Source organism: Elephas maximus, chromosome 2, assembly GCF_024166365.1.
Source record: "Elephas maximus indicus isolate mEleMax1 chromosome 2, mEleMax1 primary haplotype, whole genome shotgun sequence".
Classification (NCBI taxonomy): domain Eukaryota; kingdom Metazoa; phylum Chordata; class Mammalia; order Proboscidea; family Elephantidae; genus Elephas; species Elephas maximus.
In genome coordinates this window covers 37,604,661-37,676,749 of record NC_064820.1, presented here as the reverse complement: position 1 = coordinate 37,676,749, position 72,089 = coordinate 37,604,661, and positions in this window count along the sequence as shown.

Sequence of the window (72,089 nt, the reverse complement as noted above, 5' to 3'; positions counted from 1 at the left end):
ACACATTGCAATGGGCAAATCTGCTGCAAAAGACCTCTTTAAAGTGCTAAAAAGCAAAGGTGTCTCCTTGAAGACTAAGATGTCCCTGACCCAAGCCATGAGGTTGTTAGCTGCCTCATATGCATGGGAAAGCTGGTTGATAAGGAAGACCAAAGAATTGACGCCTTTGAATTATGGTTTTGGTGAGGAATATTGAATATACAATGGACTGCCAAAAGAACAAACAAATCTGTCCTGGAAGAAGTAAAGCCAGAATACTCCTTAGAAGCAAAGATTATGAGAGTACATCTCACATACTTTGGATGTGTTATCAGGAAGGATCAGTCCCTGTAGAAGGATATTATGCTTGGCAAGGTAGATAGATGGTCACTGAAAAACAGTTAGACCCTGACGAGATGGATTGACACAGTGGCTGCAACGATAGGCTCAGGCATATCAATGATTGTGAGTACGGCACAGGACCGGGCAGTGTTTCATTTTCTTGTACATAGGGTCACTGTGAATCGGAGCCAACTCAACAGCACTGAACAGCAACAACAGTCTCTCTCCAGCACTTGTTATTTGAGCATTGTTTGCCTTTTGTCTAGTTCGTACACAACTTGTGTTGTATTCACCCTATGATGGTTGTGTCTGTACTGAACATGTACAGACTTTTTTCTTGTCATTATTCTCTTAACAGTATAATAACTATTTGCATTTACATTGTATTAGATATTATAAGTAATCTTAGAGAAGGTTTAAAGTATACAGGAGGATGTGTGCAGGTTACATGCAAATAATACGCCATTTTATATAACGGACTTGAGCACCCTCAGATTTGGGGGGGCTGGAAGCAATCCCCCGTGGATACTGAGGGACAACTGTATTCCTTTTATCATTTTTTTGATGCTTCCTGTGTCATTCAATACTTTCCCCATGGAATCCTTCAATATTGCAACTTGAAGCTTGAATTTTTTCCTCAGTTCTTTCAGCTTGAGAAATGCCAAGCGTGCTCTACCTTTTTGGTTTTCTAACTCCAAATCTTTGCACATGTCACTATAATACTCTACTGCCTTCTTCAGCCACGCTTTGAAATTTTCTGTTTAGCTCTTTTACTTCTTCATATAGTTCTTTTGCTTTGCTGCTCTAGGTTCAAGAGCAAGTTTCAGAATCTTTTCTGATATCCATTTTGGTCTTTTCCTTATTTCCTGTCTTTTTAATGGCCTTTTGGTTTTGTTATGTATGGTGTCCTTGATGTCATTCCACTACTCGTCTGGTCTTCCATCATTAGTGTTCAGTGCATCAAATCTATTCTTAAGGTTGTCTCTAAATTCAGGTGGCATATACTCAAGGTCGTATTTTGGCTCTAATGGATTTGTTTTAATTTTCTTCAGCTTCAACTTGAACTTGGGTAAAAATGGCATGGAGTAGTTGTCTGACCTCCTCTAACTTCACAAAAGGGAAGAAGAATAAAGATCAACAGACCAAGGCTGATTCCTGTGAGGCGGAGGTCAGGCATGTCTGCTCTCTCTGCCATCTTTCCCAATTCAGACACCAACCATCCATCCCATGGCACTCTCTACTTCTCTGCTGGACTGAATAATTCATTACAATGGGCACACAGAACTAACAGACAATAAGCATGATTATATGGTTTATTAGGGAAGTAACAGTTATAATTCAGGCTCAGGAACACTCAACATACAGTTCTTCCATCAGGACAGCCTCTTCCCAGCTGTGGTCGCAGGCACACCTCTCCTTGGCCCTCAGCCTCTGCCCAAAGGCACCCAGCTTTCTTTCTCCATGGACTGGGAAGTCCACTGCACTGTCTCCTGTGCATCTATCCTTCCTTGGTGGTGGCGGGCTCTTCTCCTTCCCACCTCTGGTGTGACTCATTTCAAGCTCAGTGGGATGGCAAAAACTACCAATCTCTTTGGTGTGCCACAAATACCCTATCACAGAGTCCTGTCCAATCACTTGGGTGGCAGTTACAAAACGGTGGCTAGAAAGGCCATATTAAGTAACCCATTACACCAAAACTTACAAATGAGTAATTGATGGTCTGTTCTGCTGTTGGCCCCTGGTCTTTTTTGGACTGATGACACTGAGCTTCTCCACCATCTCTTTCCATAGATGTAGTCTATTTGATTCCTGTGTATTCCATCTGGGAAGGTCTACGTGTAGCGTAGGTCTTTCTATTGTTGAAAAAAGGTATTTGCAATGAATAAGTCATTGGTCTTGCAAAATTCCATCATGCAATCTCCAGCACTGTTTCTATCACCAAGGCCTTATTTTCCAACTACTGATCTTTCTTGTTTCCAGCTTTTGCATTCCAATCACTAAAAATTATCAATGCACCTTAATTGCATGTTTGATCAATTTCAGACTGCAAAAGTTGGTAAAGATTAAAAACCATAACTAAACCTATTGTCATTGAGCCAATTCCAACTCATAGTGACCCTGTAGAACAGAGTAGAACGACCCCATAGGGTTTCCAAGGAGCAGCTGGTGACTTCAAATTGCTGAATTTTCTGTTGGCAGCTGTATCTTGCCATAGCTCTCAACCACTGCACTCTATGGGGCAGTCCTACTCCATCAAATGGGGCTGCTATGAATCAAAAATTGACTTGACAGCAACCACAAGAAGAATGTTCTAAAATTAGATAATGTGGTGGTTGCACAACACTATGAGATACTAAAAACCCCTGAATTGGGTGAATTTTATGGTATGTGAATTATATCTCAATAAAGCTGCTATTAAAAATAATTTAATAGAACGAATCCATAGACAGAGAAAAATCACAAATGCAGAAGATTAACAATAAAATTTCAGAATTAGACAACTCAATAGAAAGTCAGTGGAGCAGAGTTAAGGAAATGGAAGGCAGAATTAGTGAGACTGAAGATAAAACACTTGACACCGATATATTCAAAGAAAAATCCAATAAAAGAATTTTTAAAAATGAAGATACTCTAAGAATTATGTGGGACTCCATCAAAAGAAATAATCTATGAGGGATTGGAGTACCAGAACAGAGAAGGAGAACAGAAAATACAGAGGAGATTGTTGAAGATTTGTTAGCAGAAACTTCCCTGATACAGTGAAAGACAAGAAGATATCTATCCAAGATGTTCATCTAACCCCACACAAGGTAGAACCCAAAGAAAGCCACCAAAACATATTTTAATCAAACTTGCTAAAACCAAAGATAAAGAGAGAACTTTAAGAGCAGCTAGGGATAAACAAAAAGTCATCTACAAAGGAGGGTCAATAGGAATAAGCTCGGACTACTCAGCAGAAACCATGCAGGCAAGAAGGCAATGGGATGACACATATAAAGACTTGAAGGAAAAAAAAAAATGCCAGCCAAGAATCATATATCCAGCAAAACTGTGTCTCAAATACGAAGGTGAAATTAGGACATTTCTAGATAAACAGAAGTTTAGGGAATTTGCAAAAACCAAACCAAAACTACAAGAAATACCAAAGGGAGTCCTCTAATTAGAAAATCAATAATGTCAGATAACAACTCAAGACTAGAACACAGGACAGAGCAACCAGATATCAACACAGATAATCACAAAAATAAATCAAGATAAAAAGGGAAACAGCAATGTCATTATGTAAAAGATGACAACATTAAATCAAAAAAGAGGGACTAAAAAATGTAGTCATAGATCTTTCATATGGAGAGGAAATCAAGGAGACATAAAGAGATAAAAGTTTGGTTTAAACTTAGGAAAATAGGGGTAAATATTAAGGTAACCCCAAAGGAGACTAATAAACCTACACATCAAAATAAAATACGAGAAAAACATAAAGACTCCACAAAAACAAAATCAAAAACAACAAAAAAGAGGAAAAGGCAATATATAAAGAAAAATTACTCAGCACAGAAAATTAAGCAGAAAAAAAGAAATCAAAATGACAGCACTAAACTCATAAAAACTCATACCTATCCATAATTATGCTGCATGTAAATGGACTAAATGCACCAATAAAGAGACAGAGAGTGGAAGAATGGATTAAAAAACATGATCTGTCTATATGCTGCCTACAAGAGACACACCTTAGACATAAAGACACAAACAAACTAAAAGTCAAAGGATGGAAAAAAAATACATCAAGCAAACAACAATCAAAAAAGAGCAGGAGTGGCAATATTAATTTCTGACAAAATAGACTTTAAAGTTAAATCCACCACAAAGGATAAGGAAAGACACTGTATAATGATTAAAGGGACAATACACCAGTAGGATATAAATATTTATGCACCCAATGACAGGGCTTCAAGATACATTAAACAAACTGTAACAGCACTGAAAAGCAAGATAGACAGCTCCACAATAATAGCAGGAAACTTCAACACACCACTTTTGAAGGACAGAACATTCCGAAAGAAGCTCAATAAAGACACAGAAGAGCTAAATGTCGCAATCAATCAACTTGACCTCATAGACATATACAGAACACTCCACCCAAAAGCAGCCAAGTGGACTTTATTTTCCAATGCACATGGAACATTCTCTAGAACAGACCACATATTAGGTCATAAAGCAAGCCTTAACAGAATCCAAAGCATCTTCTCTGACCATACAGCCATAAAAGTAGAAATCGGTATCAGATAAAGCAGGGAAAAGAAGTCAAACACACGGAAACTGAACAACACCTTGCTCAAAAACTACTGGGTTATAGAAGAAATTCAGGACAGAATAAAGAAATTCATAGAATCCAATGAGAATGAAAACACTTCCTATATAACCCAAAAGAGAAATGAGATGGGCGATATCAAAACAGACCCAAATGAACTTGAAAGAATTGTATCAGATTACTATGAAAAGTGTACTCTAACAAATTTGAAAACCTGGAAGAGATGGATGAATTCTTAGAAATGTACTACCTACCTAAACTAACACAAACAGAGGTAGATCAACTAAACAAGCCCAAAACAAGAGATTGAAAAGGTAATTAAAAAACGCCTAACAACAACAACAAAAAAGCCCTGGCCTTGACAGCTTCACTGGAGAAGCCACTACTACCAAAGGTATTTCAGAGCATAAAAAAAGGATGGAATACTCTCAAACTCATTCTACGGAGCCAGCATATCCCCGAAACCAAAACCAGGTAACCAAAAAAAACAAAACCAAACCCAGTGCTGTCAAGTCAATTCTGACTCATAGCAACCATATAGGACAGAGTAGAACTGCCCCATAGAGTTTCCAAGGAGGACCCAGAGGATTCAAACTGCCAACCCTTTGGTTAGCAGCCATAGCGCTTAACAACTATGCCACCACGGTTTCCAAAACCAGGTAAAGGCACCACACACAAAAAAAAGAAAATTACACACCAATATCCCTCATGAACTTAGATGCATAAATCCTCAACAAAATTCTCGCCAATAGAATTCAACAACATGTCAAAAAAATAATTCACCATGACCAAGTGGGATTCATACCAGCTATGCAGGGATGGTTCAACATTAGAAACACAATAAGTGTAATCCATCATATAAATAAAACAAAAGACAAGAACCACATGATCTTATTAACTGATGCAGAAAAGGCATTTGACAATCCAACACCCATTCATGATAAAAACCCTTAGCAAAATAGGAATAGAAGGGAAATTCCTCAACATAATAAAGGATATTTATACAAAGCCAAGAGCCAACTTCATCTGAAATGGAGAGAGTCTGACAGCATTCCTCTTGAGAACAAGAACCAGACAAGGATGCCCTTTATCACCACTCTTATTCAACATTTAGCTGGAGGTCCTAGCCAGAGCAATTAGGCTAGATAAAGAAATAAAGGGCATCCAGATTGGTAAGTGTCATGGGTGAATTGTGTTCCCAGGGGTGCCTGTCAACTTGGCTAGGTCATGATTCCCTTGTATGATTGTGTGGCTGTCTACCATTTCAAATTCTGATGTGATTTCCCTGTGAGTTGTGGATCCTATCACTGCAATGCGGTAGAATGGATTGGTGGCAGTCGTAGTGACGAGGTCGAAAAGACTGGATGGTATCTTGGGTCAATCTTTTTTGAGATACAGAGGAGAGGGGTGAGCAGGGAGACATGGGAAACTCAGCACCAGGAGCAGAGCGCCTCCTTTGGACCTGAGGTTCCTGAGCTGAGATGCTCCTAGACCAAGGGAAGACTGATGACGAGGACATTTCTCCAGACCAAACAGAGAGAGAAAGTTTCCCCTGGAACCGATGCCCTGAGTTTGGACTTGTAGCCTACTAAACAGTAAGAAAATAAATTTCTCTTTGGTAAAGCCATCCATTTGTGGTATTTCTGTTATAGCAGCACTAGATGACTAAGAGTCGGAATCGACTTGACGGCAGCAGGTTTGGTTTTTTTGTTGTTGTTGTTTATATGACTAAGACAGTAAGAAAGAAGTAAAGGTATCTCTATTTGCGGATAACATAATCTTATATACAGAAAACCCTACAGAATCCTCAAGAAAACTACTGAAACTAGTAGAAGAGTATAGCAAATACCAGACAAACATACACAAATCAGTTGGATGCCTCTACACCAACAAAGAGAACATCGAAGAGGAAATCACCAAATCAATACCATTTATAGTAGCCCCCAAGAAGATAAAATACTTCGGAACAAATCTAACCAGAGACATAAAAGACCTATACAAAGAAAACTACAAGATACTAATGCAAGAAGCCAAAAGAGACTTACAAAAGTGGAAAAACATATCTTGCTCATAGATAGGAAGACTTAACATTGTAAAAATGTCTATTCTACCAAAAGCCATCTATAGATACAATGCAATTCCGACCCAAATTCCAACGACATTTTTTAATAAGATGGAGAAACAAATCACCAACTTCATATGGAGGGGAAGAGGCCCCAGATAAGTAAAGCATTACTGAAAAAGAAGGACAAGGTGGGAGGCCTCAGACTACCTGATTTTAGAACCTATTATACCACCACAGTGGTCAAAACAGCCTGGTACTGGTACGACAACAGATACATAGATCGATGGAACAGAATTGAGAACCCAGACATAAATCCATCCACATACGATGGGCTGATTTTTGACAAAGGTCCAAAGTCTGTTAAATGGGGAAAAGATAGTCCCTTGAACAAACGCTGCTGACATAACTGGATATCCATTTGCAAAAAAATGAAACAAGACCCATACCTCACACCATGCACAAAAACTAACTCAAAATGGATCAAAGACCTAAACATAAAATCTAAAATGATAAATATCACGGATGAAAGAATAGAGACAATGCCAGGAGCCCTAATACATGGCATAAACAGTATAGAAAACATTACTAACAATGCACAGACACCAGAAGAGAAACTACATAGCTGGGATCTCTAAAAATCAAACGCTTATGCTCATTCAAAGACTTAACCAAAAGAGTAAAAAGACAACCTACAGACTGAGAAAAAAAATTTGGCTATGACATATCCAATCAGGGTCTAATCTCTAAAATATACAAGATTCTGTAAAACCTCAAGAACAAAAAGACAAATCACCCAATTAAAAAATGGGCAAAGGATATGAATAGACACTTCACCAAAGAAGATATTCGGACAGCTAATAGATACATCAGGAAATGCTCACGATCATTAGCCATTAGAGAAATGCAAATCAAAACTACAATCAGATTCCATATCACTCCAACAACACTGGCATTAGTCCAAAAAACACAGAATAATAAATGTTGGAGAGGTTGTGGAGAGACTGGAACACTTATACACTGCTGGTGGGAATGTAAAATGGTACAACCACTTTGGAAATCGATTTGCCGCTTCCTCCAAAAGCTAGAAATAGAAGTACCATATGATCCAGCAACCCCACCCCTTGGAATATATCCTAGAGAAATAAGAGCCCTCACGCAAACAGGTATATACATGCCCACATTCATTGCAGCAATGGTTACAATAGGAAAAAGGTGGAAGCAACCGAGATGCCCATCAACAGATGAATGGGTAAATAGATTGTGGTATATTCACATAATGGAACACTATGTAACGATTAAGAACAATGTTGAATCCAGGAAACATCACATAACATGGAGGAATCTGGAAGGTATTATGCTGAGTGAAATCAGTCAGTTGCAAAAGGACAAATATTGTATGAGACCACTATTATAAGAACTCAAGAAATAGATTAAACACAGAATAAAATATTCTTTGATGGTTACAAGGGTGGGGAGGGAGGGAGAGGGGTATTCACTAATTAGATAGTAGACTAGCACTATCTTAGATGAAGGGAAAGACAACACACAACTCAGGGGAGGTCAGCACAACTGGACTAAACCAAAAGCAAAGAAGTTTCCTGAATACAACCAAACACTTCGAAGGCCAGAGTAGCAGGGACGAAGGTCTGGGGACCATGGTTTCAGGGGACATCTAGGTCAATCAGTATAACAAAATGTATCAAGAAAACGCTCTGCATCCCACTTTGTTAAGTGATGTCTGGGGTCTTAAACACTAGCCAGTGGCCATCTAAGATGCATCAGTTGGTCTCAAACCACCTGGAGCAAAGGTGAATGAAGAACGCCAAAGACAGTAGGTAAATATGCACCCAAGAGACAGAAAGGGCCACATAAACCAGATACTCCATCAGCCTGAGACCCGAAAAACTAGATGGTGCCCAGCTACCACCAATGACTGCCCTGACAGGGAACACAACAGAGTATCCCTGATGGGGCAGGAGAACAGCGGGATGTAGACCTCAAATTCTCATAAAAAGACCAGACTTAATGGTCTGACTGAGACTGGAGGGACCCCGGAGGTCATGGTTGCCAGACTGACCCTCTGTTAGCCCAAGACTGGAACCACCCCAGAAGCCAACTCTTCAAACAGGGATTGGACTGGACTATAAGACAGAAAATGACACTGGTGAGGAGTGAGCATCCTGGCTCAAGTAGACACATGAGACTATGTGGGCAGCTCCTGTCTGGAGGCGACATGAGAAGGCAGAGGGGGACAGAAGCTGGCTGAATGGACACAGGGAATACAGGGTGGAGAGGAGCAGTGTGCTGTCTCTTTATGGGAGAGCAGCTAGGAGTACGCAGCAAGGTGTATAGAAGTTTTTTTAGGACATACTGATTTGATTTGTAAATTTTCACTTAAAGCACAATAAATAAATAAATGGAGGTGCTAATTATATCCAAATCATTGGGATCGTTTTAATGGAGGTGCTAATTATATCCAAATCATTGGGATTGTTTTAATTCAGTGTCAATTCCAACAGGGGAGACTGTTGTCATGAGTAATTTGTGTCAGAAATAGGGCTAGCAAGAGGTTCAAATAAGTACTCTTGGCAAACCCCAGTCTCGAGTCCCAAGAACCCTTGAGATGTGCTGTCTAATGGCCTGGCTAGGGATGCTAGAAGCCCTGGGCTTTGGCAATTGACCAAGGTGCTCATACCCCTGGAGCCACTGGATTGCCTAACCATACAGTCTCTTCAGGGTATTGGGACTAGAGTACATCTAATTCCCAGAAACGCCCTACAGGGAATTCAGTTTACTACTCGCCACAGTAATGATGTAATTGCATGCTACTCACTGATAATGTGCAAAAATAACCACTAGAGAGTAAAAACAAACAGCTGGTGAGCAACTTCCTTGCAAAATGCTAAAGGCAAACTTCAAAAGATTCTACTTTTTTAATTCGGTTTTGAAAACCTGATGCGGTGATCCCAAATGTGCAGCAGAACATATGTCAGAAGCAACAGTGACACATTTATTAAAAGGGCACGTTATCAGAACTGTTCACTAGAGAAAACCTGAAGACAATGAGCCAGAACATGGAATTACAATCACTGGCGGATTTTTATCCCCATCGATGATCCAAACTTTCCATGCTTAAAAACACCTTCTGTCCCACAACACATTTTCATACAGAATGTAATTTCAAATTGCTTCTCCCTAAAATACTTCCTTCACCTACCCCAAAAGGAACATATAACACTTGTTAAAGTAGCTCTACCCAATCAATGCCACTGTGCCTTGTTGTGTAGTGGACTAACGCAGGGCACACCTGGTCACGGAGACCACACACCTTCATTGCACCAACCAAAAACACCTGTTGCTCTCAAGTCAATCATACCTCATGGCGACCGCATGTGTTTCAGAGTAGAACTGCACTCCAAAGGATTTTCATGGCTGTGACCTTCCAGAGGAAACCCTGGTGGCATAGTGGTTAAGTGCTACAGCTGCTAATCAAAGGGTCAGCAGTTTGAATCTGCCAGGCACTCCTTGGAAACTCTATGGGGCAGTTCTACTCTGTACTATGGGGTCACTATGAGTCAGAATCAACTCGACGGCACTGGGTTGGTTTTGGTTTGACCTTCTGGAATCAGATCACCAGGCCTTTCTTCTTCTCCTCATTTTTGTCTGTTTCATATATTCACCACTGTTTCTCCAGGGCTTAAAACAATATATGGCATATAAAAGTTGTTCAATAAATATTTAACTAGTGAATGAATTTTTCTGCTTTGAGCTGAGGCACTTGTTGCCAAAACTGACTACATATCGAAAATTATCCAATGAGGTAGGAATGCAAAATGGTATAGCCATTATGAAAAACAGTGTGGCAGTTCCTTAAAAAACTAAAAATAGAGCTACCATACAACCCAGGAATTCCACTCCTAGGTATATACCCAAAAGACTTGAAAGCAGAGACTCAAACAGAGACTTGCACACCAATGTTCATTGCAGCACTATTCACAATAGCCAAAAGATGGTAATAACCTAAATGCCCATCAACAGACAAATGCATAAACAAAATGTGGTACATACATATGATGAAACACTACTCAGCCAGTAGGAGAAGTGAAGTCTTGATTCAGGCTACAATATGGATGGAGCTTGAAGACATTATGCTGAGTGAAATAAGTAAAACACAAAAGGGAAAATATTGTATGACCTCACTTATATAAAAAGACAAGAAAAGACCAATGCGTAGTGAACAAAGCTTTTTGGTGGATACTAGGGGCAGGAGGGAGGGAGAGAGGAGGGGTTAACAGTGGTGGAAATATCACATTGATTAAGGGTACGGTTGCACAGATGATTATCGCAATTGCTGTGAATAAGTTGTACACCTGCAAAAGTTATGTGATAGATATATTTACGACAATGATAAAAAAGAGTAGCTGCTGAGGCTGCTTACGTACAACCAAAAATCTCATGGGATTTGGTTCCTTGGTTTGGAAGTTTAGTTTAGGGTCATGGTTTCATGGGACATTCCAGTTAGCTGGCGTAATAACTTTTTTAGTGCTTCTGTTCTACCTCCTATTTTGTTGCATAGTGCCTGAGGTCCTAAAAGCTTGCAAGTGGCCATCCAAGGCATAACAACTGGTCTCTTTTCACCTGGAGCAACAGCAGAAGAGTCAGGATTAGGAGAAGGATATGGAATGTGTGGTTGGTTAATTGCCTCATGGACAACTGCCTCCTTTGCCATGAAACCAGAAAAACTGGATGGTGCCTGGGTTCCATTAACTGAACATTTTGATAAAGAATATAGAAGAATCCTGATCGAAAGGGGGGAAATGCAGAACAGAATTTCAAATTCTCATGGACTTGAGACTTTCTGGAGCCATGGAGGCTGGATGAGCCCCTGAAACTACTGCCCTGAGATAATTTTTAAATCTTAAGCCAAAAATATCCCCCGAAGTGTTCTTAAAACCAAACAATAGTTTAGCTTACTAGTAAAAAATGCCTGCCTTGAGCAGTACACTGTTTTAAGAACTACCTATATGGCATCAAACTGACAACATCAACTTGAAAGATTGATAGGAAACTTAGGAGGCAATGAGTTTATGTTAATGAAGGAGAAACAACGCAGAAATGGAGGATGAGAATGGTTGCACAACTCGAAGAATGTAATCAATGTCTCTGAATTGCACCTGTAGAAATAGTTGAATTGGTGTATGTTTTGCTGTGCATGTTCTCAACAAAATTAGAAAAAAAAATTGCCCAATGAGTGTTTTAAAATATAGCTCATGGGGCCCTACAGGAATTGATTGGAATTGTTGTTATAAAATTTCTGTATGTGATGCTGATGGGGCTTTCTGCAGACCCCGATTTAAGTGTCACTGCTCTGAGAGGTACTGGCCTCGTTTGCCTGGTCACAGGGCCAGTGACTTCAGTGGCTGCCCTCCCAGGCCAAGGAATCTCACTGTGTCATAGAGCCACAGGTGAGCAATCACAGGATCAAGGATCTCTTTCTGGATTCATTGGCATTGTAGTCCACTGACCCCTGCTGACTCCACTCCAGCTGTCAGGCCTTCTGATTGAACCAATGTGTGCTCAGTACCATATTTTGGGTTGATGAAAATATTCCATGTGTACTCAGTACCATGAGTCAGTCTTTTCCTATGCCTCTACTTTAGACCTGCATCCTTCTTATTTTTAAGTATCAGGGATTAAAGCCACACTAGAAAAGCAAAGATGGTGAGACTACATCTCGTATACTTTGGACATATTATCAGGAGGGATCAGTCCCTGAAGAAGGACATCATGCTTGGTAAAATAGAGGATCAGCGAAAAAGAGGAAGACACTCAATGAGATGGATTGACACTGTGGCTGCAACAAAGGTCTCAAGCATAGCAATGATTGTGAGGATGGTGCAGTGTTTCATTCTGTTGTGCATAGATAGGGTCGCTACGAATTGGAACCAACTCGACAGCACCTAACAGCAAACAACAAAGGTTGAACATTAGAGGTTCTGCATGGATGGAGGAAAAAAATCTCACTGATTCTTACTTGCTTTAACTCTCTGCCTGACTCCCCGAGGATTTGCTAGATAAGCACACAGCACATAAGCAAGTACAGGTTCCCTTTTTCCTCCACCTCTCAGAAAGGGGTGGGAGTTCCCACTAGCTCAGTTCTTCTTCCAAAGCCTCGGATAGTGTAGGAAGTTGCAATGCTTTTCCCCACCAATGATGGACCTAAAGAGAAAAAAGAACTCCTGGCTCACTGTCATTTGCTTGCTGAAGTCTCACATCTCCTTTTCCCCCAAGAGCAAGAAGAACTTCATAATAGTAGTAATTTCAGGACTCTCTAAAGACGTTAAGTGCTCAGCTGCTAACCAAAAGGCCATCAGTTCAAATCCACCAGCCACTTTTTGGAAACCCTATGGGGCAGTTCTACTCTGTCTTATAGGGTAGCTATGAGTTAGAATCGACTCAACGGCAACGGGTATAAAGATGTTGTTACTTATCTACAGACTAGACCTACGGAGTGAGGAAGGCCAGGACTTAGCAGTGGAGTTGTCCCATAAGGCAGAGTAGGGGTACCAGACTGGGGGTACCAGACTGGGGGTGGGAGTAGCTGGAACACCTGGGGGAAGGAGGGATGGTACAGTGAGTATGGATGACCACTGAATAGGGCACAATCACCCTGTGGAGCAGTTCTACTGTCACACAGGGTCACTATGAGTCAAAATCGACTCAATAGCACCTAACAACAGAGCAGTCAACAAGACATAGTTTCCAGGAGGGTACAGCAAACTCCAGTCACAGCTTAAGCAAATCACTGGTAGAGGGATTTGAGAAATGTCAAGATTGCTGTTATGGACTCAATTATGTCCCTCCAAAATATATATTGGAATCCTAACCCTTATACACAGGGATGTAATCCTATTTGGAAATAAGATCTCATTAACACAACAAAGAAAACCCTAACAGTATAGAAGGTCTTAAACCAATCACCTCTGAGATGTAAAAGAAGCAGATTAGGCACAGAAGCAAGCAGGGGTGGGGCAAGCCAGATGCCATGTGGAGATCTCCAAGGAACGCCAAGAATCAACTGAGATAAAGATTTCCCCTCGAGTAGACAGAGAGACTTTCTCTACAGCAGGCCCCTGAACTCGAATTTCTAGCCTCCTAAACTGTGAGAAAATAAATTTTCTTTTGTTAAAGCCACTCACTCACAGCATTTCTGTTATAGCAGCACTAGATAACTAAGACAACGGCCTCACAGGTGTGCCAAAGATGTCAACACAGGCTTTAGCACTTGGCCACTCAAGGTGTGGTCCTCCAACCAGCAGCAGCACTATTACGTAAACATTTGTTAGAAATGCAGGACCTCAGGTCCTACCACCCATCTTAACGAGACCCTCCCACAATTCAAAAGTACATTACGTTTGAGAGTCACTTCTCTAAACCAACCTGAGAAGAAGCACAACTTGATATTAAACTCCAGCAGATGATTCCACTGAGGCTGGAACTAAGGCTTGGCTCACTGATGGGGTGAACAGGCAATTTTCAAGCTTTACAACACACAAGGATCTCCTGGGAAGATTCTGATTCAGTAGATTTGGGGTAGAGCTCCGGAATCTATAGTTCTAGCAAGCACACAGGTGATTCTGGTTCCAAAGGTTCCAACTGGTTTAGTTCTGGGCAAATGACAAGAGGTTCTCACGTATGTGTGTGCGGAATAAACTTTTAAAGTCTTAACTAATTTTTTTCCACTTTTTTTCCTCTTTTGCCCATTCCGCATTTCCAGTAGAGAAGCCATTTTTTGACCATTGCCATTTGGCACAGGTATGAAAGGATGCAAAGCTAAAGAAGAGTGAAAGAGAGAGACTTCTTCCTGGCTGTGGCATTGAAAAATCTGAAACCCTTAGTAGTACTGACAGGAGGTAGACAGAGCCAAATGTTTGGAAGTGGATTGGAGGATGAGGGGCCTTCACACCATAAAAAAATTGCTTCATGCTAGGTGGAAGGAGGGACAGGCAAAAGGACAGGTGTCACTGAGATCTGGAGAGTAGGGCGCTATGCCCTGACTTCTGCAGAGAAGAAGCAGTTGCCTCAGAGAGATTCCTGTGCCCTCAAGAATAGGGTGGAATACCGTGGGAAAGGCCATGGAACTTGAAGGAGCCAGGGGGACAGGAATTAGGGGCATCCCAGGAGCAGCCTGTATGAATTTGGATGTTGGGGAAACAGTTTTGGCAGACAGTGGATCTTTGGCACCACTGCCATCATGTCTTGGTGTTCCAAGCTCTCCAGGCATAGATTTAAATTCATATAAATGGTAGGAGCAAATAGAGAGGGCCAGGTATCAAGCATGAAGCCAGAGTGAACTAGAGACTTGAAATTAAGTTCTTATAGAAAATGAAGAAAGCTAGAATGTGGAGGGTAAATTGCATGAGCTGCATGGGAAGGTTAGAAAGACTTTAACTTAAGAGTAGCCTTGCAAGTGGTCCTCTTCTTCGGAGCCCTCATGTGACTTCTCTTTGGCAGCAGCACCTCCTACCACTCCTCCAACTTTTCTCCTCAGAATCCTTGGCTTTTCTCCCCTATTTTCTTTGTTCTTTCTCTATTTCCTTTATTCTGCTCAAAATTGCTTTTAATGGCCCAGCTGAAAAGACCTCCGTGACCCTTTAAAACTACCTACAAAGAAAACAGGGGTTTTCCTTTTGACTCACTCTCTCCTAGGGCAGGAAGAGCCCAGTTTTCCAAAATAGGTTGCTTCACCTTCCCTCCCTGGAGAAGAAAGTGAACTGTGTGACTTCTTTCCTGGGTGAGACCATCTTCTCCCTAGGATGACCTGACCAACCAAAACCAAATTCACTGCCGTCGAGTCGATTCTGACTCATAGTGACCCTATAGGACAGAGTGGAACTGCCCCATAGAGTTTCCAAGAAACGCCTGGTGGATTCGAATGGCTGACCCTTTGGTTAGCAGACGTAGCACTTAACCACTACACCACCAGAGTTTCCAGGATGACCTAAGGCACTCCTAAATCAGCAAAAGGGGGAGATGTTTCTGTATTAAAACAAGATGAACTTTCACATCTAGTACCCAATTATTCTTACCAATATAGTTTTTAATTTGAAGTTGAAGTGAAATACGTGTTAGCTTTTGGGAGAAACGTCAGCTAAAACAGCGAAGATAATGTCCCCGTTTCCATACCTCTAAACTTCTCCGCCCCATGAGTCTGTCAGTTTGTCGTACTATGGGGGCTTGCGTGTTGTTGTGATGCTGGAAGGCTCCAGGAATTGACGGAATATCAATTGAGATGTTTCAACAGACGCAGTGCTGGAAGTACTCACTCACCTATCCCAAGAAATCTAGAAGAGAGCTACCCAGTCGACCAACTGTAGAGATCCATATTTATGCCTATTCTCAAGAGAGGTGATCCAACCAAATGCAGAAATCATCTGTCTTAGTCATCTAGTGCTGCTGTAACAGAAATACCACAAGTGGATGGCTTTAACAAAGAGAAGTTTATTCTCTCACAGTCCAGTAGGCTGGGTTCTAGCTACAGGGGAAGGCTCTCTCTGTCGTCTCTGTAGGAATGTCTTTGTGATGCATCAGTCCTCCCTTGGTCTGGGAGCATCTCACTCAGGAACCTCAGGTCCAAAGGACATGCTCTGCTCCAGACACTGCTTTCTTTGTGGTATCAGGTTCCCAACTCTCTGCTTGCTTCCCTTTTCTTTCTATCTCTTGAGAGAGAAAAGGTGGTGCAGGCCACACCCCAGGAAAACTCCCTTTACATTGAATCAGAGATGTGACCTGGGTAAGGGTGGTGCTACAATCCAACTCTAATCCTTTTTAATGTAAAATTACAATCACAAAATGGGGGACAACCAAACAATGCCGGAAATCATGGCCCAGCAAAATTGATACACATATTTTTGAGGCAGTGGACATAATTCAATCCATGACATCATCAAACAATATCATTTATATCACATGCAAGCAAAATTTTGCTGAAGATCATTCAAAAGTTGCTACAGCAGTAAATCAACAGGGAACTGCCAGAAATTCAGGCCAGATTCAGAAAAGAATGTGGAACCAGGAATATCACTGCTGATGTCAGACAGATCCTGGATGAAAGCAGAGAATACCAGAAAGATGTTTACCTGTGTTTTATTGACTATGCTAAGGCATTCGACTGTGTGGATCATAACAAATTATGGATAACATTGCGAAGAATGGGAATTCCAGAACACTTAATTGTGTTCATGAGGAACCTGTATATAGATCAAGGAGTAGTTGTTCAGACAGAACAAGGGGATACTGAGTGGTTTAAAGTCAGGAGAGGTGTGCATCAGGGTTGTACCCTTTCACCACACCTATTCAATCTGTATGCTGAGCAAATAATCAAAGAAGCATCAGGATTGGTGGAAGACTCATTAACAGCCTGCGTTACGCAGATGACACAACCTTGCTTGCTGAAAGTGAAGAGGACTTGAAGCACTTACTGATGAAGATCAAAGACCACAGTCTTCAGTATGGATTACACCTCAACATAAAGAAAACAAAAATCCTCCAAACTGGACCAATAAGCAACACCACGATAAATGGAGAAAAGATTGAAGTTGTCAAAGATTTCTTTTTACTTGGATTCACAATCAACACCCATGGAAGCAGCAGTTAAGAAATCAAAAGACGCGTTGCATAGGGCAAATCTGCTGCAAAGGACCTTTTTTAAAGTGTTGAAAACAAAGATGTCATCTTGAAGACTAAGGTGCACCAGACCCAAGCCATGGTATTTTCAATCGCATCATACGCATGCAAAAGCTGGACAATGAACAAGGAAGAATGAAGAAGAATTGACACCTTTGAAATTGTGATGTTGGCAAAGAATATTGAATATACCATGGACCGCCAAAAGAATGAACAAATCTGTCTTGAAAGAAGTACAACCAGAATGCACCTTAGAAGCAAGGATGGTAAGACTTCGTCTTCCATACTGAACATGCTGTCAGGAGAAATCAGTCCCTGGAGAAAGACATCATTCTCGGTGAAGTACAGCGTCAGCGGAAAAGAGGAAGGCCCTCAACGAAATGGATAGACACAGTGGCTGCAACAACGGGCTCAAGCATAACAACGATTGTGAGCACGGCGCAGGATCTGACAGTGTTTCGTTCTGTGGTACACAGGGTCACTGTGAGTTGGAACTGACTCGAGGGCACCTAACAGCAACCACCACCTTTCCCAGGAAACCCTAGTGGAATAGTTGTTAAGAACTACAGCTACTAACCAAGAGGTCAGCAGTTCGAATCCACTAGGTGCTCCTTGGAAACCATATGCAGGAGTTCTACTCTGTCCTATAGGGTCACTATGAGTCGGAATTGACTTGACAGCAACAGGTTTGGTTTTTTGGTTTTGAACCTTCTCCAGGAGTCCCAGAGTGGTGCGAACAGTGTACTCAGCTGCTAACAAAGGTTGGAGGTTCAAGTTCACCCAGAGGTGCCTCAGAGGAAAGGACTGGTGACCTACTTGCAAACCTACTTCCAAAAAACCAGCCACTAAAAACCCTATGGAGCAAAGTTCTACCCCAATACACATAGGGTAACCATGAATTGAAGTCACCTAGATGGCAACTGGAATAAGGTTTTTTTTAACCTTCTCCAATATCAAAGTTGGAGAAGGTTAAAAAAAAAAAAAAACCTTAATCCAGTTGCCATCTAATTGACTCCAATTCATAGCTGCCCTATGTGTATCGGAGTAGAACTTTGCTCTATAGAGTTTTTAGGGGCTGATTTTTTGGAGTTAGGTCACCAGTCCTTTGTTCTGAGGCACCTCTGGGTGAGCTTGAACCTCCAACCTTTTGTTAGCAGCTGAGTACACTGTTTGTACCACCCCAGGACTCCTGTTGGAAACCCTGGTGGCATAGTGGTTATGTGCTACCACTGCTAACCAAAAGATTGGCAGTTCGAATCCACCAGGTGCTCCTTGGAAACTCTATGGGGCAGTTCTACTCTGTCCTATAGGGTTGCTATGAGTCGGAATCGACTCGACGGCAACGGGTTTGGTTTGGTTTTAACATCAAAGTTCAGCTTTCCTAAGGATTCAGTCTTTGCTACCTAAAGTAACTACCCCAGAAAGGCTAATTCATACTAAAATCATCTGCCCTGTAATGGGTTATGGAAATGGAACTTTTAAACAAGTTTCCAGGGGTAACAGTGGCACACTAGACGTAGTAGCACACCTGTCCCTTCCTGAAGGGAGTACCAGGGCTGAGGAAGAGATGTGCCAAGGATAAGAGAAAATCCCACAGGCATTCTCCAGTATCTGTTACTTCTGTGCAGAAACTTTTCCTATCAGATCCAAAAAATAATAGGGTCTGGCCCTGTGCCAGCCCCACAATTCTGCACCTGCCATGAGCTTCTACTTGGGAGCCTACTCAAGTGCGTCCTGGGGAGAGCAGCAGGAGGTTCCACTCTCCTCCATACCCAGGTTTTTGTTCATCTTTTCCAGAGTCAAAGAAGTGGATTGAGCTCTCTGGAAGTGGGTGTAAACACAGAATGCAAGTGACTCAAATTACAACCACTGCCTCTGCCTGCCCCCCTCCCTATTTCTTCTGTTGCGTCATCTGTGAGAGGTACCTTTGGGGGCCTCCTGCATTTAACAACTCTTCTACTTTGGCTGTAGGAATCCCTGCATGGTACAAATGGTTAAGCACTTGACTATTAACCAAAAGGTTGGCAGTTCGAACCCAGCTGGAGGTGCCTCAGAAAAAAAGTCCTAGCAATCTGCTTGCAAAATATCAGCCATTAAAAACTCTATGGAACACAGTTCTACTCTGACACACATGGGGCCGCCATGAGTCAGAACTGACTCAGGGTAAATTGGCTGTGTTGTTGTCGTTGGGTGTCGTCGAGTTGATTCTGAACCGTAGCAACACCATGTGACAGAGTAGAACTGCCCCAAGAGGTTTTCTAGGCTGTAAATTTTTTCAATATAATTTTATTTATTTTGTTGTTGTTGAGAACATACACGGCAAAACATACACCAATTGAACCATTTCTACTGGTACTGTTCAGTGACATTGATTACATTCTTCAAGTTGTACAATCATTTTCACTCTCCTTTTCTGTGTTGTTTCTCACCCATTAATATAAACTCACTGCCTCCTAAGGTTCCTATCTAATGCTTCAAGTTGATGTTGTCACTTTGATGCCATATAAATAGTTCTTGAAAGAGCATAATGTTCAAGGCAGACTTTTTTTTACTACTTAAGTTAAACTACTATTTAGTTTCAAGAAGACTTTAGGGGAAATTTTTGGTTTAAGGCTTAAAGATTATCTCAGGGTAATAGTTTCAGGGGTTCATGTAAACTTCATGGCTCTAGGAAGTCTGTAATCCATGAGAATTTGAAATTCTGTTCTGCATTTTTCCCCTCTTGATCACGATTCTTCTATGCAACCTCTGATCAAAATGTACACTAATGGCCGCTAGCACCATCCAGCTCTTCTGGTCTCAGACAAAGGAGGCAGTTGTACATGGAAGCATTAACCACACATTCCATATCCTCATCCTATTCCTGACTCTCCTTAGTCCTCTGTTGTTCCAGGCAAATAGAGACCAATTTTTATGCCTCGGATGGCCACTTGCAAGCTTTTAAGATCTCAGGCACTACACATCAAACTAGGAGATAGAAAAGAGACACTAAACCTGTTATTAGGCCAATTAACTGGGATGTCCCATGAAACCATGACCCTAAAATTCTGTCTTAGCTAGCTTGTGCTGCTATAACAGAAATACCACAAGCGGATGGCTTTAACAAACAGAACCTTATTCTCTCACAGTCTAGAAGGCCAGAAGTCCAAATTCAGGCCACCAGCTCCAGGGGAAGCCTTTCTGTCTCTGCTCAGCTCTAGGAGAAGGTCCTTGGCATCAATCTTCCCCTGGTCTAGGAGCTTCTCAGTGCAGGGACCCCGGGTCCAAAGGACATGCTCCGCTCCTGGCACTTCTTTCTTGGTGGTATGAGGTATCTCTCCCCTCTGCTTGATTGTCTCTTTTATGTCTCAAAAGAGATTGACTCAAGATACAGCCTAATTCTGTAGATAGAGTCCTGCCTCATTAACATAACTGCTTTAATCCTGCCTCATTAACACCATAGGTATTAGGATTTACAACACATAGGATAATCACATCAGATCACAAAATGGTGAACAACCAAACAATACTGGGAATCATGGCCTAGCCAGGTTGACACATATTTTGGGGAAACACAATTCAACCCATGACAACCTCCCAACCAAGAAACCAAATCCCATGAGGTATTTGGTTATACATAAACAGCCTTAGCTGCTACTCTTTTTTTTTTGTCATTGTTGTAAATACATCTACCACACAACTTCTGACAATTCAACTTTTAACAGGTGTACAACATATTGATAGCGATTACAATAATCATCTGTGTAACCCTACTCTTAATCAATGTGATATTTCCATCACCATTAATCCCTCCCTTTCCCCCTTCCTCCTTTCCCTGATATGCACTAATAAATTTTGTTCTCTATACATTTGTCTTTTCTAGTCTCTTTATATAAGTAAGGTCATACAATATTTTTCCTTTAGGGATCGGTTTATTTCACTCAGCATAACGTCTCCCAATTCCATCCATATTGTAGCATACATCAAGACTTCATTTTTCCTACTGGCTGAATAGTATTCCACTGTATGTATATACCACATTTTGTTTATGCATTTATATCTGTTCGTGGGCATTTAGGTTTTTTCCACCTTTTGGTTGTGGTGAGTAGTGCTGGAATGAACATTGGTGTACAAGTCTCTGTTTGAGTCTCTGCTTTCAAGTTTTTTGGGAATTTCGAGGTCATCTGGTACTTAGTGAGCCCTGGTGGTACAGTGGTTAAAGCAATTGACTGCTGACCAAAAGGTCAGTAGTTCAAAACCACCAGCAGCTCCTTGGGAGAAAGATGTGGCAGTCTGCTTCTGTGGAGATTTACAGCCTCGGAAATCTTAGGGGGTCACTATGAGTCAGAATCGACTTGACAGCAGTGGATTTGGTTTTTGGGGGTTCTGTTTTTTAGTTTTTTTAGGAACCGCCACATTGTTTTCTATAATGGCTGTACCATTTTGCATTCCCACCAGCAGTGCGTGAGGGTTCCGATTTACCCACATCCTCGCCAACATTTGTTGTTTTCTGTTTTTGTTTTTATCTTAGCCTTTTTTATCCTAGGGGAGTGAAACAGTATCTCATTGCAGTTTTGATTTGCATCTCTCTGGTGGCTAACGATGCTGAGCATCTTTTCATGTGTTTGGTGGGCATTTTAATATCTTCTCTGGTGACTTAGCTGTCATCTTTACACAAGCAGATTGCCACGTCTTTCTCCAGCAGAGCTGCTGAGTGGGTTCGAACTGCTAGCCTTTCAAGTTAGCAGCCAAGCGCTTAAGCATTGTACCACGAGGGCTCCTTTTGCCTCATCTACTACTGTGGTTTAAGTGGGGCTTTTTGGCGGTGGTGGTAGTGGCGGATGTTTGTTTTTGTAGCCACAGAAAAACTGCAATATATAAGAAAGACGAAAGAAACACCCTTCCCACTTATCTCTCCCTCACTGCCTAGGGCCCTCTTTGAAGCATTAGTGTCCAGGAAACACACTTGGAAACACCACATTGCCCTACAAGGAAACAAAACTGTACTGCTTTGTGAATAGACACAGTAATTGCTGGGGATTCCCGAGGCTGCCGAGTTTACTTCTCCTGTAAGTTATGCTGTAAACCCCCTAGCCTTGGTAAAGAAGCTGGGCTTCTCTGGTTGCTGCATTCAGTACTTAGTATGTTTTAGAGTCACTCACTGCAGGAGAAACAGAGGTTTGAACATCCGGCCCAGCAGGAGAGAAGCCATGTTCAATCACACTCCGTAACTCCCGGTGCTATATGTGACCAGAGTGAACGCTGGTTGCCATGGCACTGTTCTAAATTGTGCCTGTGCGGACATATCTTTTCACACACTGACATGCTGCTTCCACACGCGGGGGCCACATCTATCTCCTCCCACAGTTTGCTGATTGATGCCTGAGCTCTGGACCAGGACTAGAGAGATGTCAGCCAGAAAGCAAAGTCATGAGGTTGCCACACCTTCTGCCTAGGTAATACCGAAGGTATCTGGGTGTTATGAGTTGAATTGTATCCCCCCAAAAATATGTGTTGGAATCCAACCCCCATACCTGTGGATGTAATCCCATTTGAGAATAGGGTTCTCTTTGTTAGGTTAATGAGGCCATATCAGTATAGGGTAAACCCCAGAATCCAGTGCCGTCGGTGTGTTCTACCAATCGCTTTTGAAATATAAAAGGCGCAGGTTACACACAGAAGGAAGAAAGCACAAGCAAACACAAACGGGAGAAAGACAGATGTCACGTGGAGGTCTCTAAAGAACACCGAGAAGAAAGCTAGAGAACCTGAGACAAGGATTTTCCCCCAGAGCAGACAGAGAGAAGCTTCCCCCAGAACCGCAGCCCTGAATTCTGTCTTCTAGCCTTCTAAACTGTGAGGAAATAAATTTCTGTTCATTAATGCCACCCACTTGTGGTATTTCTGTTATGTTGTTGTTGGGTGCCATCGAGTTGATTCCTATGTGACAGAGTAGAACTGCCCCACAGGGTTCTCTTAGCTGTAATTTGTAGGGAAGCAGATCAGCACGTCTTTCTCCCTCAAAGCACCGGATGGGTGCAAACCACCTACCATTCCGTTAGCAGCCAAAAGCTTAACTGTTGCACCATCAGGGCTTCTTATCTTTGTTATAACAACACTAAGGAACTAAGACACCGTGGTGGGAAGTACCTGAATTGAGAACCAAGAGATCCGGGTTCCACTCACAGCTCTCCACTGTATGGCCTTGGACAAGTCCTTTACCTCCCTGTGCCTTGGATTCCTCACCTGTTCAATGAAAGAATACAGGAGTAGAATGTCTCTACAGTCCCCTTCTGATGTAACGGTTTCTGTTCCTGTGTGCTGTTTTGAAGCAGCAGACATGAGCAGAGTTCTGCAGAGCGCGAACATCAAAGAATGAGCGAGGCAATTCCTGTAAGCTGTTGCAGAGTCCTCACCGTGCTGACTAGTTCTGAAACTTCCGGGCTGCTAGGGATTTGCTTTGAGTCAATTTGAGTCTGGCCAAATCCCTGGCCAGATGCCACTTGCCAAAAGGTCCCTTCTGATGTACTAAGGGGACTGTTTTCAGCCTGGATTGTCATTATTTGCCTCAGAAATGCTTTCTTCTCAGGATAGTCCTGAGTTCAGTGGTTAGGGCTTTAGTCTCAAAGATTGCTGTCCCCTTAAATAAAGTTCCGAAACCAGAGAAAAACACACTTGAGGCTGGCCTCTGGACCTGTTTTAGCATCTCATGAGCTGGAAGGAAGCAGCTCTGATACTTGTCTAACAAGAGTGCAGCATGTTTCAGAAGCTGGAATACGTATGAAATCATCTGCACATTTGTGCTTACATTGCCCTGGCCCCTAGCACTCCCCTGCTGGTTGCAGGACCTGGGAGCCCACTTTCAAAGTCTCTCCTCCACCCCACCTCCATTGTTTCTGGGAATCTCCAGAGAGCATCTCATGCAAGCCCATGAAACCAAATACAGCCTAGGAAATAAGGGTTACTAGGGTAGTAGGGTGTCTTGGCATAAACCAGGGCTACCCAAGTCATGAGAGAAAAACAAGGGCCTCGATAATGGTCACCACGTATTGTACAATCTCAGTTTGCCTGATACAGAGTGGGAGAAAAATCTAGGCAGCTTTTACAGGGAAGGTGAAACACTGGCTGACTTCTGAGTGGGTGCTAGTTTAAATGATGATGGTTTTCAGGAAATACATGATTAAGTAGACATCTACTGCCTGGATCCCCAACTGATTGAGCTCACTCTCCCCTTTAGTGGGAACACTTGTTTATCTCATTCTGTTAAGAAACATTGTCCAAAACTTAGCTATAAGACAAAAAGATTATTGTATGTCCTTTCAATGTCATACTGGAGTATTGTCTAACTGGCCCCCTCAAACAACTCTGGAGGACATACCTTTGCTTGACTTTGTTAATTATTATTATTAGGGCCCAAACTCTGTTGATTTGTAGGTTTCTGTCTGTTAGAAATGCACATGATTCCTATTCAGTAGAAAAGGCCACCCCAAAGATTACAATTTATTGCTCTGTAGGACCTTAAGAAGGTGACATTTAAGATCAAGAGGCAGTTGTTCAGACAGAACAAGGGGATACTGATTGTTTTAAAGTCAGGAAAGGTGTGCGTCAGGTTGTATTCTTTCACCATACCTATTCAATCTGTATGCTGAGCAAATAATGCGAGAAGCTGGACTATATGAAGGAGAACAGGGCATCAGGATTGGAGGAAGACTCATTAACAACCTGCAACATGCAGATGACACAACCTTGCTTGCTGAAAGTGAAGAGGACTTGAAGCACTTACTAATGAAGATCAAAGGCCACAGCCTTCAGTATGGATTGCACCTCAACATAAAGAAAACAAAAACCCTCACAACTGGACCAATGAGCAACATCATGATAAACGGAGAAAAGACTGAAGTTGTCAAGGATTTCATTTTACTTGGATCCACAATCAACAGCCAAGAAACCAAAAGATGCATTGCCTTGGGTAAATCTGCTGCAAAGGACCTCTTTAAAGTGTTGAAAAGCAGAGATGTCACCTTGAAGACTAAGGTGCGCCTGACCCAAGACATGGTATTTTCAGTCGCATCATATGCCTGTGAAAGCTGGACAATGAATAAGGAAGACCGAAGAAGAATTGACGCCTTTGAATTGTGGTGTTGGCGAAGAATATTGAATATACCATGGACTGCCAAAAGAACAAACAAATCTGTCTTAGAAGAAGTACAGCCAGAATGCCCCTTAGCTTAGAAGCAAGGATGGCGAGACTGCATCTTACATACTTTGGACATGTTGTCAGGAGGGATCAGTCCCTAGAAAAGGACATCATGCTTGGCAGAGTACAGGGTCAGCAGAAAAGAGGAAGACCCTCAATGAGGTGGATTGACACAGTGGCTGCAACAATGAGCTCAAGTATAACAACGATTGTAAGGATGGCTCAGGACCAGGCAGTGTTTCATTCTGTTGTGCATAGGGTTGCCAAGCTCACAGCAACTAACAGCAGGACGTTAAGCCGATTTACCTCTAACCTAGCTAACTTATGGTAGCATCGCTTTCCTGACTCTGCATAAGCTTCTGTCCCTCCAATTCTCCCTGGACAACCCTTATCATCTTCTTGATTCCGTCATTAAATGAGCAAAATAAATATTTGGCACATGCTCACTGTATATTTAATGAGAGTCATGTTTCTAACTCTTGGAAAATTATATTTTGGCATTTGTTTACAAATATTTATTAAACAATTTTATAGCCAAGGCAATGTGCTAGAGGCGGACAATACAACAGAGAAAAAGATAGACAAGATCTCCGCCCTCATGGAGCAAACATCTAAAAACATCTAGAGGGGGCAAAATAGTAAGCAAACCAATAAATTACAGATCGTAAATACCAAAAAAAAAACTCATTGCCATCGACTTGATTCCGACCCACGGCAACCCTATAGGACAGAGTAGAACTGCCCCCATAAAGTTTCCAAGGAGTGGCTGATGGATTTGAACTTCCAACCTTTTGGTTAGCAGCCAAGCTCTTAACCACTGTGCCACCAAGGCTCCAGATTGTAAATAGGACAATGAAATATGTAAGGTGCTGTGACAAAGATTAATGGGGAAGGAGACTCAAGGACAGCCCCTCTGAGAAGGTGACATTTAAGCTGAAACTTGAAGGAGCCAAGCCAGCCCTACAAAGAAGCGGGGGAAAGGGCTCCAGGGAGAGGGAAACCACAAGCACAAGAACCCTGCAGTGGGGCTGAGTCCAGTGTGTTTTAGGAACTAGAAAGAGGCCAGTGTGGCTAGGGTAGAATGATCAAAGGAAAGAGATAACGTCAAAGCAGTGCAGAAAATAAGTCCATGGACTTAGAATTTAATGTAAGACTTTGTCATTTACTAAAAACTAAGTGAGGAAGGGGGTCCCTGGGTGGCGCAAATGGCTAATGTGCTCGGGCTGCTAACCAAAACACTTGGAAGTTTAAGTCTATCCAGAAGCACCTTGGAAAAAGGCCTGGCAATCTACTTCCAAAAAATCAGCTATTGAAACCCTATGGTAATTTTATGTTTAACTCTTTAAGGAACTGCCAAACTCTTTTCCTGAAATCTCTGTTTCTTGTTCCAATGACTCTAAGCAGTGTCTTCTTGACTCCTCCATTTGTTAAGAGAAAAAATAGGATAGAGAGAGAGGGAAGCCGGCAAAATTGTCAAGAAAGGAGAGACTGAAAGGGCTGACTCAAGACGGGGAGAGTAAGTGGGAGTAGGGAGTGAGATGTATGTAAACTTATATGTGACAGACTGATTGGATTTGTAAACGTTCACTTGAAGCTTAATAAAAGTTATTATAAAAAAAAAAAAAAAAAAAAAAATAGTTCTGCCTTGCCCCTAAGCTCTCCTTCGTACTCTACCTCCCACTTTCTGACATCTGTAATTTTACTTTCATATGGTCAAGGCCAGTAAGGTTTACATTGTGTTCTGTAACCATAATTGACTTCTCCGTGCTTTGTCTGAGAGTCCCTGGGTGGCGCAAAAGGTTAAGCGCTCGACTACTAGCCAAAAGGTTGGCAGTTCAAACCCACCCAGAGGTGCCTTGGAAGAAAAGACTGGCAATCTACTTTTGAAAAATCGCCCATTGAAAACTCGGTGGAGCACAGTTGCACTCTGACACACATGGGATCACCACGATGGAGAATAAACTCAATGGCAGCTGGTTTTTTTAAGGGAGGCTGAAGAGGAATGTTCACCAGCTAGAAGCTGAGTGACTCCCACATCTTAGCTCTTTTCATGTATCAAAGTACTGGCTTTCTTTTAGCCATCCATAATATTTGCCTGGGTGGAGCAAATGGTTTGCACTAGACTACTAACCTTAAAGTTGGCAGTTCAAACCCACCCAGCGGTGCTGTGGAAGAAAGCCCTAGCAATCTACTTCCATAAAGGTTTCAGCTAAAAAAACCTTATGGAGCGGTTTTACTCTATAACACATGGAGTTGTCATGAGTCAGAATCAACTCTACGTTGATGGTTGATGGGTTAGGGTTTTTTTTTTTTTTTTTTTTACTGTTAGCATCTTACATAATCACAGTACATTTCTCAAAAATAAGAAATTAACATTGATACAATACTATTAACTACAGTTTATTCAGATTTCCTGTAGTTTGCCATGGAAAACCTTGATTTTTTTTTTTTTCTATCCCAGGATACCACATTGCATCATTTGTCATGTCTCCTTAGTCTCCTCCAGTCTGTGACAGTTTCTCAGTCTTTCCTTATTTTTCATGACCTTGACACTTTTGAAGAGTGTCAGGTATTTTGTAGAATGTTCCTCAGTTTGGGTTTATCTGATGTTTTCTCAATGATTAGACCGAGGTTTTGAATTTTGGGGAAGAATCCCACAAAGGTGACGTGACAGGCTTTCTTTTAACATAGGTACAACTTAAGACCCTGGGTGAGAATTGTCTTGTGACATACTCAGTTGAGGAAGGATTTTGTGATATTCAGGGAAAGATTGATGAAACTCAGATAGAGGAGAGAGGTTTCATGTTATTTTGCAAAAAAGGAGAAACCTTGTGATTGTTGTCATTGTTAGATGCTGTCAGTCAGTTCCAACTCATAGCAACCCCATGTACAACAGAACGAAACACTGCCCGGTCCTGCACCATGCTCACAGTCGTCATTATGCTTGAGCCCATTGTTGCACCCACTGTGTCAACCCATCTCATTGAGGATCTTCCTCATTTTCACTGACCCTCTACTTTATCAAACATGATGTTCTTCTCCAGGGACTGATCCCTCCTGATAACAAGACCAAAGTGTGTGAGACACACTCTCATTATCTTTGTTTCTAAGGAGCATTCTGGTTGTACATCTTCCAAGACAGCTTTGTTCATTCTTTTGGCAGTCCATGGTATATTCAATATTCTTCACCAATTCTTCTTCAGTCTTCCTTATTCATTGTCCAGCTTTCACAGGCATATGATGCGACTGAAAATACCATGGCTTGGGTCAGGCGCACCTTAGTCTTCAAGGTGACATCTCTGCTTTTCAACACTTTAAAGAGGTCTCTTGCAACAATGCACTGTGTCTTTTTGTTTCTTGACTACTGCTTCCATGGGTGTTGATTGTGGATCCAAGTAAAATGAAATCCTTGACAACTTCAATCTTTCCTCCGTTTATCATATTATTGCTTATTGGTCCAGTTGTGAGGATTTTTGTTTTCTTTCTGTTGAGGTGTAATCCATACTAAAGGCTGTGGTCTTCAATCTTCAGTAAGTGCTTTGAGTCCTCTTCACTTTCAGCAAGCAAGGTTGTGTCATCTGCATGTTACAGGTTGTTAATGAGTCTTCGTCCAAGGTTAGAAATTCAAAGCCTGGCTTCAATAAAAGATGCTGGTAGCCTACATTTCAAATGGGACACAGTGTACAGTAAATCTTAAAGAGCTAGCATTTTGCTGAGATTTTAACTTTTTCTCTATCTGGCAATGTGGTCATACATAATAGTGTTTGACTTTTGTTCCAAGGCCAGTGGGAAGTTGATGAAGGGTTTTAGGCTGGAGACAGGCACTCCCATCTAAGGAAACAGAATACTGAAAGGTGTGAAGGCATGAGTGAGGAAGCACTTGGAACATTCAATAATTGGACTGGCTGGAGGGTAGGATGAACAGAGGGAAACTGTGAGAAAAAAATGTTAGGAAGGAATCAGGCGTCAGAACAAAAAGGATCTTATATACCACGTTAAGGCATTTGGGATCTTATAAATGACCTGAAGTTAACAGTTGACTTCATTCTGGATCTTGGTTCAAAACCCAATTCTACCTCTATATCTTGAAAATTCAAGCCACTAATTCCAAGGAATCACTAGGCAGATGATCAGGTTGAATGTTGCAAGTCCACCATCTACTCAAATGATATTCCTTGCTATCATTTGGTCAAGATTATTACCTAGCTTGTTATGAAGAGTAGCCCATTGGCTATTGGACTAGCCATCACCAGTATTTAACTTGTTTGCACCAATGAAAGGAGTGGGATATAGCTCAGATATTTGACATACAGTTCCTCACTTTTCAGGAGCCTTGATGACACAACAATTAAGCACTTGGCTCCTATCCAAAAAGTTGGCAGTTCAAACCCACCCAGCAGCATCATGGGAGAAAGACATGAAGATCTGCTCCTGTAAAGATTACACCCAAGAAAACCCTATGGGGCAGTTCTACTCTGTCATGTGGGGTCGCTATAAGTCAAAATCGATCAACAGCACCCAACAAAAACAACTGTGTGATTATCACATTCTGCTTCTCTTTAGATCTCTTATCTGTCCTTTTATATTTTTTCGATGCCTTCTACCAACCATTAAATGTTGGTTCTGTCTCAAGCCCTTTCTCACCCTATGCTCTCTCTCCCTAAATGATTTTATCTAGCCTTGAGTCCCCCCTGATATCCACGTACTGAAAACTCCAAAATCTGTGCCATCCAAATTGTCACTTGAGCTCCACACTAGCCTCTGATCTTTCCCTGACACGTGTACCTCAAACGCAGCATGCCCCAAAGGAAACTCTTTATCTCCTTCTCCCCCGCCAAAGTCTGCTGTTCTCTTTATGTTTCTTATTTCGGTTATTGGTACAATCATTTGCTTAGTCCCCCAGACTAGAAAACTTAGTCATATTTGACCTCTCCTTCTCCATTACTTCCCACATCTAATCCTCTGCTAAATCTTTTCAGTTTTTAACTCGGAAATATCTCTTCAACCTATTCTCTTCACTTTGCCTCAAATATTTTACTTCATATCTTCATCTTCTCTCACCCAAACTATTATTATACCTTCATAACATTTATTACTCTCTGAAGTTATTTGTTAGAGTTTGTCTATATTGAACAACCGGAACAATAATCCCTGTGGGACTAGTACTTCCCCTTCCCCTGAACAAAACCTGGGCAAACCCCATAGTTTATCACTCATTCTAAGAAAATAAAAATATCCTCTAGTCACTTTCAGCTACCCCCAAGTAAATCCAACTTTAGAAATTAATGTATCTAGTCCAGTGTAAATCAGAACTCTTAATTCAAGTTAAAGCACCTTTCTTTCCTCAGCTTTGGCCTGTTCAAGACAGAAGCCCGCAGTTGAGGAGAGGGTATGGGGAATTCTCTCTACTCTATTTCCTCTGCCACTGTCTCTCCCGCTCCAACCACTTTTTGTGACCTCTAACCCTTCCAGGCTTATAATTTCTCTCAGCATATTAAATGATTCAAGATGACGCTTCTCCCTGGGTTGCTTTAGTTGGCTGTTTAGAGAGGTTCTCAAGTGCTTTTCGTGCGGAGAGGATGAGGGTGGGGCCTTCATTTTGGTGATCCACTTACCACCCTCCCTCACCCTTATATGGGGCGGCCCTCTCCACAGACTCTGTCGCATGCCATCATACCCTGTGGTGCAATGGATCACTTTTGTGTGACCTTTCTAGTTGGGTTTGTTTTCTAGCTATGGTCTTGTACTCCCAACCAAGCGATTATGCGGGACTGTGTAAAACGGTAACTGTGGCCCACCAAGGGGATTGGTCAGTTATGCCATGCTGCTGGGCTTCAAATGAGCCACCCCAAAGGCAGATAAGAGAGGATTCTACCACCAAGAAGGAAGAACAGCCAGCACGTCCTTTGGATCCAGGATCTCTGCGCTGAGAAGCTCCTAAAACCTGAGAGGCAGCAGAGACCCAGTGGCAGGAGACTTCGTGGTAGGCTTCTTGGCCCATGGAGAAAGCTGAGGGCTTTTCAGAGAGGCATGCCTGTGAGCACGGCTGGGAAGAGGCTGTTCCGCCGGAAGAACTGTATCCTGAGTGTTCCTAAGCCTGAATTGTAACTGTCACTGCCCTAATAAACCCCATAATCATGTTTGTAAGTTCTGTGTGGCCATTCCCATGAATTATCCAACCCAGCAGAGAAGTAGCAAGTGCCGTGGGAGGGATGGTTGGTGTAAGGAAGGGAAGGTTAGTGCAAGAATTGGAAAAAATGGCAGAAAGAGGAGGCATGTCTGACCCCCACCTCATAGGAATCAGCCTTGGGCCGTTGATCTTGATAGTCCTTCCCCTTTTTGAAGTTAGAGGAGGTCAGAGGCTGCCCTCATGGCGTGTGTTGTGTTGTGTTGTGTGTTGTGTTGTGTTTTACATACACTCAGGCAAACCTCTTGAAGGGGATCTCTTTTAACCTGACACAAGGCCAGCATCTATAAATTAGGTTTCACTTCTGGTCCCAGAAAATACATACCTTAGACCCACTGCCTAGAGAGTATAGAGCTGCTTCCAAAGGCAGCCCACACCTTTTGTGTGTGTTTGTTTTAAAGAACAGCTTTATTGACATATAATACACATACCATAAGATCTACCATTTAAAATGTACAATTCAGTGGTGTTTAATGCATTCACTGAATTGTGCAGCCATCACCACTATCTAATCCAGAACATTTTCAGCAACTCAAAAAGAAACCCTGTGCCAGTTGGCAGTCATTCCACATTTCCCCATCACCCTAGCCAATTTGTTGTTGTCGTTGTTAGGTGCCATCAAGCCAGTTCCAACTCGTAGCAACCCTAGGTACAACAGAACGCAACACTGCCCTTTCCTGCACCACCCTCACAATCGTTGTTATACTCGCGCCCGTTGTTGTAGCCACTGTGTCGATCCATCTCATTGAGGGTCTTCCACTTTTTCGCTGACCTTCTACTTTACGAAGCATGAGGACCTTCTCCAGGGACTGGTCCCTCCTGATAACATGTCCAAAGTACGTGAGATGAAGTCTCGTCATCCTTGCTTTGAAGGAGCATTCTGGCTGTACTTCTTCCAATACAGATTTGTTCGTTCTTTGGTAGCCCATGGTATATTCAATATTCTTCGCCAGCACCACAGTTTAAAGGCGTCAGTTCTTCTTCTGTCTTCCTTATTCATTGTCCTGCTTTTGCACACATATGAGGTGATTGAAAACACCACGGCTTGGGTCAGGCACACCTTAGTCTTCAAGGTGACACCTCTGCTTTTTCACACTTTAAAGAGATCTTTTGAGGCAGATTTGCAAACGCAACGCTTCAGTGTCCTGGAATTCCGATCTTTCTCAATGTTATCCATAATTTGTTATGATCCACAGAGTTGAATACCTTTGCATGACAATTAAAGCACAGATAAATATCTTTCTGGTATTCTCCGCAATCAGCCAGGATCCATCTGACATCAGCAATAATGTCCATGATTCCATGTCCTCTTCTGAATCCGGCTTGAGTTTCTGGCAGATCCCTGTGGGTATACTCCTGCAAATGCTTTTGAATGATCTTTAGCAAAATTTTGCTTGCGTGTGATATCAATCATACTGTTCGATAATTTCCACACTCGGTTGGATCACTTTTCTTTGAAATAGACATGAATATAGGTCTCTTCCAGTTGGATAGCCAGGTAGCTGTCTTCCAAATTTCTTGGCATAGACAAGTGAGCACTTCCAGTGCTACATGCATTTGTTGAAACATCTCAGTTGTTATTCCGTCAGTTCCTGGAGCCTAGTTCTTCACCAAAGACTTCAGTGCAGCTTGGCCCTCTTCCTTCAACACCATCGGTTCATGATCATATGCTACCTTCTGAAATGGTTGAACGCTGACCAGTTCTTTTTGGTCCAGTGACTCTGTGTATTCCTTCATTGTTCTTTTGATGCTTCCTGTGTTGTTTAATATTCTCCCCTCAGAATCCTTCAATGTTGCAACTCGTGTTCTTCCCTTTTGGTTTTCTATCTCCAGGTCTTTGCACATTTCATTGTAATACTTTACTTCGTCTTCTCAAGCCGCCCTTTGAAATCTCCTGTTCAGCTCTTTTACTTCATCAATTCTTCCTTTTGCATTAGCTACTCAATGTTTAAGAGCAAGTGTCAGAGTCTCTTCTGACATTCATTTTGGTCTTTTCTTTCTTTCCTGTCTTTTTCATGACCTCTTGCTTTCTTCATATATGATGTCCTTGATGTCATTCCACAACTCCTCTGGTCTTCGGTCATTAGTGTTAATGTCTCAAATTTATTTTTGAGATGGTCTCTAAATTCAGGTGGGGTATACACAAGGTCATACTTTGGCTCTCGTGGACTTGTTCTAATTTTCTTCAAATTCAACTTCAATTTGAAATGAGCACTTGATGGTCTTTTCCACAGTGGGCCCCTGGCCTTGTTCTGACTGATGATATTGAGCTTTTCCATAGTCTCTTTCCACATATGTAGTTGATTTGATTCCTATGTATTCCATCTGGCGAGGTCCACATATACAGTCATGGTTTATGTCATTGAAAAAAAGTGTTCGGAATGAAGAAGTTGTCATTCTTCCAAAATCTTATCATGCAATCTCTGGTATCATTTCTATCATCAAGGTCATATTTGGCAACTATTAATCCTTCTTCGGAAACCCTGGTGGTGTGGTGGTTAAGAGCTACGGCTGCTAACCAAAAGGTGGGCAGTTTGAATCCACCAGGTGCTCCTTGGAAACCCTGTCGGGCAGTTCTACTCTGTCCTATAAAAAAAAAAAAATTTTTTTTTTTTTTTTATATAAGTGGGAATCGACCCAACAGCAACAAGTTTGTTTTGTTTTGTTTTTGGTAATCCTTCTGCTTTGTTTCCAACTTTCACATTCCAATCACCAGTAATTATCAACTCATCCTAACTGCATGTTTGATCAATTTCAAACTGCAGAAGTTGGTAAAAATCTTCAATTTCTTCATCTTTGTCCTTAGTGGTTGGTGCAGAAATTTGAATAATAGTCGTGTTAACTGGTCTTCCTTGTATGCATATGGATATTATCCTATCACTGACAGCATTGTACTTCAGGATAGATCCTGAAATGTTCTTTTTGGTGATGAACGTGATGCCGTTCTTCTTCAATTTGCCTTTCCCAGCATAGTAGACCATACGACTGACTGATTCAAAATGGCCAATACCAGTCCATTTCAGCTCACTGACGCCCAGGATATGGATGTTTATGCATTCCATTTCATTTTTGACAACTTCTGGTTTTCCTAGATTCATGCTGCATACATGCCACGTTCCAATTCTTAACGGAGGTTTGCAGCTACTTCTTATTTTGATTGGTGCTATGTCAGCAAATGAAGGTCCAGAAAGCTTGACTACATTCACATCATTAAGGTCGACTCTACTTTGAGAAGGCAGCTCTTCCCCAGTCATATTTTGAGTGCCTTCCAGCCTGAGGGGCTTATCTTCTGACACTATATCTGGCAATGTTCCACTGCTATTTGTAAGGTTTTCACTGGCCGTTTTTTTTAGAAGTAGACTGCCAGGCCCTTCTTCCTAGTCTGTCTTAGTCTGGAAGCTCCACTGAAACCTGTCCACCAAGAAGGGTGACCTTGCTGGTATTTGAAATGCTGGTTGCAAATCTTCCAGTATCATAGCAACATGCAAGCCACCACAGTGTGACAAACTGACAGATATGTGGTAGACCCTAGTGAATAGCCACCACCAACCCACTTTCTGTCTATGAATTTGCCTATTCTGGACATTTTGCATAAATGGAATCATACAATACGTATCCTTTTGTGACTGGTTTCTTTCACTTAGCATATGTTTTCAAGTTTATCTGCGTTATAGTATATATCAGCACTTCATTCCTTTTAATGGCCAAATAACATTCCATTAGAGGAGCCCTGGTAGCACAGTCATTAAGAGCTTGGCTGCTAATTGAAAGACTGGTGGCTCAAACCCACCAACTGCTCCATGGGAGAAAGATGTGGCAGTCGGCTTTCATAAAGATGTACAGCCTTGGATACCCCATGGGGCAGCCCTACTTGTTCTATAGGGTCTCTATGAGTTGAAATCAACTCAATGACAACACTTTTGGTTTTAGTTAATATTTCATTGTATGGATATGCCACATTTTGTTTATCCATTCTTCAGTTGATCCACGTTTGTGTTGTTCCCACTTTTTGCTATTATGAATGATGCTTCTGTGAACATTCATGTACAAGCTTTTGTGTGGACATATGTTTTCAGTTCTCTTGAGTATATACTTAGGAGTGGAATTGCTGAATAATGTAGTGACTCTATGTTTAACTTTTTCAGGAGCTGCCAAAGTGATTCCAAATCAGCTGCACCATTTTTCATTCCCAGCAGCAATATATGAGGGTTTCAATTTCTCTACATGGTAGCCAACACTTGTTATTGTCTGTCCTTTTAATTTTAGCCATCCTAGCAAGTGTGAAGTGGTATTTCATTGTGGTTTTGATGATACGTATTTCCCTAATGACTAATAATGTTGAGTAACTTTTCATGTGCTTATTGGCCATTTGTATATCTTCTTTAGAGAAGGTCTATTCAAAATCTTCTGCCCATTTTTTAATTGGTTTTCTTGTCTTTTGATTGTTGAGTTGTAAGAGTTCTTTATATATTCTGGATCACCAACCCATTTTTAAGTCTATCTGAAGGGCCTTACCAACTGTGGTCTTTCCCCTACAGATTTTTCAGATTTTTGTAGGCTAGGATAGGAGATCTTTGTAAAACCTTCTAGGTAGTCCTTTTGAAAGTATGGTACATAGATCACTTCAAAGAAATCCTCTCTGTCTAATTCCCAATCCTTTTTGTCTCTTCAACTCAACCTTTTTATGATCGCAAGGTAGATAAGGGGATAAGAAAAACAAGAGTAATTTTCATCCACTCCCTTTACATGTCCCACATAGTTAGGAAGGCTATATAATTTATCATCCAAACCAGAATACTTTTGAGAATGAAAGGGTAGCATTAAAATAATTAAAATTGTATAAATATTTGAAATATATATTAATCAATAGATTGGCTTTACTTTATTAGTGGAGCTACCTATAAAAATATTATTCTCAAAAACTGTTTGCAAACACACATTTTTCCTAAAAAAGAAAATAACAACACTGCCTATAACAAGAACTTTCTTTGTATTTACTATCTAAACATGTAAAAATCACCTGAGCTCAACCAATTTTTCTGGTATAAATTCTTGTACTTTAATCAATTTCTCTCAGCTACCGGCCTTCCTTCTCTTCTAGCCCATAGTAACTTTCATCTCTCCTCCCCACTGCTTAGTACCCACAGGAAACTTAGATGGTAGCTCTAGGCCCTCTCCAACCAGTGGTACAATGGCACTATCTCTTCTGTCCTCCACTTGTCTTTGTGGTGCATGTAACATCTGCCAGTCTTCCACCTCACATAATTCTAGATGAGAAGCAGAGCAGAAGTCCATATTACTCTTGGATCTCCAAAGCATAAAGAGGGGTTTTTACCACCCAGGTCCATTTGAGAGTAAGAGGAATCAGAGTACCTGGCCCTTATCCTATATCTAATTTACTGATATCACCTTTACTCTTCTTAGCTTGAAGCATTTCTTCCTTGTTTGGAAAGAAGCAGCCCAGGGAAAAAACAGTCCTTCCTTTGAAAATCCTTTCAAGGTTTTCTATCTTAGATTCTATTCCCTCAGCTGTAGAATTAGAAGTTGAGAATTTGGCTTCTTAGCTTCTTTATTTCTAACTCTTTGCAAGGACATGCAGTGAACCCATGTCCCACAGGCTGAATAGGATGGTCAAAGGAGAAAAGAACGAACACCACTTTATGATTCACTTTTTTATTCTGGAAGGAAAAACTGTACTGGTCACTAGACCACAGCTAATATTTTAGAGTGCTCTAGCCCATTATCCTTCTTTGCTCCCCTTATCTTTGGCCAACACCTCTACTAGATGTTGGTTGATGCCTTCATGGGATGACCCACAAAGACATTCCCGAATGATCTTAGCCTTTGATAGTCCTGCCAGAGAAAGATGAAATAGTCTTACACTCGCTGTTATTACTGGGCATGGAAGTATACGATAGAACAAGGAACTCTACTGGAGGAATACCTGGGTTTCTGTGAACCTCCTGCTCCTTTTGTGTGGCAGCAATCTCCTTTTACTTTGAGCACTATCAATCACCCTAACCAATACCATAACCCTTTTTGCCTGTCCATGGCTAGCTAGCTGAGACAGAAAGCCATTATTGTGTCCCCTAGGGGAAGCCATCTTCCCTTGGAAAGTAAAACCACCAAGACAGCAAAGTTCAGAGTTGCCTAAATGGGAAGCAAAAGTTTTATAACTAGGTATGACTTTCAAAGGTATCATTCCCAGCTCTTCTACCTGTATTTTCTTTACAAATATCAGATGCCGTAGGTTACTAAGTATATGTTAAGACTAGTCAATCCCAAACGCAGTAGCTCATGGCCTTCCTAATTTCCTTGTGAAGCTAGTTCCTTAATTGAAGACTAATATACCTCAGACACTTAGATCATCACTGCTGGGTCATAAAGGACAACTGGCATCTCTACTTGCATTGCACTCTGAATGAGCTGGAAAGACTTTCTCATTCTCTCCCTGAATCCCGTCACTCATCTGTAAGTTTGTTGAACTGTGGTGGTTTGCGTGTTGCTATGATGCTGGAAGCCATGCCACTGGTATTTTAAAGGGTCATCCTTGGTGGATAGGTTTCAGCAGAGCTTCCAGACTAAGACAGACTAGGAAGAAGGATCTGGCAATCTACTTCTTAAAAAATTGGCCAGTGAAAACTTTATGAATAGCAGCTGAACATTGTCTGATATAGTGCCAGAAGATGAGCCCCAATGCACTCAAAATACCACTGGGGAAGAGCTGCCTCCTCAAAGTAAAGTTGACCTTAATGACAGGGATGGAGTCACACTTTTGGGACCGAAATTTGCTGATGCAGCACAACTCAAAATGAGAAGAAACAGCTGCAAACATCCATTGAACGTGGAATGTATGAAATATGAATCTAGGTAAATTGAACATTGTCAAAAATGAACTGGAACTCCTGAAGATAGATATCCTAGGCATTAGTGAGCTGAAATGGGCTGGTATTGGCCATTTTGAATCAGACAATCATATGGTCTACTATGCTGGGAATGATTTATCGAAGAAGAAGGTCTTCGTATTTGTCCTCATAAAGAACATTTAAAGATCTATCCTGAAGTACAATGCTGTCAGTGATAGGATAATATCCATACCACTACAGGAAAACCAGTTAATATGATTATTATTCAAATTTACTCACCAACCACTAAAGCCAAAGATTAAGAAATGAAGATTTTTACCAACTTCTGCTGTATGAAATGGATCAAACATGCAATTAAGGTGCATTGATAATTACTGATGATTGGAACATGAAAGTTGGAAACAAAGAAGAAGGTTCAGAAGCTAGAATATACAGTCTTGGTAATAGAAATGAATCGGAAGCATCAAAAGGACAATGAAGGAATACACAGAGTCACTGTACCAAAAATATTTGGTTGATGTTCAACCATTTCAAGAGGTAGCATATGATCAAGAACCAATGATAATAAAGGAGGAAGTCCAAACTCTACCAAAGACATTGGCGAAAAACAAGGCTTCAGGAATTGGCGGAATACTAATTGAGATGTTTCAACAAATGGCACTAGAAGTGCTCACTGGTCTTTGCCCAGAAATTTGGAAGACAACCAGCTACCTGGCTAACCTACTGGAAGAGATATATACTTGTGCCCATTCCAAAGAGAAGTGATCTAGCAGAATACAGAAATTATTGAACAATATCATTAACGTTACACACAAGTAAAATTTTGCTGAAGGTAATTTTTAAAAAGTTGTCACAGCACATCAACAGTGAACTGCCAGAAATTCCCAGGTTCAGAAGAGGACATGGAGAGGGGGATCTCATTGCTGATGTCAGATGGCTATTTATTGGCTGAAAGCAGAGAATACGAGAAAGATGTTTACCTGTGTTTTATTAACTATGCAAAGGCATTCAACTGTGTGGGTCATAACAAACTATGGATAACGATGAAAGGAATGGGAATTCCAGAACACTTAATTGTGCTCATCTGGTACCTATACACAGACCAAGAGGTAGTCGTTCAAACAGAATAAGGGGATACTGCGTCATTTAAAATCAGGAAAGATGTGAATCAGGGTTGTATCCTTTCACCAGATTTATTCAATCTGTATGCTAAACAAATAATCTGAGAAACTGGACTATATGAAGAAGAACTCGACATCAGGATTGGAGGAAGACTCATTAACAACCTGCGACATGCAGATGACACAACCCTGCTTGCTGAAAGGGAAGAGGACTTGAAGCACTTACTGATGAAGATCAATAACCACAGCCTTCAGTATGGATTACACCTCAACATAAAGAAAACAAAAATCCTCCAAACTGGACCAATGAGCGACATCATAATAAACGGAGAAAAGACTGAAGTTGTCAAGGATTTCATTTTACTTGGATCCACAATCAACACCCATGGAAGCAGCAGTCAGGAAATCAAAAGACGCATTGCATTGGGCAAATCTTTTGTAAAAGACCTCTTAAAACTGTTAAAAAGCAAAGATGTCACTTTGAGAACTACGGTGCACCTGACTCAAGCCATGGTGTTTTCAATCACCGCAGATGCATGTGAAAACTAGACAATGAAAAATGAAGACCGAAGGAGAATTCATGCCTTGAATTACAGTGTTGGGAAGAATATTGAATATACCATGGACTGTCAGAAGAATGAACAAATCTGTCTTGGGAGAAGCACAGCTACAATGCTTCTTAGAAGGGAGAATGGCAAGGCTTGGTCTCAAGTACTTTGGACATGTTATCAGGAGGGACCAGTCCTTGGAGAAGGACATCATGCTTGGTAAAGTAGAGGGTCAGCAAAAATGAGGAAGACCCTTAATGAGATGGATTGACACAGTGGCTACAACAATAGGCTCAAACATGGCAATGAATGTGAAGATGACACAGGACTGGGCATGTTTGTTCCGTGGTACGTAGGGTAGTTATAAGTTCAAACCAACTCAACGGCACCTAATAATAACAATAACTGCAACTACCTGAATCAAGACTGGCAATTCTGGGTTTACCAGATAAGTGGGATAAAGCAGAGCAACCAATGTGTTCTCTGCTACCTCCATAATTCAAGCACCCTGAAAATTCGAGAACATATGTACACATTTTTCAGACCACTGTTGTTGTTAGGAAACCCTGGTGGTATAGTAGTTAAGAGCTACAGCTGCTAACCAAAGGGTAGGCAGTTTGAATCCACCAGGTGCTCCTTGAAAAACCTATGGGGTAGTTCTACTCTGTCCTATAGTGTCCCTATGAGTTGGAATCCACGCGACAGCAATGGGTCTTTTTGTTGTTGTTAGGTGCTGTCCAGTCAATTTTCCACTCATAATGACCCCATGTGACAGAGTAGATCACCCCATAAGGTTTCCTAGGCTGTAATTTTTTTTCTCTCCCTTTTTAAAATTTTTGTCTTATTTTTTTATTGTGCTTTAAGTGAAAGTTTACAATTCAAGTCAGTTTCTCATACAAAAACTTATACACACATGCTTAAAAAAAAAATTTATGTGACCCTAATTGCTCTCCCTGTAATGTGACACCACTCTCCTCCTCTCCACCCTATATTTCCATTCAACCAGCTCCTGTCCCCCTCTGCCTTCTCACCTCGCCTCCAGGCAGGAGCTGCCCACTTAGTCTCATGTGTCTATTTGAGCTAAGAAGCACACTCCTCACCATTATCATTTTATTTCTTACAGTCCAGTGTAATCTTTGTCTAAAAAGTTGGCGTCGGGAATGGTTTTAGTTTTTGGCTAACAGAGAGTCTGGGGGCCATGTCTTCTGGGGTCCCTCCAGTCTCAGTCAGACCATTGAGTCTGGTCTTTTTACAAGAATTTGAGTTCTGCACCCCACTTTTCTCATGCTCCATCAGGGACTCTCTGTTGTGTTTCCTGTCAGGGCAGTCATTGGTGGTAGCCGGGTACCATCTAGTTCTTCTGGTCTCAGGCCGATGGACTCTCTGGTTTATGTGGCTCTTTCCGTCTCTTGGGCTCATATTTTCCTTGTGTCTTTAGTGTTCCTCAGTCTCCTTCGCTCCAGGTTGGTTGGGACCAACTGATGCATCTTAGATGGCTGCTCGCTAGCTTCTAAGACCCCAGACGCCTAGGCTGTAATTTTTACAGGAGCAGATTGCCATGTCTTCTTCTGTGGAGCTGATGGAGGGTTTGAACCAATAATGTTTCAGTTAGCAACTGAGCACTTAACAGTTGTGCCACCAGGGCTCCTTGTCAGTCCACTAGGCCTCGGCAGTTAAGCCCTGCGAACACATGGGTACATACTACACAGCGAACACTGTACTGGACTCCCCACTCCAACCCCCACCATCAGCTCTTAGTGGCCTGACCCAAATGTCACCTTCTCAGCAAAGTTTTCCTTGACTTCATCACAGGTAGAACTAATGGTTTTCTCTTTCTCTGTGTTAATACAGTGATTCATACACGAAACAAACCCTTGGCATTTATATTTTTAACAGTCCTAGCTTTGCCTATTCAAATTGACTCCTAAAGCATAGTCACTTGTCCTTTTGCCAAAGCATAGACTTGAACCGTTCTCTGCGAACAGCTGGGAAACAAGAGTGAGTTACCTCCTCTTGGAGGCCTTTCTTGATGCTCCAGACCACCCGGGCTCAGGCTGGTAGGCCTCTGAATCAGTTGGGATACTTCCAGCTCTATCAGGAAATGGGAGTAACACTGTTGAATTATTTCACAAAACAACAAGTCTGAGGGTGGATAGTTCTAGGGTTTGCTCACGTGACAGCTCCTCAGCAATGGCAGGGCTCTGACCTTTGCAATCTCTTGGCCATGTCCACTTGATACCAAGATGGCCACAGCAGATACAAACATTACCTCCTCACATAACCCCACTCAAGGTACAGGTTGCCATCTCACCTACCAGAAAGCAAAAATCCTTCGAGGAAGTCCTCTCACAGGCTTTCCCTTCCATTTCACTGGCTAGAACTGTGTCACATGTCAAGCCCTAAGCCAGTCATAGAACAGGTAAACAAGATGACCATGCTTGATGTAGATTAAACCAAAAAAACAAACTCATTGCCAATGAGTTGATTCTAACTCTTAGCGACCCTGTAGGAAAGAGTAGAGCTGCCCCATAGGCTTTCCAAGGAGGAGCTAATACATTTGAACTGGTGACCTTTTGATTAGCAGCCAAGCTTTTAACCACTATGCCACCAGGGCTCCTGATTTAGATTAAAAATAGTATTAATACAATAACCATTGCCATTGAGTCGATTCCAACTACTAGCAACACTGTAGGACAGAGTAGAACTGCCCCATAGGGTTTCCAAGGAATGGCTGCTGATCTTTTGGTTTGTAGCCCAGTTCTTAACCACTACCCACTAGGGCTTCTGATTTATACTAAAGTGATCCTCAAAATATGGTTCTCAAACCAGCAGCATCAGCATCACCTGGAAACTTGTTAGAAATGCAAATTCTCAGGCCCCACGCCAGACCTACTGAATCAGAAACTCTGGGGGTGAGGCCCAGCAACCTGGGTTTTAACAAGCCCTTCAGGTGATTCTAACACAGCCAAAATTTGAGAATCACTGGCCTAGATCAATCATGGTTCATCCTGAGCCTAGAGAAGAGGTCCATCCACCTGAGGACGTAGCCTCCTAGAATAAAATCAAGATTCTGTAAACTAAGGAGTCCCTGGACATGCAAACAGTTAAGAGCTTGGCTATGAACCAAAGGCTGGCAGTTTCAGTCCATCCAGAGGTACCTCAGAAGAAAGCCCTGGCAGAAATTTTACTTCTGGAAAAATCAGCCATTGAAAACCTTAGGGAGTACAGTTCTACTCTAATACACATGAGTCGCCATGAGTTGGAATTAACATAAAACCAACGAGATTGGCGGGGGGGGCGGTTTGTTTGTTTGTTTGTTTAAATAAAGAAGAAGAGGAGCCCTGGTGGTTCAGTGGTTAAGAGCTTGGATGCTAACCAGCAGGTCAGCAGTTCGAATCCACTAGCTGCACCTTGAAAACCCTATGGGGTGGTTCTACTCTGTCTTATAGGGTCGCTATGAGTCAGAATCAACTCAACGGCAACGGGGTAAAGAAAAAGAAGGGAATACTGCTGAGTAAATAGCACCCTTTTACTATTTCCATTTAAAATATCACTTACTACGATATGTATCCACAGATTTTCTTACTTGACCGCTGACTCACCTATAAGCTTCCTGAGAACATGAATTTTGTCTTATTTGAGTGTCTATCCCTAGCACAATAGAAGGTACTCAATAAATGTTTGCTGGACAAATGAGCAAATATTAAAGTGGCTTCTCCTTTCTGATTGCCTATGTGCTTAACAGCTGCTTCCTGTTGCCTTCCACTCAAGGAATGGTTTCATGTTAGTGAGCCAAGAGCTGTCTCTTCCAGGGCATCTGAGAACAATTATTCCTTTGCATGTGGGTGCAAGTGGAGGCTCTGGCTTCCTGAAGGCATGCTGGATCTTTGACCCTTCATTTTTGTGCAGGGGTGTCCTCAGAGAGCACTGCTGTACAATAGCGCAGAGCTGAACACGTTGATTGTTTAACTGAGCTCTGGCTGTTGAGTTCTGGCTGGCAATCTTTCTCAGAGGCAGCTGTGTGCTTAGAGTCAAACACAACCTGGAAATAAGCCTACAAGCAGAAGCCTTCCTCCACAGCAAGGGCAGGCTTGGAGGCACTGTCAGCTATCAGCAGCACTCATTTTGCTCTGCCCACACAGTGACTGGGACCAGCCTCTTGGGTTTTATGAAGCCTTTTGTATTAGTAGGACCTAACTTGAACTTCAGTTGCAAATAACAGAAACCCAAATGCCAAATGGTAGAAATAAGGGGGTAAAAGTGGTTTAAGTTGTTGTTAGTTGCTGTTAGGTCAATTTCAACTCATGGGGACCCCATGTGTGCAGAGTAGAACTGTTCTATAGGGTTTCAAGGCTTGTGACCTTTCAGAAGCAGGTCACCAGGCTTGTCTTCTGATGCACCTCTGGGTGAGTTCAAACCAACGTCTTGGCTAATAGTCGAGTGCATCATTGTTTGTGCCACCCAGGGACTCCAAAGAGGTGGTTTATAGGTAGGTCTAACTGAAAAGTCCTGGGGTGTTGTTGGTTTCAGCAGCAGTGGGATTCAGATGCTCAGACAATGTTCTCAGGAAACTTCTCTCTTCATAACTGGACTGGATCTCTTCTAGGTTGGCTTCATTCTCAGGCAGGCTTTCACAAAACGAGCCACAAGCAACTGCAGATTTATGCCCCATCCACTTAGCACCGTATGAGTTGGACAGCACCTAACAACAACAATTTAGCACCTGCAGTATGAGTGTGTCAGCAAATTTCTTGGGGTTGATTCTCACCGTCCTAACTTAAGTCTTACGGATGTTCCAATACCAGTCACTGTGATCAATTGCTTAGGCCCAGCTTAAAGGCACATTGGGTTGGGTGGGAGTCGGTCTCACCTGAACCACAAAGACTGAGAGTAAGGAAAAATGTTCCCCCATGCAAAATCATAGTGTTGGTAACCAGAGGAGGGAAAATGGCTGCCAGGAGGCAAAGCTCACAGATGTCCAGGCTACCACCATTCCTTATTCTGAGTCTCGGCGTAACACTTCATGAAAAAAGCACCCACATACATACAGAGCTGGATGACCTTTTCCAAAACTAGGAAGAAAATAAAGTGCCTCTTAAAGAGTGCAGACTTTTTCCCACTGGCTTGAAATAGCTCCAGCCCTACTGAGCAGGGCTGGGGGATGGCACCGACAACCTCACTCTCCACGTAATTTAATCCTCCGGAGCATCTGTGCTGAATATTCAGCAGAACGATCAGCCCTCCCCCTCCTGCTCGAGTCCTCCCGAACCCCCACCTCCCCCCTCCCATGGTTTCTTGGCCTGCTTTGTTGTCTTTTGTAATCATCAGTTAACATCTGTGATATTTTATTTGTGGCAGGAAAGATTTTTTGTTTCCTCTTTTACCCTTCTTCCTCCTGGGGTTGAATACAAAATAGATTAGAATAACAAAATGAGGCAGACATACTTTTAACATAATAACCTAAAGATTGGTTAAACTGGGAAGTGTCAAAGGTTTGAATAAGTCTCTCTCCCACTCCTTCCGGTAAGTCCATGCAGAGGCCTCTGAGGCCCTCTCTCCCCAGCACTTTCCTGGCTCAAAGCCCTGGTTTCATCCAGGAAAGAACTGGGTAAAGCTGAAGTACTGACAAAGAATTCTAGAAGAGGTAGAAAATTGAGGGCAAAGGGGAAGGGGCTAAGGGAAGGAAGGGCCACCGCAAAAAGGTAGAAAAGATGGGAAATCCAATGTGGTAGAAAGGAAAGCAAGACATCTCCTCGCTGTCTTCTGTTGTTGTTGTTGTGAGATGCTGTCAAGTTGATTTTGACTCATAGCAACCCCATGTGTGTGGAGTAGAACTGTGCTCCATAGAATTTTCAAGGCTGTGACCTTTACCTTTTGGAAGCAGACAGACCTGACTCCAGAGGAGTCTCTGGGTGGATTTGAACCACCAGCCTTCCAGCTAGAAGCAGAGCTTAACAGTTTGTACCACCCAGGACTCTCACTGTCTTCTAGGGGGACCTTTTTCTCCCCATCTGCATATAGATGTTGTATGCTGTATGTGGAGACATAGCCTTTAAACTGATGACAAAATCAAGGCCCCACCTAAACCCCCAGCTTTTACCAGAAGTAAGAGAGCTAATGAAATGACTGAATGATAGACAGCAAAGGAAGAAACGGCAATCTGGTTCTAACAGTTCTCAGACTGAGGTTTCCCACACCGGTGAGGGAAACCAGAACGGAAGCTGGTAAAACAGGCAGAGAGGCCAGCCCCATCTTGCCAGTTCCCCTGCACACCCTCTAATGACGTTCTTCCAGTCAATGTCTGTGCTTCATCAGCTAATTCATTTGAGACATGGACCAGACAGCTACTTCCTATCCGACATGGGATAAACGGGTGGAACTACTTGTTTATTTTAAAAAGATTCAACTAGTAAATTGCAAAGAACAGTGCACCAGAAAAGGGATATTTTGCTGATTTGAAAATCTCTAGTGAATTCATTTCTCAAAAAAAATATATTTTTTATCTTCTAACCAAGACCAAACCAAACCCATTGCAATAGAGTCGATTCTGACTCATAGTGACCCTCTAGGACAGAGTAGAACTGCCCCACAGGGTTTCCAAGGAGTAGCTGGTGGATTCGAACTGCTAACCCTGTGGTTGGCAGTGATAGTTCTTAACCACTGCGCCACCAGGGCTTCTCTTCTCTTCTAAGCCATAGTATTTCCAACTGCCTCATATGCATGTGAAAGCTGGACAATGAAAAAGGAAGACTGAAGAAGAATTAATGCATTTGAATTAAGGTGTTGGTGAAGAATATTGAACATACCATGGACTGCCAGAAGAAGGAACAAATTTGTCTTAAAAAGCAGTTCAGCCAGAATGCTCCTTAGATATGATGAATCCTTTTCAGTGACTCACCTCTTTCTTCCTAGCAGGCAGTTAAGCAGAAGCCAACTTCTCTATTTCTGGATTTCTTCCTATGGGACTCTTCCTTTCCTCCCATAGGCCCCAAAGATTCATTTGATTTTCCTTCTCCCTCCTCAATGCTGCTGCCTTCTCTGTCTTTCGTACCTATATAGTTGAGGGTTGTTCATAGCAGACAAGAACCCTCACTAACAAGCTTAAGCACAAGGAGTTAATTAAAGAACATTAGTCCCTGTTGGGTGCAAAGGGTGAATGCACTTGGCTGCTAACCAAAAGGTTAGAGGTTAAGTCAAGTCCACCCAGAGGTACCTTGGAAGAAAAGCCTGGTAATCTACTTCTAAATAATCAGCCACTGAAAACCCTATGGAGCACACTTCTACTTTGACACACATGGGGTTGCCTTGACAGGACAGTAACTGGTAGGGGCCTAAAGCATTTCTAAGAGAACTAGGGAACCAGCCTCAAGTGTTACACAGCCACCCATTAGACTCTTCCAACAATAACCTCGCTACTACCACCACACACCACTTAGCATCTCTGAACAGGAATCTTTTTGTAATTCCGGGGGGGGTTTCTCATATGGTAGCCACCTTAGATTTGTTTATCATTACAGTTCCCAGCATATGGTGTTTTGTCCTAAAATAGACGGGGGTTCCTGGGTGGTGTAAATGGTTAAGCACTTGACTACTAGCTAAAAGGCTGGCAGTCCAAACCCACCCAGCGGCACCTCAGAAAACGACCTAGTGATCAGCTCTGGAAAGATCACAGCCTTGAAAACCCTATGGAGCAGTTCTACTCTGCACACATGTGGTCACCACGAGTCAGAATCGACTCTCTGGAAACCAATAATGATAACAACAATCAAAAAACCAAATCCATTGCCATCGGGTCGATTCCGACTCACAGCGACCCTATAGGTCAGAGTAGAACTGCCCCAAAGAGTTTCCAAGGAACACCTGGTGGATTCAAACTGCTAACCTTTTGGTTAGCAGCCGTAGCTCTTGACCACTACGCCACCAGGTTTTCCAATAACAACAACAGGAAGAGTTAATTGTCTTTTTCTAGTTAATACAGAGATGCTGTCTCTACCGGTTAGTAGCAACAATGCTGATGTCATGATGACATTAGATATTGAATAATAAAAACTGCACCTCAGCTGTTTCAGATGAACTGAAAGCCTCTAAAATGGTGTTTGCCAGAAGATCCAGTCTCCTCACCCTCAGCCACAGTCTCATTTCTACCTTGAAAACTCACTCAGGGTGTGTCTGGTGAAATGGCAGTTGTATGGGGAAACCTAGCTGCAAACAAGCCTAGTAAATGTAGCCTTTGCTGTCCAGCCCCTGCATACAGGAATGTGTAGAATGGCTGTTCTACTGAGCAATCTACAGGGTTGATCTCTGAGATTTGCAGTGGAGCACATCATGTCTCCTTGTTTCCCCTTCTTCGCTGCCTCTAGAAAAAAAAGAAAGCTCAGCCTTGCAGCTTTAAAAGATTCCACTGATCCCTGTGGTAAAAATCTGAGGAGCCATGCAGGAGGGAGAGATTTTAGAATCAGTAAATAGATCCCTTTTTACGGTGCATTATACTTTGCAATTTATTAGTTGAATGTTGTATACTTACAAGGATACTGAAAATCTCAAAGCATTCTCTCAGTATTATTTCTTCAGCCTATATTGAAATGCAAATGAAACTTCGGACTCAACTAGGTAATCTCAACACACACATCCTACTGACACCTCATCAAAACAATAGCAAAGGAAGAGAATGGAAGAGGAATCAACAGCTAAGGGCATCCAGGGGTATTAGAGCAGAAGAATCTGCTGCCTTGACTACGTAGGGAGGGTCAGACCCAGAGGAGGAAGCTGTCTTGTGACCTGAGGGCCAGAGCCCCACAGAAGGTCTGTGACAAGTGGTCAAGCAGTACCTTAATAGCAGTGGCTACTGCCGCTACTAGGTTGGCTGATTCACCATACGTAAATTTGGCCAGTAAGGAAACAACAAGCCCAAATGAATGTAGACAGATTATTACTCACAGCATAGTAGGTAGCATGACCACCATGTTTCTATCAGATATGCTTGCCACCCAAGTGTCAAGGGGGCAACATCGAGCAGGCCCAGGCAAATACTGCACACACAGGTGAGGAACATGAGTTTACGAGATCCCCTAATCTTACCAGGAATCTGAAAGCAAATCTGCCCCACCTTTGCCCCGGAGGAAGACATTATCTTTATTACTCCTGTCAGAAGACAAAACTGTCATGTGACCCAGAAGGAGAAAGTATTGCTAGCTTCCAAGAATGTTTGCAAATCTTGTAAAGATTGTCCAGGACAAAAGCTGTTATAAAATGTGTAGAAATGCCATGGAGAATTGCCTCCCAGTATTCCATAGACATGGCTGAGGTGGATGGAGAAGTGAAGTGGAAAACAGGGGTAAGCAAAGGTTAGTGTAGGAGGGCAATGTCTAAAGACTGCTCAAAAAAAGCACACAAAACTGTTGCCATTGAGTCAACTGCAACTCGTGGTGACCCCAGGTGTGTCAGAGTACAACTGTGCTCCCTAGAATTTTCAGTGGTGATTGTTCAGAAGTAGATTGCCAGTCCTTTTCTCCAAGGCACCTCTGAATGGACTCCAACCTCCAAACTTTCATTTAGGACCCAGGGACTCCAAGTCAAAATCGACTCAATGGCAGTAGGTTTGGTTTTTTGTTTTGTTTTGCTTTGCTTTGGAGCTCCAAGCACTGTTCTACCCGCTTCAAATTCTAGGACCAATGCAGGGGATTTCATCTCATGAGTTTAAGGGTACAGCCTCCTTTCCTTGGGCTTACTGATGCCCCAGGATGTTAGGAAGTGTGGGTTGGACATACAATAGAATATTATTCAGCCATAAAGAGCAATAAAGTTCTGGTACATGCTATGACACGGATGAACCTTGAAAACATTATACTGAGTGAAATAAGTCAGATACAGACACAAAAGAACAAATATTATAATTCCATTTACATGAAATATCTAGAATAGGCAAATGCACAGAGACAGAAAGAAAATTAGTGGTTACCAGGTGCTGGGAGGAGGGAAGAATGAGGAGTTATTACTTATGGGGTACTGAGTTTCTGTTGGTGCAGTGGTAAAGCGCTTGGCTGTTAACCAAATGGTCGGTAGTTCGAACCCACCAGCCTCTCCTCAGGAGAAAGATGTGGCAGTCTGCTTCTGTAAAGATTTACAGCTTTGGAAACCCCATGGGGCATTTCTACGGTATCCTATAGGGTCCCAGGATTCGGAATTGACTTGATGGCAACAGGTTTTTGGTGTTAGGGTTTTTTTTTTGTTGTTTGTATTTGAGTTTCTGTTTAGGGGGATAAAAAACATTTGAAAATGGATAGCAGTGATGGCTGCACAACATGATGAATCTAATTAATGTCACTGAATCGGACACTTAAATATGGTTAAAATAGGAAATGTTTCATTACGTATATTTACCCCAGTTTAAAAAAATGGTTAACTGCAAATATTTTATATATATGTATATATATATATTTACCACAATAAAAAAGGTGAAGAGAAAAACAGACATTTTAGTTCATTACTTAATATTAGACAGTAACCAGTAGAGATGTGAGCAAACTAAATCTGTATTGTTCTGTTCCTAACAGGAAGTCAAGAGACAGTGTCTAAAGTTGATAAACCAAGAACAGCAGCATAAGCGAGTATCTAGACACGCAGAGGTAAATACAGTACAAGAAGACCTAAAAAATGGAAACCAAGTGGTTGCCTCTGGGTAGCCAACTGAGCACAAGGAGGAATGAAGCTTTTTATTATAAGCACTGATGTAAATTTTTTTTTAATCATGTGCCTATATCACATTATAAACAGAGAAAATACTGAAGTTGTCAAGGATTTTAATTTGCTTAGATCCACAATCAATGCTCATGGAAGCAGCAGTGAAGAAATCAAACAATGTATTTCACTGGACAAATCTGCTGCAAAGGGCCTCTTGAAATTGTTAAAAAAAAAAAAAGATGTCACTTTGAGGACTAAGATGCACCTGATCCAAGCTATGGTATTTTTGTCTCATGTGCACACAAAAGCTGTACAATGACTAAGGAAGACCAAAGAAGAATTAACACCTTTGAATTATGGTGTTGGCGAAGAATATCAAGTATACCATTGACTGCCAGAAGAGCAAACAAATCTGCTTGGAAGAAGTACAGCCAGAATGCTCATTAGAAGCAAGGATGGCAAGACTTCATCTCACATACTTTGAACATGTCATCAGGAGGGACAAGTCCCTGGAGAAGGACACCGTGCTTGATGTCATGGATTGAACCCTAAAAATATGTCAGCTTGGTTAGGCCATGATTCCCAGTAGTGTGGTTGTCCTCCATTTTGTGATTGTAATTTTATGTTAAAGAGGGTTAAGGTAGGATTATAACACCCTAACTAAGGTTAAGTTCCTGATCCAATGTAAAGGGAGTTTTCCGGGGGTGTGGCCTGCACCACCTTTTATCTTACAAGAGGTAAAGTGAAAGGGAAGCGAGTAGAGTGAGGGGCTTCATAACACCAAGAAAGAAGCTATGGGAGCAGAGCACATCCTTTGGACCCGGGGTTCCTATGCAGAGAAGCTTCTAGTTCAAAGGAAAATTGATGACAAGAACCTTCCTCCAGAGGTGACAGAGAAAGGCTTCCCCTGGAGCTGACAGCCTGAATTTGGACTTCTAGCCTACTAGACTGTGAGTGAATAAACTTCTGTTTGTTGAAGCCATCCATTTGTGCTATTTCTGTTATAGCAGCACTAGATAACTAAGTAAGACACTTGGCAATGTGGAGGGTGAGTAAAAAAGAGGAAGACCCTCAACAAGATGGATTGACACAGTGGCTGCAACAACGGGCTCAAATATAGCAATGACTGTGAACATGGCACAGGATCAGGCAGTGTTTCATTCTGTTGTACCTAGGGTCACTGTAAGTCAGAAATAACTCAACGACACCTAACAACAACAACATATTTATTGCTGCTCTTGTCTTTATTTTTTAAATCAGGTACACATTTATTCTATACAATGAAAAATATAATAAGTTTGATCAAGATATAAAACAAAAACCACTAACACTTTGATATAATGATGATGACTCCATATGGTACCTATATTCACTCTAAGTGACCTGAGTCTCTCCCTTCCTACAAAGTTAAACTCGCTAAGCCTGGAAGAAGGGGGTGGCTCCATCCAAAATCAGAAGTTGGCAAAATACAACCTTGGTGCTTACCCACACTTCTGACATCACTCTTTCTCCCCTCCCCCTACTACCCCATCAGGTTCCCATTTGTATCCCAGGTGCCAATCCCATTAATCCCTGCTAATTTTTTTTCCTTACTGTAGTAAGTATGGAGGCCTAGTGGCACGGTGTTAACAAAAGGCCAGGAGTTCAAATTCACCGGCGGGTCCTTGGAAACCCTATAGTGCAGTTCCACTCTGTCCTATAGGGTCACTATGAGTCAGAATCAACTGGATAGCACCAGGTTTGGGGGTTTTTTTGGTAGTAAGTATATATCTAACAAAACATTTACTACTTCAACATTTTTACACATACCATTCAGTGACATTAATTAGTTTCGTTATGTTGTACAACCATCACCACTATCCATTTCCAATTTTTTCTAGCACCCTTAACAGAAGCTCAGTGCCCCCAAAGCAATTACTCCCTCTCATCCCTTCCATCCCACCCTGGTAACCTCTAATAAACCTTGGTATCTATACATTTCCTATTCTAGATATTTCACATGTTGTTGTTAGGTGCTGTTGAGTTGGTTCCAACTCATAGCAACCTTATGTACAACAGAATGGAACACTGCCCGGTCCTGCGCTATACTCACAATTGTTATTATGCCTGAGCCCACTGTTGCAGGCACTGTGTCAATCCATTTTGTAGAGGATCCTCCCCTTTTTCACTGACCCTCTTGTTTACCAAGAATGATGTCCTTTTCCGGGAACTGATCCCTCCTGATAACATGTCCAAAGTATGTGAGACATAGTCTCGCCATCTTTGCATCTAAGGAGCATTCTGGTTGTACTTCGTCCAAGACAGATTTGTTTGTTCTTCTGGCAGTCCATGGTATATTCAATATTCTTCACCAACACCATAATTCAAAGGTGTCAATTCTTCTTCGGTCTTCCTTATCATTGTCCAGCTATCACATGCATACGAGGTAATTGAAAATACCATGAGTCAGGCATACCTTAGTGCTCAAAGTGAAATCTTTGTTTTTTAATGCTTTAAAGGATCTTTTGCAGCAGATTTGCCTAATGCAATGAGTCCTTTGATTTCTTGACTGCTGCTTCCATGGGTGTTGATTGTGGATCCAAGTAAAATGAAATCCTTGACAACTTCAATATTTTCTTCATTTATCAAGATGTTGCTTATTGGTCCAGTTGAGAGGATTTTTGTTTTCTTTCTGTTGAGGGGTAATCTATTGTCCTGGATTGAATAATGTCCCCCCAAAAACGTGTGTTTCAACTTGGTTAGGCCATGATTCCCAGTATTCTGTAGTGGTACTCCATTTTGTGATTGTAATTTTATGTTGAGAGGATTACGGTAGGATTGTAACACCGTTACCAGGTTACATCCCTGATCCAATGTAAAGGGAGTTTCCCTGGGGTGTGGCCTGCACCACCTTTTGTCTCTCAAGAGATAAAAGGGAAGCAAGTAGAGTGAGGCCCTCATATCACCAAGAAAGCAGTCCCAGGAGCAGAGGGTGTCCTTTGTGACGCAGGGCTCCTGCACAGAGAAGCTCCTAGTCAAGGGGAAGATTGTCAAGAAGGACCTTCCTCCAGAGCCGACACATACAGAAAGCCTTCCCCTGGAGGTGACATCCTGAATTTGGACTTCTAACCTACTAGACTGTGAGAGAATAAATTTCCCTTTGTTGAAACCAACCACTTGTGGTATTTCTATTACAGCAGCACTTGATAACTAAGACATCCATACTGAAGTTTGTGGTCTTTGATCCTCATCAGTAAGTGCTTCAATTCCTCTTTGCTTTCAGCAAGATTGTGTCATCTGCACATCGCCAGTTGTTAATGAGTCTTCCTCCAATTCCTCGTTCTTCTTCATATAGTTCAGCTTTTCAGATAATTTGCTCACCATACAGTTGAATAAATATGATGAAAGGCTATAACCCAAACGCACATCTTTCCTGATTTTAAACCACACAGTATCCTCACGCTCTGTTTGAACAACTGCCTTTTGATCTAAGTACAGGTTCCTCATGAACACAACTGAGTGTACTGAAATTCCCATCCTTTTCAGTGTTATGATCCACACAATCGAAAGCCTTTGCATAGTCAATAAGACACAGGTAAACATCTTTCGGCTATTCTCTGCTTTCAGCCACGATCCATCTGACATCAGCAATGATATCCCTTATTCTACTTCCTCTTCTAAAGCCAGCTTGAATTTCTGGAAGTTCCCTGTCGATGCACTGCTGCAACAACTTTTGAGCAATCTTCAGCAAAATTTTACTTGCATGTAATATTAATGATATTGTTCCATAATTTCCACATTTGGTTGGATCACTTTTCTTTGGAATGAGTATAACTATGGATCTCTTCTGGTTGGTTGGCCAGGTTGCTGTCTCAAAATTTCTAGGCATAGACGAGTGAACACTTCCAGAGTTGCATTTGTTTTTTGAAATATCTCAGTTGGTATACTGTCAGTTCCTGGAACCTTCTTTTTCACCAGTGCCTTCAGTGCAGCTTGGACCTCTTCCTTCAGTACCATTGGTTCTTGATCATATGCTACCTCCTGCAATGGTTGAATGCCAACTAATTCTTTTTGGTACACTGACCCTGTGTATTCCTTCCACCTTCTTTTGACGATTCCTGAGTTGTTTAGTATTTTCCCCATGGAATCCTTCAACTCGAGGCTTAAATTTTTTCTCCAGTTCTTTCAGCTTGAGAAATGCTGAACATGTTCTTCTCTATTGATTTTCTATTTCCATGCCTTTGCAGATTTCATTGTAATACTTTGTCTTCTCAAGCTGCCCTTTGAAATCTTTTGTTCAGCTCCTTCATCATTTCTTCCTTCCACTTTAGCTACTCTACATTCAAGAGGGTCTCTTCTGACATCTATTTTGGTCTTTTCTTTCTTTCCTGTCTTTTTAATGACCTCTTGCTTTCTTCATGTATGATGTCATTCCACAATTCATCTGGTCTTCCATCATTAGTGTTCAATGTCAAATTTATTCTTGAGATGGTCTCTAAATTCAGGTGGATATATTCAAGGTCATACTTTGGCTTTCATGGACTTGTTCTGTTTTCTTCAACTTCAACTTGAACTCCCATATGAGCAATCAATGGTGTTCCACAGTTGGCCACTGGCCTTGTTCTGACTGATGATTTTGAGCTTTCCATAGTCTCTTTCCACAGATGTAGTTGATTTGATTCTCGTGTATTCCATCTGGTGAGGTGCATGTGTAATAGTCACTGTTTATGTTGGTGAAAAAAGGTATTTGCAATGAAAAAGTCATCGATCTTGCAAAATTCTATCATATAATCTCCAGCGTTATTTCTATCACCAAACTGATAGTTTCCAATTCCTGTTCCTTGCTCTTTGTTTCCAACTTTTGCATTCCAATCTCCAGTAATTATCAACGCATCTTGATTGCATGTTTGATCAATTTCAGACTGCAGAAGTTGATAAAAATCTTTAATTTCTTCATCTTTGGCATTAGTAATCGGTGAGTAAACTTCAATAATAGTCATATTAACTGGTCTTCCTTGTAGGTGTATGGATATTACCCTATCACTGACAGCATTGTACTTCAGGACAGATCCTGGAATGTTCTGACGATGAATGTGACACCATTCCTCTTCAATTTGTTATTTCTGGCATAGTAGACCATATGATTGTCTGATTCAAAATGGCCAATACCAGTCCATTTCAGTTCACTAATACCTAGGATATCAATGTTTATGCGTTCCATTTCATTTTTGACTATTCCAATTTTCCTAGATTCATACTTCGCACATCCCACATTCTGATTATTAATGGATGTTTGCAGCTGTTTCTCCTCATTTTGAGTGGTGCCACATCAGCAAATGAAGGCCCAAAAAGCTTGACTCCATCCACTTCATTAAGGTCGACTCTACTTTGAGGAGCGAGCTCTTCCCCAGTCGTATTTTGAGTGCCTTCCAACCTGAGGGGCTCATCTTCTGGCACTGTATCAGACAATGTTCCACTGCTATTCATAAGGTTTTCATTGGCCAATTTTTTAGAAGTAGACTGCCAAGTCCTTCTTAGTCTGTCTTAGTCTGGAAGCTCCACTGAAACCTGTCCACCAAGGGTGACCCTGCTGGTATTTGAAATACCAGTGGCAATGCTTCCACTATCACAGTAACATGCAAGCCACCATAGTACAACAAACTGGCACACATGTGGTGGGTAATGATATCATCATTCTCCATTTTGTGATTTGATGTGGTCATCCTCCATTTTTGAACAACAACAATCTCGCATAACTACCTGGTCTTTGGAACCTAACCATGTCTATAAGTGAGGAGAGCATGTGATAGGATTTGATAACATATTTAATGATTGCTAACAGAAGAGCATATTTTTCTTAGCTCTTAGACCTGTAATGACACCAAGAAGTTAATATAGCAACTTAGTAGCCCTCTAGAGCGGTGATTCTCAGTGAGGATAATTTCCCTCCCACCACCCCCAGAGGCATTTGGCAATATTTGGAGAATTTTTAGTTGTCACAACTGGTGGAGGAGGTGTTACTGGTATTTAGTGGGTAGAGGCCAGGTATGCTGCTAAACATCGCACAACGCACACAACAGCACCCAACAACAATCGTCAGGCTCAAAACATCAATAGTTCTGAGGCTGAGAAAACCTAGAGTTAAAATTTCTTTTTTATTGAGATAATTTGCATAGAGCAAATTCACTTTTTGTTATTTGGTGTGTTTCTATTTTTTGTTTTGTTTTATTTAAACACTGTCCCTTTAATTCAGGTAGAGCCCTATTTCATGAGGGGGAAATCAGATTTAGGGCCAATAAGAAACAACTTAATGTGGCTTTTGCCCAATAAATAATGGAGGGAAAGGAGTTAAGTATCTGAGAGGGCCTAACAGTGCCTGACATGTGGTAGAAATTTATTAAATATTTATCCAATACATGAATGAGAGTGTTAATACAATGTTCTATTCAAGCTAGAAATCTAGGTGTCTTCCTTGATGCCCCATATCTTTCATCTCCCTTGCTCAGTCCATCACTCAATCCTACTGATTTTACATTTTCACTATCTCTTGAATCAGTTCTTTTCTTTCTCCAACACTTCTCTCCATCCTAGTTACCACTTTTTCTAACCTGGACTCCATGGTAACCCATGGCCAGGATTGCTGTAGGCCTCATTTAATAAGCTTTCTCAACCACTAGACTGACACTAGACTGACCCAGGAGAAGACAGGAAAAGGGGACCCAGGGGCTTCGAGAGCAATCTATGAGTTCATTATAACTAAAGAAATTAAAAAACTGTCTTCCACACTAGCCATATTGTATGAATTCATGCAATTATCTAGAATGTTTCACTTACCTTGAAGTTAATCCAAGGATGGGTCAGTCATATGTCAAAAACAGAAAGACAGGCTCTAGGGCAATTTTGAGAGAGCTCTAATTTTCTTGAGCCTTTAGTGCCAGGAATTAGAGGGAGGATACAAGCATAAAAGAAAGCAGAGAAAAGAAAAATGAAATCTCAATTGGGACTTTTCAACTTGGACTCACCAGAACTGCCAAGGAATGCTACAGCTTACAAGATACTGTAAGTATTCCATAGCAGGAACCAGGACCAGCTTCCTGGGCATGAGACCTGCACAGCCTCACAAAGACCTGTGCTTAGAAGAGTTTGGCAATTGTTTAATGCTCTGCTGCTGCTATCTTAACATTTTTAATAATTTTTGAACAAAAAACCAAACCCGTTGCCATCGAGTCGATTCCAACTAATAGCGACCCTATAGGACAATGTAGAATTGCCCCACAGGGTTTGCAAGGACCAGCTGGTGGATTCAAACCGCTGACCTTTTAGTTAGCAGCCAAGCTCTTAACCACCGCACCACCAGGGCTCCATTTTTTAACAGGGGCCCCTGAGTTTTCATTCTTCACTGATGTTCTTAGTTACATTTATGTCAATTCCAGTTTATGGAGACCACATATGTGCAGAGTAGAACTGTTCCTTAAGGTTTTCAAGGCTATAACCGTTCAGAAGCAGATCACCAGGCCTGTCTTCTGGGTTTGAACCACCAACCTTCCAACTAGTAGTTGAGCACTTAACCCTTTGCACCCAGGAACGTTATATAGCCATTCCTGGCAAGAGCAACTTATTATACAGAACCTGAAAACCTGAAGTTCTGATTTCACTTTAAATGAAGCTGGTTCTTCTCTTAAAGGAGAGACCTTTTTGCTCCCTTTCTCAAATTATGCTGATTCTACAGCGGGGAAAGGATTAGAGGAGAGTCAGAGCGGATACCCACGTCCTGCTATATCCCTATGTCACTGCTACGCTTTGAAGGCCGCTCCCTAAGGACACCTGTGGAGACTGTTTGGCCACAGGAGCCTATTCCACCTGTTCCTGGGCAATTGCCAAGTGTTGGAGAGTTAAGGCCTCCAGAAGCGGCCTTTGGTTTACAGGAAACAGGCAGTTAGTGGATGTGGACCTCAGCCTCCTCACCCTCAGTTGGGATGATCCTGAGACATGTTCTACACTATTCCAGCACTCCCTACAGGAGTGAGCTCTAGTTGACATGGTGGAACCCTGCTTGCTAACACGCCCTCAGTTGGATTATTACCCTCCTCATCTCACTTCTTTACTCCCCTGTTGGAGTTTCCTGGAATTACCTTCTAAATAAACTATTGCTGTTAGCTGCCACGGAGTCAGGCCCCAACTCATGCCAACTGCATGCATAACAGGATCGGACCATTGTGATCCACAGGATAGTCACTGGCTGATTTTCAGATGTAGATCACCAGGCCTTTCTTCCTAGTCTGTCTTAGTCTGGAAGCTCTGCTGACACCTGTTTGGCATCATTGCAGCACACAAGCCTCTGCTGACAGGAATCAAAACCAGTTCTCCCATACGGAAGGTGAGAATTCTACCACTGAGCCACCATTGCCCTCATCTAGATGGGTACAGGGACTCAAAATAAAAATTAGGGTGAGTTACAGAAAAATAAGTTATGTCTTCCATTCTGGAGTTTGAAGCCTAAATTTATTCCTGCCACAAATACTCATTCTTTTTGATTTCTTCATATAAGTGTTAGCCCAGGGCTTGAGGGCCCTCAAGACCAAAAGTAGCTCTTGAAGTTTGCCCTGCTTAGAAAGTCTCTGGAATCCATATTCTATTCCCTCTCTCTCACCCTTCAAGTTTCCCTGCCTCTAAAATCACTTCTTCCTCTCAATTAAAAAAAATGTTTCATTTTTCTCAGTGTGAAAGATCACAACTATGTAGTAAGAAGTAGTAATCAAGTTCCCTCTAAGGTATGACTAGAAGCTTAATTTTCCCACAAGGATTTGCATTTGAGAAGAAAATTTATAAACAAAACAAAAATCCCACAGAAGTGAATCCACACTTGGTGAAATTCCAGGACGTGTCGTTAAGTGAAGAGTTTTTTCACAGTATGGGAGATTTTGGGGACAAGAGGAATTTTTCACAGCCTCTGTAGATAGCATGAAGTACTGGTGGAACAGTGGTTAAATGCTACAGCTGCTAACCAAAACATCAACAGTTTGAATCCACCAACTGCACCTTGGAAACATTATGAGGCAGTTCTACTCTGTCCTATAGGGTCACTATGAGTCAGAATCAACTCGATGGCAATGAGTTTTTTGGTAGATAGTACCAATATGGTTGAATATTATGCTTGGAGATTCTAGGTTCTTCTGAGTGACAGACAGCAGAGGGTCCTCAGAGACGCTTCAGAAATGCTTCCTCTGCTATTCAATAATTCCCTTTTCTCCTTCCAGATGGTTCCCAGATGATGCCCCAGGTCTGGCTCCTACAGCCTCACAACCTTTCCATCCATTCTCAGGCCCACAGCACAGCAGCCACTTTGTGTTCCACAGAGCAGCTGTCTGGGACACGTGACCTCTGTCTCCAGGTAAGGGCCCTGAAAACTGAAACAGAAATATTGTCCCTCGGTGCTTCATCTCCCCTCTGATCTCCACCCAGGAGGCTTACCTCTACTCTAAAATGTAACGCATCTTACTAAGAAATCAGCTAGGGAGCTTGCTCAAAATGCAGACTCAGCGGTTCAGGTTCTGCTTCATTAGGCTTGGATGCAGCCCAGAAGTCTGCATTTTCAGTAAGCTCACCTCCCCCCAGGAGGTTCAGATGCAGGTGGTCAGCAGACTGTATATGGAGAAATAGTGTCCCAGGGAGATGGGGCAGCTATTAGCACAGCCCACCTTCGTGAATCACAAACTAACTCTTTTTTTCTACACTCTGAATTCACTATTGATGTAGCTGGGCCATCTGCTCACAACCTTAAAGCAAAACAAAACAAACAAACAAATGATGGAATACTACTTCTAGGAATTCCTTGCCAGTTTTCTGCTTTTCTTTCTGTTTGCACGGAGATGGGTCTTTTTTGCAATATAGTGTTTGATGACAAATTTGAGGACAAATAGTAGGCCCCTCTCCATTTTTTTAAAAACCATATTCAAGAGGAAACCCTGGTGGCCGAGTGGTTAAGAGCTATGGCTGCTAACCAAAAAGTCAGCAGTTTGAATCTACCAGGCACTCCTTGGAAACCCTATGGGGCAGTTCTACTCTGTCCTATAGGGCCACTATGAGGGTTTTTTTCTTCATTTTTTGTTTGTTTGTTTGTTTTTAACCCTATTGGAGAGGAATGATGAAATGGCCTAAAAGTAGATACATGGGGAAGAAAAAACAACCAGAATTCTCAAATGAAAGCACCCATTTGGGATAAAAAAAGAGTTAAATACAACTTGTTAATTCAGTGTCTTTATAAAGAGGCTTAGAACCAATACCTAAAGGGCAGAACCAATAGTCAGAAAGGCATATCTCTTTTGCCAAGCAAAGGGTTAATTTCTACGGCCTCAGGCAAAAGGAGGCAGAGCCCCCCCCCCCCAACAAAAAAAAACACCTGGAGGTAATTATCCCAGCCTGGCTCCTTCCCAGGTCCAAATGAGGTCTCAGGCTGAAATCCATGCGCCCCCTGGTGGTTCCAAAGTAAACTACAATTTGTGTGCGATTTACCACAGCAGGAAGAAGAAAATCAATAAAGAGCGTGCTTACATTTCACCACTCTTCAACACCCATGCAGTGCTTTTTCAGAGATCAATCTGCAGGTACAGAGTCCACTCCAAAGCTACATCATGAAACTAGGCCAATACAGCCGTACATCTCACAGAAATTAAGCCTCCAGCACTTCAGCCCCAAGTTCAGCAATTGTCTTGGGCCCTCTAGGTCTACTAGTACCCCCAGTTCAATCCTAGTCCTACCTGCCCAGCTTCTCCCCTCCCTTTCAGTGTCTATTTTCCAACCCAGCACTTACCCCACATTATGGACCCCAGAAACTGCTCCCAGGAAAAGAGTTTGTACTCACCCTCTGCTCTCTGAGCTCTACCAGACAATTAGGGAAAATGTTACAACTCCTTACCTGGAAGTAGTAGGAAAAGCCTCCTGAACCTTCAAAAAAGGCTGGCCTTTGGCCAGGCACTCTACTTACACGTACTATAAATTACATAGATACATTCAATTATTTTAAAAAATACAAATACAATGTACAGAAGCCATTGTCATTAATTGGGGGCATGTCCTTCTAGAACGTTCTTTGTGTATTTACATATATAGATGTACATACAGAGGTACAGAGTTTCATTGTGAGTTTGTGGAGGGTTTTGTCTTTTGTTTTTACATGAATAGAATTGTATTGTGCCTTTCTACTTTTTTGCAACTTAATATTTTAAAATTAACAATGAGACTTGTTTAGCAATGAATCTTTCCATGTGCATATATATTGAACCACTTAGTTCTTTTTAACTGCTTCATACTGAGAGTTTAAAAGGCCAGAATAACACCCCTTTCCTTTTTTTCGCAAGTTTGAACTCAATGGAGAAATAAGACAATGGAGATAGATGGAAATCAAAACCTGACAAATCAAAATGTCAGTGTTGTTAACAAGCTGATTGGAAAACATGGCTTAAGAGCTACACCTAGAAAACCTTGCTAACATTTCACCCCTGAATGAGCACAGACTTATTTGTCAGGTCACAGACAGCCCTGGACATCCACAGTGTCCTCAGGGTTTAGAGCTTGCTCCAGAACCAGCCACAGATCAGATTGTTCTCCAGGTAGACAGCTTGGAAGATGGCAGAGAAAGGGCTGAACTAACACGCCTGGCTCCTTCTACCTAACTCACCGATCAAGCAAACTAGCCCTCTTCTCATAGGGATGAGGGATGGGAGAGTGGACAGAGGGTTATTCTAGAATCTCACTAAGTCCAAAGCGAAGGAGATTCCCCTAAACATTTTCCAACATTTTGTTCTTGAAACTCTGTGATTTGCTGGGGCATGGCTGACTCTTTCCCCATCCCCACAAGAAAGGATTAGGCATTTATCAGAATGTTCCTGGCTTTTATCTTCATGAGTCTATTCCTCCAATCCCAGCCTCTGCTCTTTTATAGATCTGTCTCATATGCAGTTTATATCTTGTCCTCAGAAGATTCTAACGTGTGTTAAGACAATCCATCCATTAAATTAACTCCTAGATTCTGATTTTGCCAAAGCCAAAAACGTGTTCAATATTCTGCTCCCATCTCAAACATGCCCAGTCGTATTGCCCAATATAACTCACCAGAGGGTATACTATTAAACCAAATGACAGCAAAAAGATACTCCAAAAATGCAATATCAACAACATAGAGGTTTGAATATACTTTTCTTCCTATTATGATTACCTCAGAAAAATTAAAGTCCCAAAACTGAATTTCCTTGCCTTTGTAAGTTCCAGTTCAAAGAGATTAAAGCCCAAAATATTAGGTAAAATCCAAAATTTTTCCCCTCCAATTTCTTATTGGAGCCCTGGTGGCACAGTGATTAAGCACTCAACTGCTAGCCAAAAGGTCAGCAGTTCGAATCCATCAGCCACTCCTTGGAAATCCTACGCGGCAGTTCTACTCTGTCCTATAGGGTCACTATGAGTCAGAATCAACTCAACGGCAACAGGTTTAATTTCTTACTAAGGAATCCCTGGGTGGCACAAACGGTTAAGCGCTTGACTACTAGCTAAAAGGTTGGTGATTCATACCCATCCAGAGGCACCTTAGAAGACAGACCTGGTGATCTGCTTCGGAAAGGTCACAGCCTTGAAAACCCTATGGAGCAGTTCTACTCTACACAAACAGGGTCGCCATGGATCGAAATTGACTCAATGGTAACCAACAATAACAATTTCTCATTACATTCAGTTACTGCCTTAAGGCCTCGTTCTGGTGCCCGGTAGAGCCAGGGTTACTTCAGCAGGTGCTGTGTGGGCCAGTGTCTACTGCAATGAGTATAGTTCTTCTAAGGCCACAGACATTGAATTTGTTCAACAGTAAGGCTCTAATGTACCTCACTTTTTTTTTTTATTAACTTTTATTGAGCTTCAAGTGAACGTTTACAAATCAAGTCAGTCTGTCACATATAAGTTTATATACATCTTACTCCATACTCCCACTTGCTCTCCCCCTAATGAGTCAGCCCTTCCAGTCTCTCCTTTTGTGACAATTTTGCCAGCTTCCAACTCTCTCTATCCTCCCATCCCCCCTCCAGACAGGAGATGCCAACACAGTCTCAAGTGTCCACCTGATACAAATAGCTCACTCTTCATCAGCATCTCTCTCCTACCCACTGTCTAGTCCTTTTCATGTCTGATGAGTTGTCTTCGGGGATGGTTCCTGTCCTGTGCCAACAGAAGGTTTGGGGACTGTGACTGCCGGGATTCCTCTAGTCTCAGTCAGACCATTAAGTATGGTCTTTTTATGAGAATTTGGGGTCTGCATCCCACTGATCTCCTGCTCCCTCAGGGGTTCTCTATTGTGCTCCCTGACAGGGCAGTCATCGATTGTGGCCGGGCACCAACTAGTTCTTCTGGTCTCAGGATGATGTAGGTCTCTGGTTCATGTGGCCCTTTCTGTCTCTTGGGCTCTTAGTTGTCGTGTGACCTTGGCGTTCTTCATTCTCCTTTGCTCCAGGTGGGTTGAGACCAATTGATGCTTCTTAGATGGCCGCTTGTTAGCATTTAAGACCCCAGACGCCACATTTCAAAGTGGGATGCAGAATGTTTTCATAATAGAATTATTTTGCCAATTGACTTAGAAGTCCCCTTAAACCATGGTTCCCAAAGCCCCGCCCTTGCTCCGCTGACCTTTGAAGCATTCATTTTATCCCGGAAACTTCTTTGCTTCTGGTCCAGTCCAATTGAGCTGACCTTCCATGTATTGAGTGTTGTCCTTCCCTTCACCTAAAGCGGTTCTTAGCTGCTAATTACTCAGTAAAAAACCCTCTCCCTCCCTCCCTCCCTCCCTCCCTCCCCACCTCGTAACCACAAAAGTATGTGTTCTTCTCAGTTTATACTATTTCTCAAGATCTTACAATAGTGGTCTTATACAATATTTGTCCTTTTGCCTCTGACTGATCTCACTCAGCATAATGCCTTCCAGGTTCCTCCATGTTATGAAATGTTTCAGAGATTTGTCACTGTTCTTTATCGATGCATAGTATTCCATTGTGTGAATATACCACAATTTATTTACCCATTCATCCGTTGATGGACACCTTGGTTGCTTCCAACTTTTTGCTATTGTAAACAGAGCTGCAATAAACATGGGTGTGCATGTATCTGTTTGTGTGAAGGCTCTTGTATCTCTAGGGTATATTCCGAGGAGTGGGATTTCTGGGTTGTATGGTAGTTCTATTTCTAACTGTTTAAGATAATGCCAGATAGATTTCCAAAGTGGTTGTACCATTTTATATTCCCACCAGCAGTGTATAAGAGTTCCAATCTCTCCGCAGCCTCTCCAACATTTATTCTTTTGTGTTTTTTGGATTAATGCCAGCCTTGTTGGAGTGAGATGGAATCTCATCTTAGTTTTAATTTGCATTTCTCTAATGGCTAATGATCGAGAGCATTTTCTCATGTATCTGTTAGCTGCCTGAATATCTTCTTTAGTGAAGTGTGTGTTCATATCCTTTGCCCACTTCTTGATTGGGTTGTTTGTCTTTTTGTGGTTGAGTTTTGACAGAATCATGTAGATTTTAGAGATCAGGCGCTGGTCGGAGATGTCATAGCTGAAAATTCTTTCCCAGTCTGTAGGTGGTCTTTTTACTCTTTTGGTGAAGTCTTTAGATGAGCATAGGTGTTTGATTTTTAGGAGCTCCCAGTTATCTGGTTTCTCTTCGTCATTTTTGGTAATGTTTTGTATTCTGTTTATGCCTTGTATTAGGGTCCTAACATTGTCCGTATTTTTTCTTCCATGATCTTTATCGTTTTAGTCTTTATGTTTAGGTCTTTGATCCACTTGGAGTTAGTTTTTGTTCTTGGTGTGAGGTATGGGTCCTGTTTCATTTTTTTGCAAATGAATATCCAGTTATGCCAGCACCATTTGTTAAAAAGACTATCTTTTCCCCAATTAACTGACACTGGGCCTTTGTCAAATATCAGCTGCTCATATGTGGATGGATTTATATCTGGGTTCTCAGTTCTGTTCCACTGGTCTATGTGCCTGTTGTTGTACCAATACCAGGCTGTTTTGACTACTGTGGCTGTATAATAGGTTCTGAAATCAGGTAGAGTGAGGCCTCCCACTTTCTTCTTCTTTTTCAGTAATGCTTTGCTTATCCGAGGCTTCTTTCCCTTCCATATGAAGTTGGTGATTTGTTTCTCTATCTCCTTAAAAAATGACATTGGAATTTGGATCTGAAGTGCATTGTATGTATAGATGGCTTTTGGTAGAATAGACATTTTTACTATGTTAAGTCTTCCTATCCATGAGCAAGGTATGTTTTTCCACTTAAGTATGTCCTTTTTAATTTCTTGTAGTAGAGCTTTGTAGTTTTCTTTGTATAGGTCTTTTACATCTTTGGTAAGATTTATTCCTAAGTATTTTATCTTCTTGGGGGCTACTGTGAATGGTGTTGATTTGGTTATTTCCCCTTCGATGTTCTTTTTGTGGATGTAGAGGAATCCAAATGATTTTTGCATGTTTATCTTATAACCTGAGACTCTGCCAAACTCTTCTATTAGTTTCAGTAGTTTTCTGGAGGATTCCTTAGGGTTTTCTGTGTATAAGATCATGTCATCTGCAAATAGAGATAATTTTACTTCCTCCTTTGTGCCTCACTTTTGAACAGTCCAAAAAGTAAATAGCATTTCCAAGACTCATAGCACCAGTCTCATACCTACCACATTTTAGAAACTCAAGCAATTTCAACCTTACCCTCCACAAGACATTTCTAAGTAAAAACCAGTTTCCAACAGTCTCTTTAACAAATGGTGCTGGCATAACTGGATATCCATTTTCAGAAAAGTGAAGCAGAATCCATACCTCACACCATACATAAAAACTAACTCAGAATAGATCAAAAACCTAAATTTTAAAGCTAAAGTTCCTGGAAAATAGCATATGGACAAAACTAGGGCACCTAATTTTAGGCATAAATAGTCTATTAAATACAACTACCAAATACACAAACAACAGAAGACAAATTAGATAACTAGGACTTCCTAAAAATTGAATAGTCATACTCATGGAAAGGTATTACCAAAAGAGTAAAAAGAGAACCTACAGACTGGGAAAAAATCTTTGGCCACAACACATCTGAGAAAAAACTAATCTCTAAAATTTATAGGGTACTTCAATACCTCAACAACAATAGACAATCCAATCAAAAAATGAGCCAGTGACATGAACAGAGCCTTCACCAAAGAGGATATTTAGTCAGCCAATAAACGAATGAAAAGATGCTCTCAATCATTAGCCATCAGGGAGATTCATATCAAAACTATAATCAGATACAATCTCACCCTTGCAAAAATGGCACTGATCAAAAAACAGAAAACAACAAATGCTGGTAAGGGTGTGGGGAGATTGGTTGTTGTTGTTAGGTGCCCTCGAGTCAGTTCCGACTCATAGCAACCCTATGCACAACAGAACGAAACACTGCCTGATCCTGCGCCATCCTTACAATCATTGTTATGCTTGAGCTCATTGTTGCAGCCACTGTGTCAATCCACCTCATTGTAGGTCTTCCTCTTTTCTGCTGACCCTGTACTTTGCCAAGCATGATGTCCTTCTCCAGGGACTCATCCCTCATGACAACATGTCCAAAGTATGTAAGATGCAGTCTCGCCATCCTTGCTTCTAAGGAGCATTCTGGTTGTACTTCTTCTAAGACAGATTTGTTCGTTCTTTTGGCAGTCCACGGTATATTCAACATTCTTCGCCAATACCACAATTCAAAGGCATCAGTTCTTCTTCAGTCTTCCTTGTTCATTGTCCAGCTTTCACAAGCATATGATGCAATTGAAAATACCATGGTTTGGGTCAGGTGCACGTTAGTCTTCAAGGTGACATCTTTGCTCTTCAACACTTTAAAGAGGTCCTTTGTAGCAGATTTACCCAATGTAATGCGTCTCTTGATTTCTTGACTGCTGCTTCCATGGCTGTTGATTGTGGATCCAAGCAAAATGAAATCCTTGACATCTTCAATCTTTTCTCTGTTTATCATGACATTGCTCATTAGCCAGTGAAAACCTTATGACTAGAAACACCTTATGATCCAGCAATCCCACTCCTAGGTATATATCCTAGAGATATAAAAGCAGTGACACAAATAGATATATGGACACCTGTGTTCATTGCAGCATTATTCTCGATAGCAAAAAGATGGAAAAACCTAAGTGCCCATCAGTGGATGAATAGATAAATTAATTGTGGTACATACATACAATGGAAAACTACACAACTATAAAGAATAATGATGAAGCCACTCCAGGGTTGGTTTATAAAATAAACAATATCACCTGTGAGTACTGTGCTCCCTTAAGCAATCAACTATATAAGACCAAACAATCAACATTTAACCTAAAGCAAAGATGAGAAGGTAAGAAGGACCAGGGAACCCAGAATAATGGAAACAACAAATAGAATGGAAATAATGAGAATGCTGACACATTGTGGAAAATGTAACCAATGTCATGCAAAAATTTGTGTAAAAATTGTTATGTGTTATATTGTAAACTTTCACCTAAAACACAATAAAATATTATTTTTTCTAAATAGTAAAAAAAAAAAGTTGCATCAAGTCTATTCTGACTCCTGGCAACCCCATGTGTCTCAGAGTAGAACTAACTGTGCTCTATAAGGCTTTCAACGGCTAATATTTCAGAAGTAGATCACCAGGCCTTTTTCCAAGGTGCCTCTTGGTGAATTCAAAATGTCAAGCTTTTGGATATCAGCTGAGCATGTTAACCATTTGCACCACTAAAGAACTCCGTGTGTTTCTAAGTACATAGAGCTCAATCTAGAAATTTTTGTGATGGTTAATGTTAAGTGTCAACTTGGCTAGGTTGTGATTCTCCGTGTTTGGCAGACACTGTCTAATTCCCTCCCATTTTGTGATCTGATGTAAGCTGCCAATCAGCTGAAAGGGGAATGTTCTGGCAAAGCTTTCTATCTCTCCCCACCCCCCCGCCCCCATGTCTGACCTCATTTCTTGGGACACAAGCCAGCAGAGGCCTCCAGCCTGTCACCTGACCTGCAGGTTTTGGGTTTGTCAGCCCCTGCAACCACAAGAGCCAACAGAGGTCATCAGCCTGTTGTCTGACCCACAGATTTGGGACTTACCAGCCCCTACAATAGCATGAGCCATTGCAAAGCCATTTTCTTGAAGCACATGTCTCTGTATATATCTGTATACACTTCACTGGTTATGCTCCCCTACAGAACCCAGACTTATGATTAACAAAGACCAAGGCCATGGGATCCGAGAGAAAAACAGGTGGAGAAATCTTTTTCTTTCCAGCCCTACCAGAAAGCTAAATGGTGACCTGAAAGCAAACCACATTGGGAGGAATCCCATTACAGGTGAGTTTTAAAATGCAAAGACGTCACTTTGAGGACTAAGGTGCACCTGATGCAAGCCATGGTATTTTCAATCACTTCACATGCATTTGAAAGCTGGACAAGGAATAAGGAAGACCGAAGAAGAGCTGATGCCTTTGAATTGTGGTGTTGGAGAAGAATATTGAATATACCATGGACCACCAGAAGAACAAACAAATCTGTCTTAGAAGAAATACAACCAGAATACTCATGTAGCCTGGACATGTTATCAGGAGGCACCAGTCCCTGGAGAAGGACGTCATGCTTGGTAAAGTAGAGGGTCAGCAAAAAAGAGGAAGACCCTCAGCAAGATGGATTGACACAGCAGCTGCAACCATGGGCTCAAACATAGCAATGATTGTGAGGATGGTGCAGGACCACACAGGGTTTCATTCCGATGTGCATAGGGTTGCTCTGAGTCAGAACTGACTTGACAGAACCTAACAACTACAGAGCACCATGCATTTAATATACCCAGAAGAGAAATGTCTTCTCCTTTGGAGAGTGGCATTTGAGACATTCCTGTCTTCCTGCAAAGTTATCTTGTTTTATTTGAGGTTCCTTTCTTAGCCATCCAACTGATTTTAGACCTCTTAATTCCAAGTTAAGAAGCCCTGGTGGCAAAGTGGTTAAGCGTTTGGCTGCTAACAGAAAGACTGGCAGTTCGGACCTGCCAGCCACTCTGTGAGAGAAAGATGTGACAGTCTGCTTCCGTAAAGATTATAGCTTTGAAAACCCAATGGGGCAGTTCAACTCTGTCCTACAGGGCCTTTATGAGCCAGAATCAACTCAACGGCAACAAGTTTTCGGTTTTGAAATATCAATTTCCTCTGTGTTGCTGGCCCCTGGGTACTCTGTCTAGTTAGATAGCCTCCACACTTTTGTGAACATTTTAGTCCTGTGTTCCTCTTGCTGCGGAATTCTCAGGTCTTTTCAGGGCTGAGATTCAGTGGAAATACCCCAGAAAGCCATTTAAGTAGGTCCCCACCAGCATTCGTTGAAAATCACCCCTGGGCCTTTGGAATCTGCTGCAGTTTCTCCCAGGCCCCACTTTTGTTTCAGCTGGAGTCGCCTCCAGCAGATTGAGCTGAAGTATCTCTTGATGCCCCTAGAGGGCTGAGGAGGGCCTGTGCCTCTGCCAAAAGTCCTTCCCCAAATCTTAGTCTTTCTTCAGCTTTTCATGTTTTTCAGTTCTCTTGTTTAGATTTCAGGTCTTGAAATATTTTCTTCTGCAAGTCTTTCTGCAGTAGCAGAATATGCCTCTGGAGCTTCATATTCCTCTGTAGGTCTTATACTCCTTCATGAAGGCTTTAACCAGGCTCTTATGTCGGTTCACACACTCCTCTAACTCCTTGAAGGCTGGCGCTGTTCACGGGCCTCAGTGCCTTCGTCCCCATTTGCCCTTTGCTTCTGAACCAAATGTTTGTTTTTCTAACATAATCCTCTGCATTTACTTTGCGAGTCCCAGAGAGACATGAAATTGAGACAGGGAAGAGATTAGGCTGGCTGAATTCAATAAGGGCTACATTTCAAGGCCCTGTGTGCTCGACCAGCTATAATTAAATCTAAACCTAAGTACAGACCACCATATAACTTTTACTGCTGGCACCCGAGAACTACTTGTGATTAACAAACTAGGTGCTTAAACAAGATAAGGGACTACATTTCAAGGCCCTGTGTGCTTGACCAACTAAAAATTACTCATAATCTTCCTGAGTTGTTTTTCAAGGCCTCACCAGGTACAGAGCATGAGCAGTAAAGATCAATGTGGCCTATGAATAACCTTCCACATGAGACAAACATGAACAGAGACCCCTCGCCAGGGGCTTGAACCAAGATCTAGAGGCATCACGCATACACAACACCCCAGAATAAGTTCTGTTTGACATCCCAGCAGCCTTTGTGACAGACTTCATCTTGATTCCAGCAACCTCTGCAGGGAAGTCCTTTTTGAATTCTAACTGCTCTTGCATTTGATTTTCGTAATCCCTCCCCTTCTCCTGAAAATCTCAACCCATCTAATGAACAAAGATAATGCCTTTTTCCTGCCTAAAAACTCTATAAGCCCTGGGGAATCCTTTGTCCAGTAAGAGACTGGAGGCTAGCATAGGTGGAAACCCCTCTCTCTCTCTCTCTCTCCCTCACGAGCCTTTTACTCTGTCCCTAATAAACCTTTGTTCATGTGGAATCTCTTAGCCTCTACTGGTCATTCTTGGTCAGAAGAGCGTAATAACCTAAGCAGGGCTTAGTCCCTAGCTGGGAAGCCCTGCTCTGTAACAAAATCAATGAGTTCTAGGTTTTCTGAAAGCATTCATTATTAAAAATAAAATAAAATCTAATATCACCTTCTTGTATCAAATAATTCCATCCTGAGAGCAGGTATTCTCTATTCAAAACAGTAACGGAGTCCAAGTGTCAGAACTGACTCAAAAGCACCTAACACCAATAACTAGAGACTTGACTTCTCATTGTTCCATCTTATTCACCTTTAATATTTCATCTTCCCCAAGGCCTTCCCTTAGAGTCCAAGTTCCATATGTTTTTCAGGCAGGCTCTCTCAAGCTTGACTAAATTTCTCCTCTCCCAAGGAGACAGATATAGGACAACTGGGCCTAAACATCCCATCTACAGTGAGAACCCCCTACCCACCTGTCAGTTTGTCATACTGTGGTGGCTTGCACATAGCGATAATGCTAGAATCTATGCCACTGGTATTTCAAATACCAGCAGGGTCACCTATGATGGGTC